We start from the raw sequence: 72,089 nt of genomic DNA, 5'->3' as shown, positions 1-72,089 counted from the left end.
TGCCCAGCATTTGTCCCAAGAAACTCTGCCCTCTCCACTGTAACAAACAGGGTGGGCCGTCTGGGAGCCTCCTGGAGGCCAGGTCCTCCTTCCCATGAGTACCCCTTCCTCAGCTGTCTAAAAGCTTCATTCGTGCACGCCCCGCCACAATGATTCTCTACGGCAGACTCATGCGAAGTCATTTCTCTAGTCAGTGAAGAATTCTTCCCTTACCTCTTCCTTTCCAGCCCTTGCACCACAGCTTGGGTCCTTACTTAGTGATTTCACGGAGCAGTCAGTACTCATATTGCTGTCCCCTCTCTGCCCTTCAGTCTCTCAAATCCACTGCTCCTGACACTGCTCCCGATGAAGCCACACACTGTCATCTGTGATGCCTGGCCAATGACACTCTTAGTTCTCACCTCTCTGGACCCCTCAGCTGTGTCACACATGGTTTCCCTTCCTGGAACAGCTTTGCCCCTGGATTGCCGACCCCTATTCCTTGGCCGTTCCTTTTCCTTCCCTCCAGAGGCACCTTAGCATCCCTAACGTGGGAGGGCCCTATGTTTTAGTCTTGGTACTCTTCAATACAGTCTCCTTTTATCTCTTGTCTTGAGGCAAGAAACCTTTGATTCACTCCCAAGCTCACTCTGTTTCTCTTTGCCATTAGGGTATGGCAATCCATTCACTCAACTGTCCATCGTAAAAATTTGGGAGTCAAACTTGGGTCCTCTCTTTTCTCTGTTTCCAGCAAGTAGGTCACAAATTTGGAGTGCCTTTCCACCTTGGTCACTGTCATGTTCAAGACTCAGCGACTGCCCTGTGCTGCTGAGCCTGGGAAACAGCTTCCCGAGTGGTCTCATTTCTTGTTCCCTTCATTGTGATCACTATGGCATGGAGTGGCCCTACGTCCTGGTAAATTATAAATCAGCTCTTGCTGCTGCTCCCTGGCTCAGTGCTTCCGGTGACTTTCAACACATTAGCAGCACGCTCCAGCACCCTTCCGATGGTTTGCTCTGGCTTTCTTCTCTTCTAAGTGCCACTGCTCTCCCCACTGTCCCTCTGCTACGGCCCTGAGGTCTTCTCGCTGCCTTCCAATGCACCACACTTGGTCTGCGCCAGCACCTTTGCATTTGCTGCTCTCTCTACAGAACAGCCCCACCCCGTGGAAGTCATGACACTTTTTATTCCCTTTTCTACTTCATTTTTGCTCAAGGTTTTCCACAGTTATTTATGGAAGCTTCACAAAGCTCCACAAAGACACAAAATTGGTCTCCATTGTATCTCTGTGTTTAGATTAGTGATTAAAGTAATGATAAGCACTCAATAAATATTAAATGATAAAGGAACTAATCAGTGGCATAAGGCCTTTTTAAATTTTTCAGTTCTGCTACTCCCTGACTGGTACCTAGCACACTGACACATCTTTTTGGTACAGAGCTCCCATATGAGTCTGATAAAATATGCAACAGAAATTTATTTCTCACACTTCTGGGGGCAGAGCAGTGCAAGATCAAGATGCCAGTGAGTTTGGTTCCAAACTTGAGGGCTCTCTCCTTGGCTTGCACAGGGTGCCCTCACGTGAGTCTTAGGGGTAAAGGGAGAGAGGGAGACGGAGCGGGTGTGGGGAGGGAGGCCAACTGTCTTATAAAGTAGGAATCCTGTGATGGGGCTTCCTTTAAATCTGATTAACTGCCGAAGCCCCTACCCTCTAACCGCCATGAGAAAGTCAGGCTTCAGCATATGAATCAGGGGACTCGTGTTTGGGGTGCAGTGGCTCCTGTCATGGTTTTAGCTGTAGCCTTCTTTCTTCTGACCTCCACGTGCCATCTCTGATTTCTGACTTTGTCATTCTCATGTGCTGAGAAGTGGATCGTAAGTTTTCCATTTGTGCTACAAGAAGTCATGTTGTGCCTTTCTACGGACTGACATATAATTTCATAAGACAGTGGGAGTTTTCATCACCTTTATATTTGGGTAGCTTGTTGTTTTGGGAATGTGCAAACCCAAAAGCTAGGAAACAAAAGAGTATATAATAAACCCACTGTAGCTTCACCCAGTTTAAGTGAAGTCATGGCTAATCTTGTTTCATGCATTATTCTGAAGCAAATCACAGACATAGAATTTCACCTATAATAATTTTATCTTTAAAATACAAGGAATCTCTACACTTACAAAAGAAAAGTGTGTATTATTAGAATACCATTATCACTGCCAATAATTAACAATAATTTCTTAAACAGCCACAAATTACTAGCCAGTGTTCATATATGTTTTCATTTTTTTTAACAAGTTTTTAAGCAGTGTTTCTTTGAGGCAGGTTCTAGGAATGGCATCCATCTTCTCTGTACACCCTTTGTGGTTCTGTCTCTGTCTCTATCTCTCTCTTTCCTTCTCTCCCTCTCTCCCTCTCTCTTTCCCTCCTTCTCTCTCTCTCTCTCTGTCTCTCTCCCTTCCTGCCTTTTGCCTGCTTCTCCATTTTTGTTGAAAAAAAGATCATCTTTTTCTGCCAGCTCTCCCTCAGTCTTGACATTCCTGACTGTATCTTTCACATGTTTGCCTGTTGTGTTTCCTATAAACTGGTAGTTAGATAAAGAGCTGGGGTCAGATTCAGGTTAATATGATTTTTTGCAAGACTACTTCATAGGTGGCCTACTTTCAATAAAAAGTGATAATTATAACCTGAATCTCTCCTTTTGTGGGACTGTCAGCCATGGATGGTTTTCGTTAGATCACTAGTTATTAAACTTTTGGTTTTAATACATGCATTACACTCTTAAAAATTATTGAATGCCCTGAATAGCTTGTGTTTCTGTCGATTTTACTGTTGATATTTTTTGTATTAGAAATTAAATGGGAGAAACTTGAAAATCATTATTTATAATAAAAAGGAACAATTCTTGCAAGTTAACATACATATATTTTTTACTGGAAATAACTGCATTTCCAAAATAAAAGGTTCGTGAGAAGAGGGACAATATTTTGCATTTTTACAAGTCTCTTTACTGTCTGGTCTAATAGAAAAGATGACACCAGCTAGTTTCCTTCTTGATAGCTTCCCAAAAGAGTTACCAGCATCATACCACAGTGATACAGGCCCATCCATGTTTATAGCATAACTCTTTGTAATATCTAAATCTTGGTGACACCCCAAATACCCATTGATTCTTGAGTGGACAGAGAAAATGTGGTTTTTTATACACAACGAGTATGATTTTCACATAAAGAATGATAAACTTGAGACATTTCTAGGTAAATGGATGCACCTTGAGACCATAATTTAATTGAAATAAAGAGGCCACATATGTTTAAGTATAGCATTGTTTCTTTTGTATGAGAAACCAAAATGGTAAATAAGAACCAAAATAGATGACAGATATTGGGAAGCTGGAAAAAAAATGTTCAAATGAAAAAGGGAGCAAGAGAAGGGCTGAGGAAATGGAAAACTGAAAAAAAGCATAGAAGAAAAAATGGAAAAAAAGGTTTATAAATGAGGAGCGGATGAAGGGTTGAAAGGAGGGGAGGAGAGTGGGGGAAAGAAGAATCAACATGTAATTAAGCACAGGTCCAAATTCCCTGTGATGAATGTGACAATGTAGATACAGATACATGTACATGTATATGTGATATATATCTATCACAAAAGGGTATCAATAAAATTAACAAGAATAAATTTTGTGTAGATTTATGTTCTTGTTAGGAATGTATTCTATTGTCTTTGTTATTGCATATTTCCTGTTATTGCAGATCATCAGTTAAATCTTTTAGGCAATTGGCTAAGTGAAAAATGACACCATATTATGTTAATGTGTATTTTTTATAACTTAAATAAAAGTTTTTTTTTAAAAAAAAGAAAAGAAGACACCTAGATTTCCCTTTGTGCCTCTTTATTCAATTGTTGCAATGTGTGTTTCATTAAAATACGGTGAAGAAATTCACTCTCACAAAGATATATGGTTTGCCGTGAAAATAATACTTCAGTGCTGACAGATATTCTACCAGATATTGATAGATATTCTTCTTTGATACATGGTAGTTTATTGAAGATTTGTGGTAGTATGAAATCTAAAACTGCATCAATGAATGTTTTCATTGTTAATTTAAGATGCATTAAATTATCTTGATGGTTTTCTGGCTCTCTTGCATGACTTTGTGACATTATTTGGAAAATACTGAGTCACCAAAATATATGATTTTAAAATGTAGAAATATCCCATTATTCAATAATAAAAAATATTTGTTAATAATCATAGTTGTTAGAAAAGCCTGCACATACTGAAAAGCTCTCAAGCTCACTGTAGCAAATATGAGTTTGCCAAAATTCAAACTTTTATTTGAAAGCTTGAATCATGCCATTGCCAATAAATCCTCCTAGCTATTTACTTGAAGAATCAGAATAATTTCACTCATTTTCAAGAAAATGCTTGCCAAAGACCCAGATCTATGTAACTATAATTTTTCTGCCTGTCATTTCTTAAAGCAACAAAACCATATTGTGTGGAAGAGGCTAGTTTGGCTGGCAACTCAAATGGCCACACAAGTGGTTTTCAAGGAGATGAGCGTCATGGGTCAGGATGCAGCACATCTGCCTTATATGAGTTCCCATTTTATTAATGGGATTTTAAAAAATAATTATCCAAAGGGTAAGCCTTAGTACAATTAGTGGTTTTTACTGTTTCATTAAAGGAAATACTTCCCTGAGACCAGTCTTTTTCCCCTGCAGTGCATTAAAGAATATAACAAACGCTGGTCACACAGTGCCCCTGACTTCATTTCTGCCTAGCTGTTTTGGGCATCATCAATTTGTGTCATTAATGTACTGTAAATGTTAGCAAACTGAACAGGGTAACAATGTCTTAGCATTGTCATGAAAATAAGACTGAGCTTGTGATCTCCCTAAAAGTGTCTTCAAGACTTTCAGTGGTTTACACTTGATCTGCTGACTTAGACACATTACTTTAGCAGGCTCCATATTAGTGGTATCATAATTTAATTAACTGAAATATTTATCTTAACAATTGTGTTTTCTGAGATAGTTTATAAAGGAAAAACAGATAAAGTGCTTGAAATTGTCCCTTCATGTACTGGTTTTCAAAATAATAATTTCCTTTAAAGCTTACTGTCAATCTGAATGACAATCAGAGAGTGATTCTCCAAAGAATAATGACATTTATTCAGGACTGGGGACTGCCAGAGCTGGGTGTGTGACCCCAAGCTGTGGGCAAGTGTTCTACAGAGAGCCTCTTGTCTGAATTTTTCACTTTTAAAGACTGCCAAAGATAATCTTTGTTACAGAAATCTTTGCACCTGTGTGAGGTCTACAAAGCATGGCATACAGCACGGAGTCAGAAAGATCACCTGGAGGCGTTTAGAAAGCCCTGTAAAAACAATGTTTTCTCAGATAGACAGGCAGGCATGAGCCCTCTACCTTAATTATTGACTTTACTTTTTTCTAGGTATGCCATGAACAATTTTATCTTGATATTGGCAACTTGATGATCCCATTACCAAGTAAGGTTTTATTAAGCTATCATGTGGCCTTGTGGGTTTCAGCATATTTGATGGGTTTCAGCCCATTTCTATTATCATTCTTGCTGGTAATGCTAAATCCTCCCCTCTTTGCCTAATGGGAGCTCGCTCAGGTTGGCTGCCCAGTCCTTTTGCAGGGATCCAGCCAACCTTGATGGAGTCCTTACTTTCTCATAAGAAAAACATCGTCGTCCTGCCCATCTTATTCATCTCTCACTTTTTTCTATAAACAGGACTCCAAACCTGGATTTAGGCCCTTCTTTAAGTTCTACTTTTTTTTAGTGGGAAATGGTACCACAAAACAAAGCTTAGGTGCCGGAGACCTCATTGTTATTGGCTCAGTCATGGTTCTTAAGTCTTTCCCCACACAGAACTGGAACATATGTTTTTAGAACTTTAAATTTATTTTATTAGTACCTGTTTGCAGTACATAGTGATTATAATCACTGCAGGGAACTGTTACTTGTGCATCACCCATCTCAATTCTTTTTTATTTTTATTTTGTTATTAATATTTTTTGTACTGGGAATTGAACTCAGGACCTTGCGCTTACCAGGCAGGTGTTGTGCCACTGAGCTATATCTCTGGCCTTCAATTCTGATTTTAGAAAATATACTTTTAAAGAAAAAATATAACATGAATTTATATTGGTTTTTTCCAATTGAAATTTAGGAATATGGAACTTTTATTTAAATTCATTGGCCTTATAAATGTATCTCCTTTCAATTGTGCCAAAAATCTTAGATCTCAAAAACACTAACAAATGTTCAGTTTTCCGGAGAATAGCTCAGTGGTCAGGCACTTGCTGACCATGTACCCTGCACTGGGTTTGATCTCTAGCACCTGTACAAAAACAACTCCAAAACCCAAATGTACACTCAGAAACCCCAATTACTTATCCTGTTATAACTTGTTGTACACATATGAGCTTGGTATAGTAATTCCAAAACTATCACCAGTCCTTCATTATTCAAGACTGTCTTAGTTACTTTTTACTCGTTGCTGAGACAAAATACCTGAAGCCCAAGTTGGGAAAGGAAAGGTTTATTTCTTACAGTTTTTGGAGGTTTCAGTGGACACTTAGTTGGCTCCAAGGCAGGCGGGCATGGCTGGGCCACACAGTTGGCAGCTGCAAACAGCAAGCAGGAACCAGCAAAGGAGCAAGACACACCTTCTTCCTGCCCTTACATCACATCCTGGCTCCACCCCTGTGTGGGTGGGGCACTGACACCATCAATCCAAGCACTAGACAAATGCACAATGCAAACTCATGAGGCCTGGGGGCCACAGGCATAAACCATGACAAAGACAGTTTACAATTTGTTGCTGTTGCTTTCCAGTAGGCAATCCCATCTAGCATATATGAGGTGGGATCCAAAAACACAATGAATGTTTAAGTTCTAATTACAGCAAAAGACACAATTAACACTACTCTGTCTTACAATGTTCCCTCTTCCTTTGAACGTACTTAATGCCTAGCTCTTGGCACTTCTGCAGCAGTTCTAGAAGTCTTCATTTGTGGGTGCTTTTGGTTATGTGACCCTGGCTCCCTCAGTGTTCTGAGTTGACTCAAAATATTTACCTTTCGCAGTAATTTTGATGCTGGAGAAGAACCAGAAATCACATAATGCTACTTGTAAATAATTTTCTCTTTCTTTATTTTCTAAGTTTCTATGATATGCTTTTAACAGAGCATTAAACTGTTACTATATATTAGAAGAAGAAGGAGAAGAGAAGAAGGAGGAGGAGGAGGAGGAGAAGAAAGAGGAGGAGGAGGAGGAGGAGGAGGAGGAGGAAGAGGAGGAAAAAGAAGAAGAAGAAATTGCATGCCAGGTCCAGGCATAAGGCAGGTGAAGACTCAGCATAACGTGTTCACGAGCCCGCCTTCCATTCAGAGGCACTGGGCAGCAGCAGGCACCCTTGAAGACAGGAAAGAAAACAGACTTTTGCTGCGAAAAGAGGCAAGAACAACTGGTTACAGGTACTTGAAATAAAGGTGAGAACTTTGAGAGGGAGTAATGGTAATGTATCTTTTACTCTAGTAAATTTTAAAAAAAAATTAAACATACCATATAGTTATAAATGCGATTTTTCCGACTGAGTCTGACCAGCAGAAGGATAGCACCATCTTGCCTCATAAGAACAAAACAAAACACTCAGAACATTGATTCCTCCTCAGACTTTCCAGCAGAACTTGTTGCTAAACTGAGGGAATTCTGCTAATCTGATAGGTAAGGAATAATTTAGCTGTACAGTTTGACTATGCGGTTCCCTGATTTTGAAGCAGTATAGAATCATTTTAAATCCAAATCATTTCCATTTTTTCTTAGGAATCTTTTTGCTTATTTTTCATAGAGCCATGGCATTTTCTTGTTCTCTTTTCATGCTTTTTCTGTATTATTCACACCAATTCTTGATTATTATATAAGGTCTAAATATTCCCTCAAGGGGAAAGTATCATCTTGCTTTTTATTTCACTAGTAGAACTTTTTTTCCATGCAAAAGTTTATCATACGTAAAGTAATGAGATTTGATTTTCCTACACCTTCAGACTTTGAATTACAATAAGGAAAATTTTCCCAGATTTCAGATCATAGAAAATAATTCTAATAAGTTTTAGTTTAGGTAAGTATTCCCTGATTTGGTGCATTTAATCTTTTTTTTGGGGGGGTGTGAGACAGGGTCTCACCATGTAGTCTAAACTGGCTTGAACTTGCTACGTGGCTGTGGGTGGCTTCAAACTCACGGTGATTCTCTAGCTCAGCCTTCCAAGCGGGTGCTGCTGGGTTTATAGGTGCATACCGCCAAGCCCAGCTGACTTTAATCTTTAAACACCTGTTTCACCTGAAGTTTATCCAATTGCACAGCACAAGCAACATGTCATTTATATTTTCTTCTAAGCAGGCCCTTGAAGACCTCTTTCCCTGCTCATGACCCCAGTGTGTCCTCCGATGTCACAGGAGACTGGTTGAGAGACCACAGTCCTGGTCTAGGCGATTGGGCGTGAGCCTACTCACACAAGACAGCTGAAGCCCTACAGTTCAGGACGTACTCCGGCATTTCTGAGACTGAAAAATTTGGGAGTGAAAGTTTTCATCTGAAAAGTTTTAAACAGTATATTCAGAACACCACCTATGCCTGAATTTTTCAAGTACACATCTAGACACTCAAATCTTGGGTTCACATGGCCACAGTTTCATACATATGTAAAAAAATCATCTCAAGGTTGGAGATAGTTTCAGGAGGACAATGCACTCCACCTAGCCTCTCTCCAAAGTTGATTTCTTGTAAGTTAAAGATTTATGTGTTAGAAAGTTATGTTCCAACAGGAAATTTAGATTAAATAAAATAAAAAGAAATAATTTTAAAGCAAAGATGAAATTATTTTGCGGACACAAAAAGGCCACAAATCTGTCACCACGGGTCAGCTGGGTCTCAGGAAACAGGTGTCATCAAATTGGTTGTGCTAATGCCCAAAGCAAAAGAAACACTTCGATAAGAACCATTACTGTTAATGCAAGGTAGGTAACTAACTGGTCACGGGTTGAGCGATTCAATTGCTGTGGCTGTATGTATAAGTAACTTGTAGTTGTCTGAACTAGCTTTAATCAGTATCATTGCACAACCGGCCTTTTAAGTGCAAAAGTAACTTTCCTGACTTGCAGTACATAAAAGAAAGAGTAAGGTTTTTTGTTTTGTTTTGTTGTACTAGGGACTGAACTCAAGACCTTGCACTTACCAGGCAAACACTTGAGCCACTGAGCTAAATTCCCGGCAGAAAGAGGTATTTCTAAGAGTTAATCTATTTTTATGCATCAAAATATTGCACCGATGTTCATTTTTACCTCTGGGAAACACTGGATTCATCTCCGCCTCCTTTCTTGAGTGCATATGAAGACAGAACTTCTGGAGATTTTCAGAGATGCGAGGATAAGAGTTTTTAAATGAAACTCATTTTCTCTCTTGTCACCAAAGTGGCATCTTGCTTGGCGCTCTTTCTATTAGTGACCTCCAAATTTATGACTTCCAGAGCATGCATTTTTATCCCCTTTGTTTCTTTTAAAGAAAGCAGTGTCTATTATAACAGCAATGAATAATCTAATGGCATCCCGCTGGGACTCCCTATGGCTCCTTGTCTCTGCTTCTTTCGTGTATATGTTGTCACACCAAAATACAATGTCTGCAGCTCAGGCATATTAACAGACACCCTCGGTGGCCCTGCCCTTAATTAAGGTGCCAAACCCGCCTAGCTCTGCACTGGAGAACAAGATTGCCTCGCCCATCACTCAAGCCTATTATTCCCATTTCCTCCTACGCCACATGTTCTTTCTTGATGCTTTGCAGCTCATGGCTAAAAAAGGTGAGACATATTTAGTATTTTAAGATTAATATTATATACCCCTTTTACAAGGCTAGACACCCTGGGGACTGATGTTTAATAGATGTTAATGGAATTTAATTTTAATACATACTAGGTGAGAACATTTATCTTCTACATAAAATAGTATGAAACCTTACGTAGCACCAAGAAAATTTCAAAACAAATTATTTTTCACTCTGTAACCTTAAATCGAATTACTGAGCAAAGCAGAAAAGCTGGGTTTTGATATTTAGAATTTAAAACGTGAACATGATTATCTTTAATTAATTACACAGAGGGTGTCAGTGTTAACTTTACATTTTACTGTAATTATTATCATTGTGATATAATTCCAAAATACTGCCTAAAAAGAAACTTCCCCCATAAATTGTTCTCTTGTGGCTTGTCAGTAGGCAAGAAATGAGTCCTTTTTGGAAAAAGAAGTTTGACCTCAATCATATTAAATAATAACTGGCCTGATAAATGTTTTTAAATTTTTACTCAAAGAAAAAACTTTAAAAAAGCATTATTTTTCAAAACTACGTTATACAAGTATCTGTATACCAACATGGGTGCTGGGTAAATTAATACGGTCTTTTAAATTTGTAACTGAGGTTGTAATAGTTATTGTGTAATGCACATTTTTTTGGTCTAAATGTTAGCTAAATTTTAATTTCAAATTTGGCCGAATGTTATGACTTACAGAATTTACATAATAATAAAAATAGAAGAAAATAGTCTATACCTTCCTAATCTTCACAATTCTTTAACATATAAAAAAGCTATCATTTTATTTTTTATATATTTTAAATGCTGAAGTCTCTCCAGTTCCAATTACGGAAGAAAAACCTCTCCTCTTTGTGCTCCAGTGCCTAAATCTGCAGTGGATATGTAATGAACATTTGCGAAAATGAATGCATTTGATGGCAGGGAGGTGCTCGTGGCAAAGACGGGACAGTGCAGAACACCGTGAAGAGCAAGGTGGGGACCAGACTGGGTTCCTGTCCCAGTCCTGTCCCCCACTGGTCATGGTAAGCATCTTGACTCTCATGGGCCTCTGCTTCCTCTCTGCAAATTTGGATGCTAGAGCTGATATGGAATGGCCTCCCATTTCTAAAAGACTACAGATCGGAATCTTAAAAGTAGCGAAGCATTGTTCTTGCCAGTTTTTTACTGCGGATTTCAGTCCTGTTTCTCGACAGGAAACAAACCAGCTGTCCTGCTGTCCTGATCAGACATGACAGCCTCTGGAATGAAATGTGCGGAGAGGTTCCAGGTAAGGCAGCAGGAGAAAGACAGGAGGCCTGGGGGTGCACACGGGGAGACCTGAGCACGCGTGGGAGACAGAAGTAGACGGGGGAAGAAGTCTCCACAGCTCGGACTAGTGAAGTCTCCAGACAGCAAGTTTCCTCGGGAGGTCAAAAGTGAGTAGGTTTGTATTTATGGCAGATGAACAAATGATTAATTTACAAGAGGCTTCCTCTCCAGAGAGCACAGACTGCCAGATTCCCTAATGGGATGATTCTTTGAATATAAATAAAGAAAGTCGCTGCTGCCTGTTGGGAGACACTCTGACAAGCTCGGTCTTGTCTCTGTCTTGATTTACTATATGACCTTGGGCAAGTCATTTATCTTCCTCTGAACCAGTTTCTCTAATTGTAAAATGAAAATAAAAATACTGCCTTTCCTGAAGAGTAATTAGACAAAATGAATGTCCTCAAGCCCCCCGAGGGGAAGAGGCTATATGTAAGAAAGTAATGAGCTATGAAATAGTGTTGTTGGACTTTTCACACAGCTTGAGAGAAAAAACATGGGAAAACCCTTGAGTTTGAAGTTTCTCCACCTAAAAAGGAAAAGCTCGCCTTTTGTAACTATCCAAACTTCTCCCATGAATTAGACAGCATACACCGGTGATATTATGAGGGAACATTGGGAGAGAGATAAACGTGATACAAATATTTGTACTTGAAAAAGGTGGCCAGAAACTAAGGAAAAGTCTTCAAGCCTTCTGTTGAATGGCTTTGGAAAACTGGACAACGCCTTGAAATTCCTCGACACGGCCGCGAGAGGGCACTGTGCACCCGCTTTGTCGATGGAAAGACCGAACAGCATCCCAGCGCCTGGGCGCCCCGCACCCTACACTAGGGTCGCCCTAAAAGCACGCGACCTTAGCTCCTGCTCCAGAAAGGGCGCTTTGGGTGGCCCGAACTGGGACCACCAGCAGCCTCAGAGCCTGTGTCTCTCCATTAATCCTGGAAGGCGTTTTAAATTTGAAGGATCTGGAGTTACAAAACCCAGGACTCCCTTGCAACTGCAGGGAACATTTTGGCTGAGCCACCATGGGGTATTTTATTGGGCGCCATCTGATTTTTAAGGGGTCTGTGAGCTCTACTGAGTTAGCGAAGCAAGGACCTGTCCCCCACACATACAGTCGCGGCAGACTCTGAAGCACTGCGTGTTCACCTCTAGATGTCGGGGTGAGTGGCTGGCACCCCCACGGGGACTTTTCAGAAAAGGGTCGGGTCAGGTCCTGAGTTCAGGTGTGCTGCTGAATCGCACCTCTAGGAAAAGGGGAGAAACAGCGAGTTTGTCCCCAGGGCTGCTCGCTTCCCTTTCTGCCAACAGGTCAGACCCGGGAGTGCGGTCCAGGCGCTGGGTCTGTTGCACCTGCCGCTGGGGTTCCCACCCCAAAGCTTGCTCTGGCCTTAAACGGCACCACGGGAAAAGTCGGTTGATTTGTTACTCTCCAGAAAGTGCCGCGGGAGAGCTGTCCCGGTCCCCCTCTAATCTAGCTACAGGGTGGTGCACAGTGTTGGTTTTCACGCGATCCTGGGGCGGAGAAGGGAGGGCCAGCTGTGACCCCGGGTTCGGGGACTGAGCGCCTGGCACTTTGCTGGGGTCAGATCCACCCTGCGCGCCCCGGGCCGGGTGGCGGGCCTGAGAGGAAGCCTGGGCAGACGAGGGTCTTGCTTGGCAGGAAGCAGGAGAGGGTACCAGGCCACTGCCTTCCCGGGTCGGGGGGGGGAGTACCATCCGCCCCAAACTTTCGCAGATCTGAGGCGTTAGGAAGGACGAGCCGCAGCCACCCCGCCCGCGGCGCGCCCAGCTGTGGCGAGGAGGAGCTGGACACGGGCGGTCCCCACGTCGCACCCACCCGCCCTCGGAGGCGCCACCGCTCGGGGCACAGCTCAGGCGACCACCGAAGCAGCCAGATCGCTGGCTTTCCGCGTGAGCGGGGCTCTGAGGAAGGAGGGCGCAGCGCGGGTCCAGGTGCCGGCAGCAGGGACCGCCCAGCCGGCGGGTGGCGGGGCCGTGCCCTTGGGCGCCAACGCCGGCGACACACGGGCTCCGGGAGAAGTGAGCGCGGAGACTCTACGGGTCACAGAAGTCCGGTTAAAAAGAAATGTCACAAACCACCCCCAGCGGACAGCGCCCGGAGTCCGGCCGCTGCAAAGCGCCCCGCAGCTCTCCAGGAGGACGACGGTGACAGGCGCGCGCCGAGACGCGGGGCTCCCTCCCGGGGCGCACAGGAGCCGCCTCCCCGGCGCGGGACTCGTGCGCAGTCGCCAGCCGCGGCGCTCGGACGGCGCGATGAGGCCAGCGTCCCCGGGACCGTCCGGGCCGGGGGCACCCCGCTGACCGCGCGCCGGCCCCGCCCGCCGCCCCGCCCCGCCCCCGCGCCCCTCCCCCGGCGGCTGCGCATCCAGGGGCGGCGCGCAGCGGAGCGCTCGCCCAGCCCTGTGTGGCGCGCTGGCGGCTGCTCTGGGATTCACTTTGGTGCGAGCAAGCGTTTCCCTCCCTGGCCTCTCCTGAGGGCTCCATCCGGACTCTGCTCTAGCAGGAAAACTTTACTGTGCTTGCTTTTCCCCCTTGGAGGAGAGGATCAAAGTTCGACGAGCTGGTGCCTCCCAGGCGACAGGAGGGCGTCCGCCGGAGGGGTCCCCAGCCCCACCATGTGCACCAACATAGTTTACGAGTGGCTGAAAGCGCTGCAGCTCCCGCAGTACGCGGAGTCCTTCGTGGATAACGGCTACGATGACCTGGAAGTGTGCAAGCAGATCGGAGACCCGGACCTGGATGCCATCGGGGTGCTGGCGCCCGCGCACCGCCGACGAGTGCTGGAGGCCGTGCGCCGTCTGCGGGAGCAGGACGCCGCCGCCGCCGGCCTCTACTTCACCCTCGAGCCGCAGCCCGCTTCGCCACCAGTGGACTCTGTCCCGGCCGGCCGCCGGGGGGAGCCATGCGGCGGCACGTCCCAGGGCACCCGCGGGGACCCGCGCACCCAGACCACCGCCCCCCGCAGCAGGGAGCTGGTGAGCTACCCTAAACTCAAGCTGAAGATCATGATCAGGGATAAGCTAGTCCGTGACGGCATCCATCTCAGCAAACCCCCGTACTCCCGCAAGGTAAGGGGCCGCTGCCCGGGCGGTCAGGGGCGCCCGAGGGAGGGGGCGAGGCCGGGCTGCCTCTGCCAGGGCGTGGCAGCCGTGGGGAGGCCAGGATGCTTGGGTGTCTGGGACTCTTCTCTATATTCTGTCTGTGTTATCTCTTTATTCCTTTTCGTTGGTGTCATCTGTGGCTGAAAAGACCAGATCCCACACCCACATACTAACTTCAAACTTGGGACAAGTCTCAGCATAGTCTCTTGGGGACTCACCTGTTAAGATCTGGGTTTGTGGGCAAAGCGGATTCCTTAAGGTCTCTGTAACAGAATAGTAGTGTTTGGATCTGAAGGGTGTCAGGAAAACAAAAAGGCTTAATAGTTACCTACATTTATTTTCGACCTTCCCTTTTCTTTCTTTACTGTTCTGAATTTTGAAAAACTCCTAAGGGAAATTGGTGAACTTTCATCAAACTAGTCCCCGCTGCTCTTGATTCCATATTACTGAAACCTAGAGCTGCTGCAGATTCGAGAAATGTACCATTAACCCGAACATCCTGGGGGAAAAGTCAATGAACCACAAAACACAGTGTGGGACCACTTGAGATGCCTTCCCTTCAGCGTGAGAATGCTGGGTTAAAGAGATGCTGAAGACGCTGCAGATAATAGGACCGTGGGGCTGGCTGTGGGAGTCTGAGGGTCAATGCTTGATTTGTTATTGATCCAGAAGAGATGAAGCAGGTACGACTGTGGGAGAGGAGGGCAGAGCACATGGAAGTAGCATTTTGGTCTCTTCCGTGTGTGTGTGTGTGTGTGTGTGTGTGTGTGTGTGTGTGTGTGTGTAAATTCTGACAGCTGCTCTATGAGAAAGGTTGAAATTCACAGAGGGCTTTGAATAATTAAGTAACAGACAGCACTGTTTCACACCAGCCTGCTCTCCGCCTCTGGCCTTGAGTCCCTTCGGGTTAGATTTCTTCTAAGTCCTCGCTAAGCAAAAAGCGGGTAACCCTCGGGGTTGCCCGAAGTGCGATGGGAGAAGGAGTGCCTCGGCCTGAAAATCGAGACTTGGAGAAGCCAGGGGAAGAAATGATGGCGAGCCTATTCAGCTGCAGGGACAGTCAGCACATCACGGTGATCTAAGTGTCACATGGGTATCTTGGGGCCTTGAGTTGGTTTAGATTCGGAGATCGTATTAAACTGGACGTGGTGGCACATGCCCGTAATCCCAGCACTCAGAAGGCAGGGGCAGGAGGAGCGTTGCAAGTTCAAGACCAGCCTGGGCTACAAAGTGAGCTTAAGGCCAGTCTGAACTGCATAGCAAGAGCCTGTCTCAAAAAGTCAAATGAGACAACCTGCCTGAGAATATAATTTGTTTTAGGACAGGCCAGGAAGATGATTTGCCTCTAATTAAACATACATTGCACTCACCTGCTCTGTACCACTGGTATGCTTGAGAGGCTGGGAGAGAACAGTTTCCTTGGCCAGGACTGGAGGGGGTCTAGTATGGGTGAAGGGACCCTGGTCAGCAGTATTAGAGCTTAGTTCCCCACACCAGGAGGCTGAGATTAATTTGATGTTTGTCACTAACCCTCTGGAAAGTAAGATGGGCTTGAGCTGGGAGGCATAGTACTTGGGCACAGGGTGAGGGTCCAGATCGAGTCCTGGCCACAAAGGAACACAGTGACCAAGGTGGATGCATAGTTTGCAGGAAAACTACTCTGGGACATGGCAGGGTTGACAGAAATGCTGGGCTTGGGGGAGGCTGATGGTAGTGGACATGAAGGACACATCTTGGCTTTTACCCTTATGGACCAAAACAAACAGGCTCAAGTACCAAACTTAGAAGCTAAAAGGATTTAAATGGCATTGCAGGGTCTGACTGTAGGCTTTGAACCGTGGACTCCTGGTTAGATCCGTGAGTGACACGGCGATGCAGTGTTGTAGGTCAGACTTGCATGTGCAAGTTCAGCTCACATTGCAGCGCGTTTAATTTCCATGTAAAGCATTATTTCAGTCAACTTTGTTTTGATATAAATCCCACAGCAATAATATTTGATATAAAGATATGCCTCTGCTCACTTTCTATACATATTATTTCTCCTCAAGTTGTTGTAAGAATAAAATGAGAGCAGATGTGTTTTCATTAGCTCGCTCACAGAGGCTTGCTTAGTGACCAAAAGGTAAACATTTCAATGTAAGAAGGAATGGCACATACTGATGTAGGAATTAAAATAAAATTGGTGTCCATAAAACTGTGCATAGTAGCTGGTCATGTTGTTCATTTGGAATATGTTGCTGGTATGTACATTGCTATTTTGATTTTAAATGATTGAGGAATTTGTTTTCTGACTCAACCTGGTCCCTTATAAACAGTGCTGGAACTTCTTTAAAATGTGATCTGTGTTACAGTTCCCCCAGGTTCCTTGGCTCTGCCATGATCAGAACAGTCACTATGTGCATGCGAAATTTTGCTTGGTAGAGGAACTTCAGTCTCTTTTACATATCTCGTTTCCATCATCGATCTTTGTGATTTTGCACTTGGGTGAGCATATTAGAGGGCTTCAGCGTGGATTATACCAAGGTGATCAAGGCGGGAACACTGAAGCTTTTATAGAGGAGTGTAAATTGAGGTGTTTTCCTACGAAATACCTGAAAAAAGTGTTAAGACTTCCTAGTTCAGAGATGAGCAAGTTAAAATATAGGTAAAAGGGTAACTTTGTCTTTGTTTCCCAGAGGGAGTCTATAGCTTTGGAAAATCAGAAGCTTGGAAAGATCTTAGAATCAGCCAGGTAATTAGCTTGACTGCTTTTATTTCTTCCTCTGTAAAATGAGGGTGTATCTATCCATCCATCTATCTATGATAATATATAACATATATAACTATATATTTATAATAAATATATTATTTATATATTTATATTAAATATATATTTATAATAAATATATTATTTATATATTTATAATAAATATATATTTATAATAAATATATTATTTATATATTTATATTAAATATATATTTATAATAAATATATTATTTATATATTTATATTAAATATATATATTTATAATAAATATATTATTTATGTATTTATATTAAATATATATTTATATATTAAGTATATTTATATAAATATATATTTATATTAAATATGTATCTGTAAAACTTGTTGTTTTTTAAACAAGCTTCTCTATGCCAGATTGTCATGGTTGGCAGGAATCCTGCTCTTAGAAAATTAGGGTCTAGCAGAGCAGACATAAAATAGAATGAACAATAAGGGTGAACTGTGTTGATGTCTTAGGTGGGAGGCGCACAAGACCAGGAGCACACAGTGCATTCAGCTTCATTTGCAAGGATCAAGCAAGGTCCCTGGGACCAGGGAGCAGAGAGATAGTAGGAAGGCAGGGAGAAGTAATGGCAGCAGAAGTTCAAAGAGGAGGAACTTGAAGACAAGATCAGGTACTGGCCAAGTGGGACACAGATGGGAATCTTTGGGACATAGCAACCGTACCATCGGGGACCTTGGCGGGTGGGGACCAGTGAGAATGCAGGCAGTGGCTCTGCGTTTTAATGGACCTTGAGAAGATAGAATTAGGACTACAGCTAAAGGAAGAAAGGAGACGTTGAAAGAGTTCTGTGGATTTGTGTTTATGAATAAGAGAAGCCGGAGCGTGTGCGTTGGTGGCGGGGAGCCAGAGAAGGGGATGGGGGGAAGGTACGGCAAACAGGAGAGAATTTCAGAGATCAGGGGCATAGAGAAGATGGGGGGAGGCTGCCTCGGGCCCTGGAAGGAATGGAGGGGTCACTTAAGGAAGGGGCAGAGAGGGAAAAGAGGAAAAGTTAGGACCCTTGGAACTGACGGGGTCCACTGAAGAGCCCTTTGCTTTTTCTTTCTGACCAAATGATGTATGCAAGAGGGGAGATGGAAAGATTAGAGGTTTAAGGAGAATGCTGCCCTACCATACAAATATTACATTCTGTGTTTATAATTATGGCCACATATAAACATTACACAGTACAATTCGTAGGATTATTCATGACCACACACACACACACACACACACACACACACAGCACCGTTCATATGTTTGTACTGCAGGGTAGTGACTACCTGTAACGTTTTGTTGTGACAGTGCTTGTATGTGGGGTTTGGGGGAGGTGTAACAGGTATGGGGCTGTAAAGGTGTTACTTTCCCAGTGGATTTGAAAATGCAGAGATAGATCCTAGGGTAGGGAGTGGATGGCTTCTGAATTTCTTCACTGAAAGTATCTCCTTGCCACATCTACCAATTGACACTGGTTGAGTAGTATAATCTTATTTAATAACGCTGTAGGAGGGTTAATCTTCATTCATTGATTGAATTAATTAACAATCTCAGTGGCAATAAGGCTCTATATGAGTTCTCTCGAGAGATGTCCCAGGACGAAGGAATCTGGAGAGATAAAGGTGGCAGGAAGACTTCTGTGTGTGGAGCATTCAGAAAAAGGCTATAGAAAGGAAAGAGAGGTTGGCAAAGATATACTGTATCTTTTGAAGTTTTGTCTTCCTTCTTAGCAAAAGCTGCAATTATAGTAAGCGTAACCCCTCCCAAGAATTCCTTCTGCCTTTGTGAGATTACCAGGACAGAGTTAAGCTGGCAAATGCAGTGTTTCTAACTCAGTCAGTACCCTCGGCCTAGATCTGTTTAGGGTTTTTTGTTCTAAGTTCCTGATTGTAAACTATGGCAGGAAAGGATCGGGAGGAGATGAGCTTGGCTGGTGGCGGGGCTACTGCTTTCTTGGTGTTTACAGTTAAGATTTCAGGGATACAGTTCTTGGTTGTATGTGGAACATCAAGCCCAGTACTTGCCATGCAGTAGTTGCACTATTTCCAAGGTGCATATTATTCCTACAAACATCAAGGATCATACAATTTTGGACTTTTGTTTAAATGGTAAAAATGTCAAGCTTGTGGAAACTTGAATGTAATAATTAATGACATCTAAATATCAAAATAGGTTTATTCCTTAAAAAGTGATTGAAAGAAGACCAGAAATTAAAATATTGGTCCTGCAGGACATTTTGAAGAATATCTCTGCACAAGTTGAACGCGACAGGTTAAGCAACCTGGGTGCACAGTTTGAGGAGGTGCTCTTTCTCAGTGGGCCCAAAACCGTGAACCAAATGGATTATCATAAAACATCAGCTGTGAGCGGATAACCCAGGCGTCTCTCCAGGCACACACTAAGCAGTCACCTGCTGTTCCTGCACTCGCCGCCTTTCCTCACTAGCAGGGAGTTGGAATGGATCTCAGCTTAAGAAAACATGGTTTCTGTGAGTTCTGGCAGCTCATGGAGTTCTTGCATCGAGAAGGAGCACTAGATGTTCACATGCCTCTTTTCTGCTGGTGTCGTGGTTATGAGTACAGGCTCAGAACCAAAATTCAAGTGATAGCTCTATTCTGTGCTAGGTCACCTTTGGATGCTTTAAAAAGAAGGGCCACACTAGTGACTACCTCACAGAGTTGTTACGATAAGAAGATGAGTTTAAACTCATGAAGTCATTAGATTAACATTTGTGTCTGTTGCCTATGCCTGCCCCAACAAATATCACAAACGGGGTGTTTCAAACAACAGAAATTTATTCTTTCACAGTTTTAGAAGCTACCAGTCCAGGATGATGGGCATGGCAGAGTCTTGCTCTAAAATCCTGAGATCCTGCACTGTGATTCATCTATAGTGACCCATCAAACAGCCCCCTTACCTGCCATGAACACCTCAAGCATCACTGAATCTGATGGGGCCCCTGGCCCAAGTGGCTGAGCAGCCTGGAGCAGCTGCAGAGCCTTTCCATGTTCTGGGTCCCTCTCAAAACCAACATCTTTTTGAGTCACATAGTAAATGGGTTAGAACAATGCATTTACCTGTGAAATACGTTGTGTCCCAAACCAAACGTGCATATTGGAGATTATGCTTCTTTCCTCATTTAGGAGGGCCAGGTGCAACAACTTACCCTTCACCACTGGACCCCAAACATTTCATTGTGGTAGAAGTCCTCTAAATTTTAACATTCATTTTCTACCTTACAACATGCAAATGTCCTACTGATACATCTAAACTAGTTGCTTCAGCTTTCCTTCTATGTCTGAGCAGCATATCATTGATACAATGGGCTAGTGTGAGGACTTGTAGAAGGGAAAAGTGAGAAAGGTCCCTGCAGAGTAAACTGTGGTGTGGAGCGGGAGAACTGAGGTGCCTGTGAGGTGCAGTGGTGAAGGTGTATTGCTGTGCCTGCCAGCTGAAAGCTAACCCTGAGCTCTTGACAGGTGTTGAGAAGAGCATTTGCCAGGTGAATATCTTGGCTCAGGTGAGTGCTCACCTCTGTTACCTTATATTAGGCTCTTATTGAGGTCCTTATTGTATATGAAAGCCTACACACACACACACACACACACACACACACACACACACACACACACAAGCTGAATGCAGACAAGCCTGCTATCTAAATTTCACTATGAGTATTTGATAATAAACCCACCGCAGATTTTTAGTCCAATAAATGGTCTGTGTACCTGAGGATGCAATCATGAAAATGATTTTTAAAAATAATATTTAAAATTCAGATTTTCAAGATTAGATTGTGACCTTTAAAACAGTCCATTGGACGATAATGCATTACTTATAATGCATAATCAAAGCACTTCCAGAATATATGCCTGCAAACACCCTTTGGATTATCTATAGTGGTGGCAAGTCCATACACTTAGTATATATCCATGTTTATAGACAGGGGAATTCCCTAAAGGGCTCTTCAAAGTGTAAAAGTCTGTTCCCTAATATTTGTGACATCCAAGTGACTGGTCACTGTGTCCTCCAGTATGTAACTGCTGTGAAGGTGCTCATGGTGGGGAGGAGTTAGGTAAAACCGCTCAGCCATCAGTAAACTGAGTGACGCTCAGGGTGTTACTAAGCATTTGGGTAGCGTAATGGTGTTCTCAGGACTTTGTACTTGCTTGTCCTGCGGTTCTTAGAAATCTCTTCCCTGCATTGCCATGTGAAGTCTTAAAGTTTTATAGTTGAACTCATTCTCCCTTCCTCACTCTTGAGTGAAAGAAAGTTGCTACAGTCAGGAGTACAGAATTCAGGCTGTCCTCTCAGGAGAAGAGGGTCATGTTTTTTCTTAGGCAGTATGAGCCGCACAATGTAAAAAAGAGAAGAAATGTATTTTGATAAAAATAGAATTATTTCCAGATTGTGTAAATGCTCAGATTCCAGGTCACCAGACATGTGCTCTAAAGAGAATTGTCCTAAAGAAGGGTAAATCGGATAGTGTGGTTTAGACCAGAGCTGGTCCTTGAGATCAGCAAGAGCTGAGGCATTTGGAAAAGTGTTGTCCATGGTCAGGGAAAGCACACCAAGAACCACGATGGTCATAGCTCTTCCAGGTTATAACCCGTGTAGGCTTAGAAATCGCACGGAGGCCTTGGCTGCAGCGACAGCTTTTTACAACTAGTAGTACTGAGCTCAAAAGTTTTATCGGTTCTTTTCTAATTTCTGTGAAATACTGCTATTTCAGATAACTGCTGATTTGGACTTGGGAGTCCAGGGAAAAGAACGGGAATCTTTGTTTCTAGTCAATATAAAAACTATTAAGGGCCTATAACCGCAACTCTTGCCAAAAGGCATTAGGCATGCAATCTGTCTTACACAAAGACTAAGTGACATCTCACAGTTTAAAGAGATTTCACTATTGCTTCTGATTGAAATAAATGGTTTTCAGGTCACCAAAAAGCTTATTGTTGCATTTCTATAGCATTATAAGTACAAGCAAAATAAAACCTGCTTCATTTGGAACATACCAGTAATAGTCATGTAATAATACACAATAATTATTTTCTTGATTTGTTTGTAGTTTTAAAGCAGTGAACAATTAAAAAATGGATATATTTTAGTTATAAAGTATTCAAATTTAGCAAAACATATTTTCCCTATTGAATTGTATATGCACTTAAAAGCATTTGTACTTTGCAATTTGTATTCTTACTGTTTAAAATTTTCAGCAGATGAAAACTTCAAATGATCATATAACAATAAAATTTTTAACACAGATAAAAATTCCCCACTGGGCAGAATGGTGCATGTCTATAATCTCAGCACTCAGGAGACTAAGGCAAGAGAATTGCTATGAGTTTGAGGTCCGCCTGGAATATAATAATAGTTCAAGACAGCCTGAACTACATAGTGAGACTCTGTCTCAGAAAATCAAAAAACAAATGAACACACAAAAAACTACTATGATCACAAACTTCAACAACACTTGAAGCAATCCCAAGTTTTATTTTTTTCATGTTTTACAAGTCATGGTGCTATCATTATTATATTTCAAATTGATAGCTTAACTGAGGAATATGTAGTACTGTCAAGAAGACAGGGTGGCTTTACAAAGTTACTTTCTTGAAAGACTCTTGTAACCAAGGCTGTGGGTTTGGGGTCAGACGTATAACTGAAGGTCTCTGAACTAGCTCCCATGAAGTCTGTAATGTTTATTAAAAGACAGATGATCGGTGATGCTCATTAAGACAAGTGATAAGAAATGCTAATTACAGACTCTGAAAACTCAGTGGTAACTGCAGCAGTTATTTAGGCCAGCAAAAGATTTCGTTTTGTTCTGGGACATTATTTAAAATTATTGTCAGGACATGCTCCCAATGAAAAGTTTTAAGGACCCCCTTTACTGCCTGCAATTGGGGTCAGCTCTACACTATGTTTTGTCAGTATAAAATAGAAAAAATTTGATCATTAAGAGAAGATGGTGCCAATATCTATCTCACAGTTTTTAATAGGAATTAAATAGTATAATATACATGAGGTTACTTTGTAGACTCCATAAAGGAAATTTCCATTTTAATGTGTTTTTATTGATGGTGAATACATAAACATGTGTGTAACAAAATTTTAAAAAAGGTTCTGTTGAAAAACTAAGGCTATGAACTGAGAAAATTTGAAAAACAGTGAAGAAAATTGAGAGAAATTTTAAATAGCCTGTGTTAAAATTACTAACGTCATACTACATTGCTGTACTGGTAAGAACATGCTTTTCAGAGATGCACAAAATTAGTATCACAATTGCTGACAAGAACAAAATTAGTATCACCATGTGAGGTTTGATATATGTATTCATCTTCAAAGATTATATCAAGCTTATTAACTTATCCACTACCTCATGTCATATAGTATGTCTCCAGAATTTATCTATATTGCCTGCGACCCTGTACCCTTTAACCAACATTTCCCCATTATGCTTTTCTGTGACAAATGATTTTATTTTATTTTTATTTTTATTTTATTTTATTATTTTTATTTTACCGGTACCAGGGATTGAACTCACGACCACGCACTTGCAAGGCAGGCGCTTATGCCACTGAGCTAAATCCCCAGCCCCGACAAATGATTTTAATACTATAGCATATTCAATCTTAAGTCAGTCATGATTAATTTAAGCATTCCTTTACTGGATTAAAACTTCACCCACATTACTATTTATTATTATAATTTTCATCATTTAAAAATGTCATATTTGAGAAATGGCATTTCATCCTTTAAATTGCATTTCTTAGACAAACACTTTATATAATTTTAAGTTTGTGTTTTTGGTATTGTAATTGTTTATTGCCTGTTCATGGTGTTTACTTATTTTTTTCTACAGTTTTTTAGACCAGGTCCCTTTGCTTTGCAAGAGCACTTGTGACATTAAGGACAATAATCATTATTTCATGGAAGTTGCAAAGATTTTCTCAAACAAGATATTTTAATTTAGGATTTTATAGGTTCATAGAAGATGTGGTTTTTAAATATAATGGAGTTATACTCTTCCATAAAAAAGGGTAAATATGAGAAATTTTCAGGTAAATAGATGCACCTTGGGACCATATTTATAACTGAAATAAATTGGACACATGTGTTTAAGTACTTCATTGTTTTTCTTGTGTGAGAATAGAAAGTGTAAATGAGGATCCAAATGGATGGCAGATATTGAGAAATAAGAAGAAAATGTTCCAATGGGAAGAGAAACAAGCGAGGGGAGAGAATAGAAGAAAAAAATGGAAACAAATATTTTTAAATAAGGGTGAGGGGAAGGGATTTAATAAAGGGGAGAGAAATAGAAAAAAAAGAAGAAGAAATATATACAGGTACAAATTCTCGATGAATGTTATCATTATGTGTATCTAAAGTGTACTAATAATTTTCAAAAAGAATTTTATGGATTTTATTGAATGTCTAGAATTATAAAATTCTTATATATTATCGTACATAGTACTTTTAAAGCTATTTCTTTCAAGAAACATAGTATAGACCCAGAAAGAATTGAGTTAGAGTTGAGTTCTTTGCTATTTGTTTAGACAACTTCTTTAGCCTTCCTAAACCTGAAGGTCCTCATTTACAAAATGGGTCTAATTTGAACATCAATAATCTTAAGGCTATTGTGATGAATCAATGAACCATTATCAGAAAAAGGCCTCATACAATATCTGATACATTGTAATCACTCAAAACATCTAGCTAGTGTTTATGGTACTGTATATAACTTAATGATTATAAAGTTTTCCCAATATGAAGACTGTTATGGCTTGAGTCTAGATGTTCCCCCAAAGCTTTATGCAGTCATGGAGATGGGCTTCTAGGGTTTGTGAATGATTCATGGTCCATGGATTATGGGTGTAAGTGCTATCCCCAAGTGAATGTGGCCTACATACAATATAATGGACAGAGAGAGTCTTCTCTCTGTGCTCCTCCCTTTTTTGCTTTTGTTGTTTTTGCTGTCTTCTATCACCATGAACTGCTGCCCCTCTGCCATGAGCCACCATGCCTTGAAGCCAACTGATTATGGACCGAAACCTCTACATACTGCGAACTAAATAAACCCTTCCTTCCTTCATTTTGGGTGTCAAAAATTTTGTCTCAGTGATGAAAGAAAAGTAATCAAGACAAAGATCTTATCTTAAATTATTAGCTTCTCTACTTGCTATTCTATTGGTTATGTGAGTATCATTTCAAAATTTAAAGAATTTTTTTTTCTTTTTTTTGGTGCCAGGGTGAACTCATGATCTTGTGCTTGCCAGGCAGGTGTTTATGCCATGAGCTAAATCCTTGGCCCTAAGAAACTCTTTAATAAAAACATTTTGCCTCAATTGAAAATGTTTTACTAAATTGTTTGCCTTTTAGATTTCCCTTTTTATTAAGAAAATATATCTTTATTTTTATGATTGATTTTATCATTATAAATCTATTCGCTAATCCATAATAAGTTAATATATAGCTGTCTCCTATTTTTGGGGTTTTGTTTTTATGTTTAACTGTAATCTATCTGAAATTTCTTTTAATGTAACATAAAGCTCTAATTTTAAATATAATTATACACACAACATTATCCTTTATTTTACAGAAATTACAGCTCTCATTCCTTTGTTCTGTGTGAATGCATTAGCTAGAATTTATAGAACAGTGTTGAATAATAATTGCAATTAGGCAGCCTTAGTGTAGTCCAAACTTTAATGAAAATACTATAAGGATTTTGTGGTTATTCTGTCCATGGCTCTCAAAGGTTTATGATAACCTTTTAAACATTAAGCATACACGTTTGTGTTCCTAATTTTGTAGGAACTTTTGTCAGAAATGGATATTTAAGTCTATGGAATATCTTTTTAGTGACTTAAACATAAACACATTTTTCTAACCTTGCCTCATGTTGAGATCTATTACATTAATGAATTTCTTAAATGAAACCATTTGTAGGTAGTTTTGATGAAGTAAAACATGAAATGATGTCTCTGGAATCGACCAGATGAGGTATTTATGATAATCTTACTCCCAGAACATAATTACAGTCTATCTTTTCTTTCGTGAGTAATGCCTGCTGTTTGGCTTCAGTGCGTAGCCACTTCAACAATTATCCTCCTGGTATCCTTTCTTTTAACCTTCTGCCCGTAACTTTTCGAAGGTGTGGTGTCTGTCTACATTCAGACGGAGTCTGGCAGCTTCAGACTCAAGGCAACAGCCATGTAATTTTAGTTAATAATTTAGTGTTCTTGGCTTACACAGATGGTTTGTGTTTGAACAAGGAGGCATAAACTCCCCAGTTCAGCAGAGGAGGTTCCTCTAGATGCTGAAGATTCATTTTTCACCCTTTTCCTCACACTTTCTGCTCTTCCTTTTTCTCCCATTGTCTGCTCTCTTCCTGTCCCAAACCAGCCCACCCCCTCCCAGACCTTTGGTGAAAGATACAGATAGGGCTGCTTGCCAGGTGCATGTCAAATTGAAAACTCTTATAAAATACATTGAAGTGGCTTTCATTTTAATTTGAATCTTTGGCTTTGCATAGCAATAACAGCTCAATATGTAACAAAGATAAAACGAATACTCAGTAAGAAATATTAATTTAACAACCTTGATTTACATTTAAACATTCATTGGAAGGTCAAATAGATGGATTTTTAAAAAACTCATCCAAGCAAAGATTAAAAATGGGGTAGAGTAATAGAATTTTCTGGAGAAATAGGTAAATCAGGTGTTAAGCTCAGCTGAGTTTGCAGAAATGGATACACCCAGCACTTCCCAAGCGAGCCATCAATCATGCAATAAAGATATAGCCACTTTAACCATGTATCAGCGTAGAATGCAACACTGCTATATTATAAAGCGCTCCTCTGGGAAGGTCTTGATTGACAAAAATAGTACTGCTTTAAGTAGTAGCAATATTTTCATGGCCAGAAAGTAATAAAGTTATAGATGAGTTTTATGAAGGGAAAATATTTTACATAAAAAAATCCTCAAGGCAATACTTAGGACTTGTTTCCTACAGGATCAGGTTAAGGTGCATAGTGCCAGCTAATGTGAAAGAAGAAACTGATAATTTGATAAGTTGTTAATTGTATGTTAATTTGATAAGTTGTTAATTATATCACTGACATTTATAGGCATCTGAAGAATGAATGGGATTTGTTGTTACTTGGGATCACATACATGCCCTGTATCTCTAGTTTTCTTAGGCTGGTATAGTAGGAAAAAGTTTAGGCTATGTCTGTTGCCTGCTCGGTACATTAGAGATGAGACAAAGGGCATGCAAAATAATTTACTCTTTGAGACTTCCTTCAATATCAAGAGGTGGCAAAGAGTCAGAAGTCATTGGTGACATTACCTTTGTTTTATTGTGGTTATTCAAAATCAGAGCTTTTAAACTGCCACTGTTTGGGCACATTTTGGGCCAGTGCATTTATCTCTGTTAATATCTTTATATGGACATGCAAAATGGATCCTCAGTTCTTCTGATCACTTATTAGAACATGTGACTAGGACATGTCTAACACTTGTTCCCAGATAAGTATAATATTTTTCATCACTTGCAACATAGCTGTGTTTTAGATGGACATGCTAAATTATATTAAAAGTAATTTTTGGAGTCAAGGGGAGGGTGCAGATTTTTTTTTTTTTTGAAAGCTGGCAAACTGCAAAAGCAAGATCTGTAATTCTGAAATTCTTTTTATTGTGCTTTGATTTGATTAATTGTGATACTTAGGTATATTCTTCATTGGATCCTATGTTAGTTATGGATACATTTAGCTATGTTTTTCACCTCCTTTATTCTCTTTATGAAGAGAGAAGGGAGAGTTAAAATACTGTTTTCCATTCTCTCCGACATTCATTTTAAAGTCAGAGTTGTACAAGTTATCCAACAGTCTTAAATAATCCAAATTATAACACTTCTGCATTTATTATTATTATTTGGGAAGAGTGCTTTACCACATCATTTAATTTAGGTCTTATGACAGTCTCCTGTGGTTGAGATTATGTTTTCCATTCCTGTTTCATAGATGAGGAGAATGAAGATTAAAAGTTGAGGTAATATACATAATAACAAGTAACGATTAACAAAATTCATTTGGAAACTGGGTACACTGCCCCCTGGCCCATGGGCTGTATCATTGTGCTATTCTATCTAAAAACATTACATTTGGGCTTGGTGCAATAGGTTTGCAACTCTGAGATTAGCATGAACAATTTAGTGAGAGCCTGTCTCAAAACAGAAAGAAGGGCTAGATGTAAACTCAAGTTTAAGTCTTCCCTCCCAGATAGCACATTCTAGTCTAGCACATTCTAGCCTGTCTGGGGATGTAACTCTGGCCCAGTGATGTATTGGTAAAACAGGAGGAGGGAGGAAGAGAGGGGAGAGGAGTCAGAAGAAGGGAAACAAGGGAGGGAGCAAGAAAATGAGGGGACATTTTTAGTTTTCGTTAACTGTATGTGATTACTACTGTGTTACAGACTCCAAAAACAATGTTGCTTATTGGCTTAGGTCTTCAGGAGTTTTTACAATATCAAAGTCTGCTGAGTGTATACTTTGCTATTGTAGTTTCAGGTATATTCTTGGGATCCCAAACTTTTATTCCTTTTAATAAAACAGAGGGCATTTTTTTTCTTTGTGGTAGTGGGAACCAAATTCAACCTCATGCTTGCCAGGCAGGCACTGTGCCACTGAGCTATAACCCCAGCCCCAACAGAGGATATTGTGAAGCTTTGTCATTTAATCAAATGTCAGTTTTCTTACTCAGAATACTTTTTGAAATAAATTTAAGTTGCTTTGAATAACCAGAATGGCATATTTAGCAACTGTGGTGGGATTCAGAAACAGTTGAAACTCATTGGTAGTAAAATAAACTGATAGTTTAGTCCTATTTTAGGCTCCAAATATGAACAATTAAATAAAAAATGAAACAACGTGACTATGTATGAATTGTGAAGCTGATTTTGTTAAGAATGCACACTTGCAAGGAACTCAGTTCACTGATACCTTGATTGTATGTGTGGCACCACAGTTGTTAGACATAAGCATAGACTCCTCACAAAAATTACTCTCAGCTTTTTTTTTTGAGAGGTATACATAAATTTTGATTTGTTTACTCAAAGATGCATTTATTTATTTCTAATATCACAATTGCAAAGAATTGTGTTTTTAAAATTGTCTATTTTTGCTGTTAAAATTATAAACACATACAGAAATTGAGTTACTAGAGTTATATTTACCTGGGAAATAGACTCTTGTGGTAGAGAAAATAATTGTCAATTTAAGTGGGAGTGCCCAGCTGAACTGAGTCAGCATGGTTCTGGGCATGGAAGGCCCAGCTGAGGACTGGACCATAAACTTGGTGTCCCAAACAGTACCACTCAGGTCTCTACACAAAAGGCAATAAAGTATACCTTCATAGAAACACCTGTGTGCGAATATGCATAAGTGCTTTAGTTAAGATAGTTCTTAACTAACAGCAACCTGAGTGACATGTATCCATGCTATGGAACAACTGGACAATGAAAAAGAATATACCACTCATACTGGATGGACCCTGGCAGCATTATGCCAAATGAAAGAAACCAGACATGAAATACTACATTGTGTATGATTCCATTTATATGACATTCTAGAAGAAGGCAAAGTTATAATGACATAGAAAACATCAGTGATTGCTGCATGCTGGGAAGGATAGGACTGGATACAGGAGGGGACATGGAAAATTTTTGAGATGATAGAGATGTATATCTTGATTATGATTCTGGGCATATGGCTATATACACTTTTCAAAATTGAATTGTACTTTTACAAAAGAGAAATAATTTTACATAGGTTTTACATCAACAAACTTTTTCCAAGAATGCCATTAAATTCTCAAAGATTTAGTGAGTCTAATAAAATGCATATTTAAAAACTTTTGGAAATCTGTCTGCAATATTCTGGGGTATTTCTGTGGCGTTTAACATGTGATCTCAGGACCTCAATTCCCATAAGTACAGTGAGATGACAACTGTATGAATTTTTGTGAGCATTTAGTTAAGTATTATAAAGTACCTAGACAAATACACAGTACATCGCATGTGCTCAGTGTGTCTATGATGATTGATGGCAGTAACTTTTACATGTGGTGGAGGACTGTGAGGTGTTGGATCTCCATGTGGTCTTGATGCTCTGCAGAAATAACTTAAAAAAATGTCACTGTTTTACCTGAGAATTGGTGCCTCAGAGTGACGTCATTTCTGCATTCATTTGAAGATTTTTTAAATTGAGGAATTGCTCTCTGTTGGATATTGAGAAGTGATAGAATTACATTGAAGAATAAGATTCAGTCTGAACTCCAAGAACTTATGTGAAAACATTAGACTAAATGATAGGGTCTCATTTATTGTGATAACACGTACTGTGTGTTGGTGTGGGACCTGTCACCGTGATCCACAGAATAAGTATCTACTGTGGCAGGTAGACAGATTTTCATGGAGGAGTAATGGTGTGGCTGGCCCTTGAGTTGAGTGTCAGAAACAAGTGTGTTATCACTCGAGCTTACTGGGACGGGAATACATTTTTAAATGTCCATGAAACACTAATACAAAAAGTCTTTTTAAAGGTGAAGTCTCTGTGAGTGGTATTTGATCTTTTAGAAAAGTCTTTTTGTTGATCTCCTGCTTATTTGTAGCTGTTATAAAGGACATGATTCTAATTTTTCTCCCTTTCTGACTTTGCGCTGTTGTCAATCTCAATGGAAAGGTCAAACTTAAAACAAACCAAAGCCATACATCTCCACTAAATGTAGAAATGCAGATTTTAATGATGGTACAAACCACAGTGGTTGGTTTCTAAATGAATAAGATCAACAATGTCAATGTTACAGCGTCCGAGGAAGGGCAAATCTTTGCCATCCTGTGTTAGTGCCACTTTACCTGAATGTGCTTGACAAGTGTTTCTCCCTGAGCAGGGCTGTTCTTTGAACACATATAGGTAGACAAATACGTATGAGAAAGTCGTTTTGTTTTCTGAAAAACGATGTGATTGTATGGTGGCTGTGTGACTCCATTTCTAAATTCCCATGTGTAGTAGCAGATCCAGACTGTGCTTGGAAATGCCACAGAGACCACACCTGGCTGCCTTTCTGTACTCCATCAGTGTCACCCACACACCACCCTTCCAATGGCCGACTAGAAATAAATGTTTGGGCACAGCTACGAATGATAAACTAGGCTTGTTTTAATTCAGATAAGAAACATGTGCAGCGGGAATGGAAAAGTATTTTTCCGAGAAAACACTGTAAATTTAGAGTATTTTAGGCTTAGCTTTGACGAATTTCAAATGTTTAATTAATACTGCTCCTTGGCATATTATTAATCATTTTTAATATTGTTGATTACATTCAACAAATACTAAACACTGAGAATTTACAAAGCACTGGTGGGTATTAGGTGGCAGAATGTAGACGTGTCTGTGATATAGTTGTGTCCTAAGAGAATTTATAACCTGGAGGAGGATACACATACACAGTTATACACACGCACAGATTCATCTATCCATAAATATATGTTACTGGAAATACATAGCGTTTCCACCTGACATGGATGCCCAGATGAATAATAAACAGAGTTCTGTGGGAATACCAAGCAGTGAGCTGTTTATCTTCATACAAGTTTGGGGAATCTTTGGAGAGGACTTGGAATAAAATGAATAGGTAGAGTTTCTCCCAGGAAAAATACAGGACGGGCTGAACATTGGAATCTGGCAGTGAAATCGCAGAATCTTACTCATTTTATAAACTTGTATATATTTAGCACCTTACTACAAATATTTGCTGAATGGATGAATGCATGAAGCAACACAAGCATAATACAAGTAAGGAAAGTACAAGATTTGGATTGGTAAGTGGCCCATCTGGACTGGCAATAGCGTGGAGGATAGTTAAATGATATAAGACAAAGCATGGTGCTAGACTGTATATTAGCTTTCTGTTGCTGTGACCAAATACCCGAGATAAACAGAAAAAGGAAAGGTTTGGCTTACAGTTTTTGAGATTTCAGTCCATGGTCATTTGGCTCTGTTGCTTTGAGCCTGTGATGAGGGTAAACACAGTGGGGGAGCATATGGTAGAACAAAGCTTTTCACGTCATGGACCTGCAAAGCAAAAGGAGGAAGGAAGGGGATCAGAATCCCAACACACCCTTTGTAGGGACAGCCCCAATGACTTTACTCCAACTGGACTCCACCTCCTAAAGGCTCTACCATTCCCCCGTAGTGTTACCAGGTGGGGACCACGCCTTTTAGCACGTAAGACTTTGGAGGACACTACCGATCCAAACCATAAGAGGTGGGATTGGAAAGGGACTTTTCTGTAGCGCTAATGAGTTTGGAATTTACTGTATGGATGGGAGACCTGTATATATTTGATCTGGAGAGTTGCTAAACCTATTTATTTTAGGAAGCAAATTGACTGTGTCTTTGTAGTATTCGTGTACAGGGCGATCTGACACCTTTAGTATTTCCTTATAGATCATCTCATAGGATGCCAGGCATCTTATGCATAGGAAAGGATGGCAATCAGGAAATGCTGGATAAACTCATCAGTAATGACATCTTTGAATCTTTTACTTTCTATCTACTTCATCTCACCTCAAAATAAAGCAATTAGTTTACTATAAATATTTTTCAAAACACTTATTTCATTAGTATGTACTCATTTTAGAGCATTTAAAAATATATAGTAAAATGTGTTGGGCACTTATACTTATTTTGTAATATAAAACATTAAAAATGTTATGAAAGTAGCTTAGAATTTTCATAGTTTATACAATACATATGGTCACTTTGATACTCAAAGTTAGTAAAAATTATTTTTAGGGTTAGAAATGAGTTTGAATATTTGAAAATAGATACAGTTAGAATTTTTTAAGCCCTTTTCCTCGTGGTGATTCTGCTTTATTTTGTTTGGAGTAGTTTCCATATATGGAGAAGACATTTTCCTAATGTTTAGATTTTGCTTTAAAAACCTACAAACAGAAGTATCAAACAAATGTATTGAGAACTTTCGCGCCAGGAAGGAAAATGGTTGTATTTGAGATTTCTCTTCAGTAATAATCACTGGAATTTTTAACTCTGAGTCGATGTGACTTTAGCAGGCATTGAATTCCTGTTAAAGGAGAATATTTTTTGGTAATAGAGTAGCTCAACACTGTGCTGAGTGTGCATGTGTAAACACTCAGGCACACGTACACACACATGTGTACATGTGTCCATGTGCGCGCATATTTCCCTGGCTGGGATTTTCCTTGGAGGAGCACTGGCTGTGTGTGCAGCATTCGAAGAGCAGGTGCAGAGGTTTTCTGTTCTGCAATGGGGCCTGTCAGTCTTCATTTCCTCTCTGCAGAAGAGGATGAAGTGAAGCAGGCCGTGACGCCTTCTGGGCCCAGCCACCTCCTTCCTTCCCTGGCAACTTGGAGACCTGTGGTCCAGCCACAATGGGCTGTGGTTTTGCTTTTGTCTGTGGTTCTCCTTGAGGTTTGTGTAATGAATTTAATAGGCAAGGAGAGGCCAGCCTTGCAGACTGGGGAGTTCCTGTAGATGCTGAAAATCACTAGCCAAAAGAAAGTGAGTGGGAAGTGAGGTGCTTTGGGGTGGGGTTAAGGAATTAGTGAGAAGCAGGAGGCCAGGCCAGTGCTTCTCCAGTGCAGAAGGAATCATGTTCTGGGTTCTGAGCCCCGGGCATTTTGCATAATCAGCCCTCCATGCAATTTCTACTTGATGTCTTAATCTATTATTCTGAGAACTACAATATCATGAAATGCAGATCCAAGTTAACCTCTGAACTCGACCTACTTTCATTTAGAATTAGCCTTGTTTAAACTTGTAAACAAGTGTCTTGATTATGGCACATTAGTGTTCTGTGTATAAAACACACGCCTTTCTTTCCTACTTTAGATCCTTTCTGGCTTGGGAAGTATCTATAACAAAATACATATTTCATTTATATAAGGACATTTAAATTTTTCAAGATTTAAAAATAATAGAGTTTTCTGTTTTAATTTTGGAGGTAAAAGAGGTGCTTTAGGTTTGAAAATGCTCAGTTAATTTTTGTTCTAATGTTTCAGAAAAATGCTTTTATCCTGTTTATGTGAATATAGTCCTACGTATAAATTACTCTAAAGTCATAATGATCAGTTACAATTACATGAATTATGGAACTGAAGCTGCCAAAGCATTTAAACTACTCTGCCAGAAATTGCGTATTTAATTGTAATCCTAGATTCTTATCAGGATAGTTGCTGTTTTAAGTCTTACTTTTCTGTAGGATGGAAGGCAGGCACATGTCATACTCATCTGCTGACCCCAGCACAAGGCCAGGTGGGCATGTGTGGGTGCTGCACTGAACAAGATGCTCACTAAAATGATCCTTTCCTGCTTTCTCATTTGTGCCTCACTGTAAAAACCATATCCACTGTCACGTCAGGACTGTCCTCCTCTTTCGAGCTATAGGTCGGTTTCGCATACAAGAATTTGGCACAGTCATCAAAAGTGTGCTGTGATGATTAGTTGGATGCATGCAACTTACAATAAGGGACAGAATAAAGCTCAATAGTAGTTTTTGGAAATTATATGCTACATGTCCTTTATACCAGTGTGATTTATAACCTTTATAGTTAAATTATGACTGTATATATATATGCATGCATTTTTACTGTTGGAGAGCTGTCTGTTCAGTGTTCTACCAGGAATTATTGAGGAAGTGTTTTTACCTATTATGGTTGTCACTAGGATTTTGGATCCTAAAGCCTAATGAGTGTTCTTGGAACTGAGTGTCGCCCCGGATTCCTGTATTGCTTCTGTGAAATATGATGAAGAGGTTGCAGCCGTGGCCTAGAAATCAGGTCCAGCCATGGGCAAGTAAGGGGCTTGGCAGTGTCAGGAGAGGCCAGCATGTGTTGAGTTCAGATCGAGCCTCAGGGCTGGAGCAGTCCACTGACTCCAGGGTGCATCGGGGCTGCTGGGGCGTGACATGTAAAATTTAGGGTGCTTCTATAAGGAACAAGAATAGAAAACTAGGTGAAGATCGTGGGAAAATAGCTGGGTAAGGGACCCTGGGGCCTTGACTTCATGGCACACTGGCCTTTGATCACAGGAAGCACTAAGAAACTGAGCAGACTTGCAGACTGGGATGGCGAGAGGGGGTTGGATTTGCCGTAACATCAGCAGGGGCAGAGGACAGTAGAAGGCTACAGGAGTCCCCCAGCAAGATGAGGAGGAAAACAGAGAAACAGAACCGCAGGATTTCTGATGCTGTCCTCTCACTTTAATGAGCCGGCTCCTGTGGCTGTGGGAACCTGGCAGTCCTGTCACCGAAAGCACAGACCAGGAGCTGTAGATCCAAGAAAGTACTGATGTTACAATCACAATCTTTTTTATTTAATGTTCTCATTTTTATTTTTTAAAATGAGTTTTGTCGTTATGCTTTCAATGTACATAATGATCACGTTTGTCGTAGGAAGTTTGTACCTGCACATAGTATATCTTGATTGCTTTTCCCTAATCCTCTCCCTCCTGTCAACTCCTCATCCCCCTCTTATTTACAAAAACAAAGCTTTTGTAAATTCTCCTTTTTTTCTCTTTCTTCTTTTCCCCCTGCCTCATTCTCCATCTCATTTGAACATTTGCTTCCTAATTCTCAGTGTCTATTATACTTTTTGGTCCTTTTTTACCCTTTAGTTTCTCACACTAGAGAAATAATGTGATATTTAAATATATATGTCTGATTTATTTCACTTCAAAGTAAAACTTTTTTTTTTTGTACTGGGGATTGAACTCATGACCTTGTGCTTTCCACGCAGGCACTTACACCACTGAGCTAAATCCCCAACCCTAAAAGTATGATCTTAAGATGCATTACTTTTCCTAGAAATGTCTCAGATTTATCCTTTTTGTGGCAGAATAGTATTCCATTGTGTTAAAAAAAAACCCACATTTTCTTTAAGCATTCATCTGTTGGTGGGCATTTGGACTATTTCCAAGATTTAGTTGTTACAAATTGTGCTATTATAAATATAGGTGTGCATGTATTGCTGTGGTATGATGCTTTTAGTTCTTTCAGGAAGATACCAAGAAGGGGAATATGGAACCTCAGGTCAAATGGAACCTCTGAGGAATTGCTACACTGATTTCCACAGCGGTTACACCTGTCTATACTTCCACCAATAATGGAGAAGAGTTTCTTTTCCTCACAGCCCCACCAGCATTTGTTATTGGTTGATTTCTTGATAATAGCCATTTTTTCTGGGGTGAGATGCAATTTTAGTTTTGTTTTAATTTGCATCTCTTGAAGGACCAGTGAGCTGAACATTTTTTCATGTATTAATTTGCCATTTGTATTTCTTCCTCTTAGAAATGTCTATTCATTTTAGATGCTCATTTTTGGATAGAAACACAACCTCGAGTCTTGAGAGAGAAAATTTTAACTTTAATACTTTTACTATTGAATTTTCCATATTGTTATTTGTGCATTCAAGTTTCCTTGGAGCCAAATTTGCTATAATGATCTGAATTTACAATAATTGGATATAAATAAGGAAGGATACCTAGTTCTGAAATTGTACAAATCTTATTATTTAGAATTACAGGTGATTTTCTTTAGTTAAATGCTAAGACTGGGTCTCAGTTGTTGAAATCATAAGTGATAAGAAAAGAAAAATTTGTAAAATATTAAATGTATAAGCTAAGGGGCTGCTTAAGATGACAAACATAAGAAATCAGCCCAGTTATTAAATGCATTGAAAGTTGAAAATAGAGAGGAGAAATTTTCCAGGATGAGGTAGTTGGGGGAATTTAAATATAAAGGCTGGACAGAAAACCAGGTCTGCACATGAGTGGGGAGCAGGCGTGGGAACAGTCTGGCAGGGAGGGACAATTAGCAGACCTGTGTTGCGGGAAAGGGATGCGTAATAGGCAGCGTGAGCCTCCTTCCTCGGCAGTAATTGGAAAAGTATGTTTAAAACTGAACTCCTCAAAGGAAGTTAAGGTCTTCAAGATGCTGATACACTGCGAATAGAAAATTAGAATGCATATTATTTATAAAAGACTGCCTGTGGTGTTATGATAATATTGTGAGAAAATTGTTGGTTTTGCAGTGGTGGGACCTTTATTGTGGATGATAGTGAAGTTAATAAGTCAATATATAGAAAATTGTAATTTTAATAAAATGAATTGTATTGCATGATCAACTGATGATACTGATAGTAACTAGTGTATTTGCATATAGTCACATAAATTTCAATATTTGGCATCTTAAAAGACACACCTACAGATTGAACATTTCTAATCCAAAGAAGTCTAAACCAAAAGCTCCCAAATTTGAAATATTTCAAGCACTAAGCATGATACCACAAATGGAAAATTCCATACCATGCAATTTTATTTCATACATATAATTATTACAAATATCACATAAAATTACCTTTCAGTCTATGTGTATAAGGTATATATGAAACCTAAGTGAATTTTGTTTTTAGGGTTTGATTCTACTCCCGTGATACCACATTTTGTGTAGGTAAATATTCTCCAACTCAAAAAAACCTAAAATCTGAAACATTTCTGGTTCTGAGCATTTTGAGCAAGGGATATTTAAACATGAAATATCACATTCTTCCTCATACCTAGCAATTATGCCCGAAATGCCATTTGCATAAACTCATGTGTATAGGAAAACAACTTGACTCATAGTTATTAAAAAATGTTTATCAGGGTACTATTAAGGATTTTTATGAGACTTTTAAAAGTTAGTAGTCATTAAACTTAGAAAGTTATGTTCAGAGTATGGCCATCAAAATTACATTCATTCGTCTCGCGTTCACTTCTTGTAAGAGTGCTGCCATAATGCCCCTGCTATCCTTTAACAGATTTAATGATAGTCTTCAGTCACTTTAGTAAGGAAATTAATGCTTATGTTGTATGGTCACTTGTGATGGGTGATAGAGACACAAGAAAGGGCACATCATCTTATATTCTTTTTTTTGTTGTTGTCTTTTTCCTTTTTATCGGTACCAGGGATCGAACTCACGACTGCCTGCTTGCAAGGCAGGCACTTACGCCGCTGAGCTAAATCCCCAGTCCCCCATCTTATATTCTTTTCTAGAAGATATATTGTTTGATATAGTTATTCTACTTTTTCATATGAATATTTCCTCTAGAAATATAGAGTCCTGAGTGTATAAAAATGATCTGGATAATCCACCCCAAAAACAACTTCTCAACTTTGGCAGTGTAAAATAGTCTTACTTATTGCTGTAGATAGAGCAAATGCTTTCAAAGTTAATTCTGCTGAAGTTCTTGAGCAACAAAATAATTCTGAATAATAGTGCGAAATTTATGGATTTCAATTAGAGTTTGCAGTGTATCATAATTCCAGTTTTATATTCCATGCAGTTCAGTGTTTTGGATTTTTAATGGGACCGGTGCAGTAATAATAAAAGTGATTCAAAATGCACCCAGTAATTACAGAGATTTGCTGTTGCCCTTGCATTAAAAATGATGATGATTTATGCTCAGTGAAATTGTGGTGTGTGGCTCAATTTAGGGTATTCTTTCTATTAAACTGCTTATTAGTTATGGTCAGTGATTCAAAGCTTCAGAGCTACATTAGAGGCCTGTAAAATTATTTATTCCTTAATAGATAATAGTAAATTTGAAACAGACATTAGGTTAATTATAATCTTGTACATTAAGGAATATGTATTAGCCCTTTGTCTCTTCTTAGGTCTTTTGAAATTCATTGCAAGTAAATGGGAAAATGGGTGCTTGGACAAGAGAAGCCCTTCGTGTTCACTTCTGCCTCTTGGTTGATAAATGGTTAACACCTTTCCTGAATGTTCAGGAAAACAATTTTACCTTCTCATTGTGAGTCTTTCCCTATACAGAGCCCTTGATAGTCTTCACAATTGCTTGTCTTTGTTCCAAATTGACAGTCTTTAAATTAGGCTGAAAAGATCAGAGGAGCGGGCCTGGATCCTGATCTGAGGATGGAGGGAGAGGGGATTAAAATGGATTTAAGGATAAGTATACTTTAATTCTCCACTGCTGGAGCAAGTTTATTATTATTTCTATCATTAGTAAATGTGCATAAATTTACATGTATGTATGTATGTATGTATGTATTTATATATTTATAATCAGGATTTATATGGGTTCTTATTATAGTTTTATGTAAGACAGTAATCATACTGTGTAAATATCAAGATGTGTCAGAGTAGGAATTTCTTATAATATTAATTAAATTTGACATTCAAATTCCATGTAATGTTTAGGTTAGACTGTTAGTAAAGCTGTTAAATTGAACAAGAAAACATATGTGTCATTATTCAGAATAAGTTAGGCTGTGCTTCAGTAAAAAATAGCTGCTCCTACCTCCACCCCTCAAAACATTAGCATAGTAGGCTCAGCAAAGTCCTGTGTGGGTCTCTGGAGATTTTCTTTCATTTGGGACTCAGGTATGCAGACTTCCTCCATCTCATGGCCTGTCACCTCAACCTGGTCTCTTCTGAAACACTAGCTTTGGAGGTTTTTATAAGAGTGAGGCCCAACAATGGCTTCCATTATGTCTTCTTACAAACCCCTGACCAGAGCTCCATCAAAGAGCCTCAATCTGTTAGTCATAGATCTTGAAACTAAAGCCTTTTTTGGTACTAAGGAAAAAGGAAATAAAAAATGGTTCATTAAATAGAGGAACACACTGTGGTCTTATTTGCTGCAATATCTAAATGCTCCTGAATTTTCTGCATGTCAGGTTGTGAATTTGAAACCAGTAAAATGTCATTAGTACATAACATTTTAAAAATAATTTCATGATCTCCTTGCTACCTCTGACCCCCATAATACATGGCAAGAAAATCCTCTGTTGTGCCCCGATTCCCATCACACGTGGCTCAAGCCTGCCCACTGGGCAGGTGATGTCTCCCATGAGTCGGTCCCATGCTGGATCCAGCCTTGCCATCACCGCCCTCATCCCATTCTGCCCAGTGACTACCATTCTTTTCACAAGAATTAATAACATACATTTGGAAAAAGGGAAGGAGTCATTGTTTAGCTGTTTAACTGAACACTGCAGCTGATAAATCCAGTTACATGTTGTATGAGTTTTCTAATAGTTGTATAATGAATTACCACTGTCTGTGGCTAAAAATATCAACCATTTATTATTTCATGGTTCTGTAGATCAAAATTCAGCTTGATCAGATTCTAGGCTCAGAGTCTTACAAGACCAAACTGAAGCTATCACCAGCCTAGGCTCTTACCTGGAGATTCTGGGGGAGAAGTCTACTTCCACGCTTATTTAGATTTCTGGAAGACACTATTGCCTTGCAGTCTTAGCTGTGATGCTCCTGTCTCCTTAGCTCACTGGTGACCAGAGGCCTTTTCTCTGTGTCTGAGGGCTTTCTCTTTGCTTTTCCCATTAAGCTCCTACATTCATACCAGCAATGGTGGGTTGAGTGTGTCTCATGATTTGCTCCTTTCTGACTTCTTATTTTATAGCCAGAGAAACACTATGCTTTAAAGGGCTTATGGTATTCAAATCGGCCAACTTGAATAATCTCTGTTTTGTCATTTCCTGTAACTGTCTTGTGGGAGTGATATTACGTAAGCCTAGGTTCCAGCCTGAGAGAAGGGAAAGGAGACTACAAAGGCAAGAATTATCGGGATCATTCCTACAGTTCTGTCCTCTACACACATTTTCCCCCAGTATAGGTTTGTTTAGTGGAACCTGCAGTTTTGTCTGAATACAGATTCAAAAGAAATGTTTAAAAATATTTCTAAAATGAGTATTAGATGTATGACAGCACTAGCATGAGAGAAGATGAGCTTTCTTTCTAAAATTCCCTGATAGTCACTCAAAAGACAACTTAACTCAGGTAATGGACATACTTGTTTGATTTTAAACCGAAGAATATTAATAAGGTTTCATGTAATAAACACAATAAAAATATAATAATAGTGAGTTGAAAGACAGATTGAATGGGGATGGGAAATAGACAGGCTAAGGTCCATTATGATCTTTAAACAGAGTAACAGTATCCACTTAGAGGATAATGTAGCTAACCAGGATTAAAAACCATGTTATGGTTTTTATGTAAACGATTTAACAATTTTATCATGTTGCTTTCTCAGAGAGATCATCACTTACAAATTTGCCCTCCACCCCTTCCTATCACATCACTCTCTTAGTATTTTTACAGAGCATGGTAAAATTTGAAATTATGTTGGTTACTTACATGCCTTGTGGCTTATTCTCTGCATCCCGCCGGAAGACAGAATGATGACAGTAATGTTTCCTGTTACCTACACCCTAGAATGGCATACAAAGAACCGAGGCCTACTTCTGGTTCTTCCATGAACTTGACATGATTCATCACCAGTTAGACCTTCCTTTAAATCAATCAACATATTATCCGTCATCAGAGTGAATTATTTAACTAATTCCATGGCACAAAGGATTATATGGTATAATAGCTCACAGAACATAAGCACTGTACTTTGGTGCTCACACTATTAGATTTATTGGTCAAAAACAAATCTTCCCTTCCCATAGTTATATTGCTGGTTCTTATGATGTAACACTCCAGTATTACTTGGGAGGAATCTGTGTTTGTTTAGATTTAATAATTTTTAAATAGCACATGGTAGACAAAATTGGGGGGCAGTCCTAGGGATAGACAGATTTTAAATATTAAAGCCAATTGAAGTTTTGATACAACTTTCATGACACATTATTTTCTTGTCTTTCAGCTCTGAGTTGCCAGTCCACTGTCCGCCCTGCAGGACTCTTGTTGGGTACCAGGGGAAATACTGCCCCGTTAGGAACTGAGTTGACCAAATTCCCATAGTGTCTTGGCTCTGCTCCTCCCTCTCTGGCTGCTCATCAGTCTGTTCTCTAGAAATTTAAAATCACAGCATGATAGAACCAGAGGGTATTTTAAAATCATCATCTAACCAAACTCTTTATTTCATAGACAAGAAAACAAGTCCACAGAGGTTAAGGAAAAATGATTCATTTTGTGGGGTGGGGGAAAGGCCTAGAGGGGGATATAATTTCAGCTGTTAAAAAGATACTGTTCTTTCTGACATAATTAAATTCTTGATTGTGCTGCTCTTAAATGAACCATGAAATTCTAAGTACTTACAATGCAAGTGTGATTTTTAACTGAGGCTTCTTTCCACCCCCAATTTGAATGTTAAGGTGGCAGATGCATAACTAATCTTAGCTGACTCTATATTAAGAAAATCAGCAAGGTGTCTTTATTTAACCCGCATGATCTGTGAATATAATGTAGCGTTAAGTAGCATGATTTTGCACATTATATCCAAAAATAAAAAAGCAACTTCTTTAATATGAAAGGTTATTTTATTTTAGTCTCAAAGTGATTGAGAAGTCTAGAAGTAAAACATGGAAGACTTAGGGGCTGGGGATTTAGCTCAGTGGCATAAGCACCTGCCTTGTAAGCAGGCGGTCGTGAGTTCGATCCCCGATACCAATTAAAAAAAAAAAAAAACATGGAAGACTTGTTCCTAAATGTGATGTCAGCAGCTGTGTGTGTGTGTGTGTGTGTGTGTGTGTGTGTGTGTGTGTGTGTCTGAAGGACAAATGTCAGCACTTGGAATTGGCTCCTATGTCATACAGAGAAGAAAAATTTGGAAATCCTTGTTGTCCTACTTTAAATTTTCTGAAGAAAATTCAAAAATATTTTCCATGAATCTGTATTGGTTCCAAGAAACTTAGGTCCATTCTGTGTTTTCTGTGAAACTGTGGATTCTGCAGACTTGAGGAGGGATTTTCTGTGTTCACTGTTTAACATCTTTGCTGCTCTGGGTAACATTCCAAATGGGATGAACAATGCAATAATATAAGGCCCATCTGTGGGGAGATTATGTGGAGAAGAAAACCAAGTACAGTATTCTGAGTTAAGACATTAAAAAAAAAATGTTGGCCTTGAGCTTCCTGAAATACTGTACATTAACAAGGGCAACATCTAGAGGCTGCTCTTGTATTTGAAGCTGGGATTCTGGGGTTTGACTTGTACTCAATTAATAATTTTAAAAATTGTAATGTATTTGAACTTCTTTGGTAATCCAGTTTTAGCCTCCAGTGTTTCCATTCCCCTGGGAAAATACTTTCAATCCAAGGAACACAGACTCTTGAGGAATTAATACACGAGTCCTGGGACCTATTTGGATATCAGCTGTTGTCAGTGAATCTCTGCATAAATACGTTCCTTATGAATATATTTGTAGCTGTTCTTAAATTCTCGGTCACTTTTAAAGCAATATTTTTTAATGAAAAGATAAAAAGGAAGTAAGAAAAACATAATAGTAAGGTTGTGCTCTGTGTGTTTGTGTGCTTGTGTGTGTGCAGCACGTTTTCTTACGTCTGTGGGAAAAGTCTGAGGTTTAAAACAATTAAAGAGGTCTTTTATGCTTCATCAAGCTGAGAACTACTACTATAGTAGTTATGTTCTATAGGGCATGCTTCACAAAGCTAAATGAAATGTTTTAAAGTTAATGGCTAAACAGTGCTTAAAGCACGTACATTATTCATGATTTATTTTAATAACATTTGTGGGTGACTAACTTAATAAAAGCTGCCAAACGTCCATTATGTTTTTGTTTCAAAGAAGTGCCTGGGTCAGGGATTTAGCTCCAGTGGCTTAGGTGCCTGCCTGGCAAGCACAAGGTCATGAGTTGGATCACTGGTATCAAAAAAAAAATAAAAAAATACAGATGTGCTTAAGTATCTATGCCTCCTGTGGGGTGGGTTTACGTCCCTCAGTGATTGAACTAAGATGCATGACTCTCTCTTTGTGTAGGGTACATACTAGGAGAAGCATCCAGACAGGTAGATTTACATGGCCAAATACTGTTCTCAGCAGCTTTATGCTTATTAGCTGATTTTATCTTTATGAGATTCTCTGAGAGGGAGGTACTACTATTGCTCCTGTGTTGTAGAGGGACAGCTAAAGCAGAGAGAGAGAGAGAGAGAGAGAGAGAGAGAGAGAGAGAGAGAGAGAAAGGAGGTTAGGGTAAAGGAGCCCAGTGCTGCCCATCCAGGAAGTGAGGGGCTGTGGTTTGAATCCAGAGACAAAGCAGATCCTCAGCCCTGGGCTGCTCTCCCCAGGGGATTTCACAAGGGTGAATGCCAGGAATCCTGGAGGTTTGCTGTGGGCAGGTCCCCTGTGTCCTCCATTCTCTACCTTAGGGATCTCTGTCTCTGTTTCTCTCTCTCTTTCTGTCCTCTTCTCTCTGTCCCCATCTCTGTCTCTGTCTCTGTCTCTGTCTCTGTCTCTCTCTCTCTCTCTCTCTCTCTCTCTCTCACACACACACACACACACACACACACACACACACACCCTGTGCCCACTTTGGGCACAATGACATCAGGCTACCTTGCAGGCCCTTTCTTCTACACCTCACTCCTAAACCTTTTCCTGTCACTGTCACTTCGTAGTAGCAAGTGTGTGTGTAGAAAATGATGTGTGTCAGCGTTTGGGATACTTTAGAAATCCAGCACTTGCCAGTGACCATTGCATGGTGTAAATGTGCACATGGGAAAGAGTCCATTAAAAGTAGAAGATAGAGTAGTAATTACAGTGGCATAGCTAGGGTACAGAAAGCTTGTTGATACGGTTTCAGATTTCACATCGTGACTGGTATTTTTAGAAGCCACCTGTTATCATTTGCATGGAATCAAAAATCACATCTACAGTTGTATAAAGAGGCTATTCCAATACTTCTACCTTTGATACATCTGTGTGGAGCAAGATTCATATATTTCATCTAAGAAATGATCAAACTGAAAACAGAAGCTGTTCTTTTTGATGAACGGAGATTAGTAGTATAGTTATCTATCTTGCACACTTATTCATACACACATATATATGTATATACATATGCATGTAATCTTTTTCCTTTTTTCTTTTCTCCTTTCCCCTATCCCAGTTGTTTTTTCCTTTTGAGTACTTTCTTTACATGATCTTATTTACTCTTCCAGTGTTTTTTTAACATAGGGAGACAATATGATATTTACACATCTGAGTCTGATTTATTTCACTTATGTATGATCTCAAGTTTCACCTATCTACCTACAAGAGCCTCAAGTTTATCCTTTTTTATAGCTGAGCAGTACTCCATTGCATAAAAATAACCACTGGTCATTTAAGAAATGCAAATTAAAACAGCACTAAAATTCCATCTCACTCCAGAAAGAATAGCTGTCATCAAGAAATCAACCAATAAGACATGTTGTTGGGGCTGTGAGAAAAAAGGAACCTTTCTCCACTGTTGGTGGGGTTGTAGACTGCTACAACCCTGTGGAAATCACTATGGAGATTCCTCAAAAAACTAGAACTGAGTTGGGACACAGATGTCTGCCTGGCAAGTGCGAGGTTATGAGTTCGATCCCTGGTACAAAAAAACCCAACCAAAAAAAACAAAACTAGGATTGGAGGTCTCATTCAATACAGCTATTACTATTCTGGATATTTTTCCAGAAGAATTGAAAACATCATGCCACAGTGATTTATGTGCCCCCATGTTTATAGCAGCACAATTTGTAATAGCCAAATCTTGGAAACAACCCAAATGCCCATCAAACACAGGAAGGTTCCTTAATATTTTTTAAGAATACAAATATCTCCAAGAACCAAAGTATTGGAGAATACCTGGTATGAAATAGCCCAGTGTTTTCCAGCTGGAGAATTTTTACCTGTCAGAGAATCAGAAAAGTTGTTCAGGATGGAAATGATGAAGATTTATCATTATATATATCATTAAATATATCCAAAGATATTTCTCCTGAAAATAAAACCTCATAGAGCTCAAATATTCCTACATCCCATATTAAACTCATTCTTTAAAAAGTGATATCAAGACAGAAAAAGTACTGGTAGTTATATTCAATTTTGATTCATTGGAAATAAATTATATCAACAATTACAGTGTATTATTAGTATAGAAATGCTTGAAGGTAACCCTTCAAACATTCCCTTTTATCTTGCATCTTAAAACAAATTACAGATCATCAAGTAAAGAATAAATAAATCCATAGATGATTTTAGCAAAAAGAAAAGACGTCATCTTGTGTGTTGATAATTTGCTATTTTTGATGTTGGAGCAAATAGTTCAGTCTTGCTCTGCATTCTGGTTGACATGCAGTCCACAAAAAATGCAGTCTTTTTAGTGAATTTTTATAAATTGCTTTTTTGTACACAATTAAGTAGTTCATATGACTCACTGAATAGGAAAAAATACAGATATTATGTGCGGTGGCTTAATTGATGGTCAATTTAAGTGGTTCTGGGCATGGAAGAGCCACTGGAGGATTGTTCCAAGGGCAGACAAAAGAGCGGGAGGGGAAGACTGCATGCTTTCCTCTGAGTAGCTTCGTTATGCCTGGTTTTCCTGATACAAACTTAGCTGTTCCCATCCTCACTGTCTTTGGGGATGGCTGCTGTTCTCTTCTCTTTGGGGAGCTCTATTCTTGGCCTTGAGGGTTGCTTCCTGGTTCCAGTGCAGATTCCTCAGCCTTCTGGCACAGCTCCTTCACCTCCACCACCCCAACCTGCTAGTTTCCACCCCTGGTGGAAGGTTTTGGTGCAGATCCTTGATACAGTCTTGCAGGAGACCCTGCTGTAGACGCTAAGGCCCTCGGCTGGATTCTTTGCATCTCTAGTGTGAGGACAGATCTCTTGCAGTCTTCTGCATTTGACTTTTTTGGTAAATGTTATAAGATAATCTTATAGATATATGAGTCCTGTATTAAATCTACTCCCTTGCAATCCCTGACTACAACCTTATGTATGCCATTAAACATAATATATAAATAAGCATTTTGTATACTTTTTATTCTGGTAAAAATAAAATACCCTTTGCCCAAAATCATATTTGCATATACTACCCATTAAATGGAGCAATTAAAAGTATTCCCAAAAGCATTTGAGAAATTTTTTATCTCAAGAAGGGCTCTGCATTAGTGTCCTAGGGCTACTGACTGGGTGGTTTAGAATCACAGAAACACGGTCTGTCATAGCCCTGGAGGCTGAAATTATAAAGCCATTATGTCAGCAGAACTGTGCTCTCTGTAAAAGCTTATAGGAGAGAAACTTTCTTTGCCTCTTCCTGCTTCTGGAGGCTCCTGACATTCCCTGGCTTGTGGCAGCATCGCTCCAACCTCTGCTTCTGTCTTCATGTAGCTTTTTCTCTGTGTCCTTTTCTTAGAATGAAATTAGTGATTGGATTTAGAATTCCTGCACTTAAGTCCAGGTTGATTTCTTGAGGTTCTACACTAAATAAAATCTGCACAGAACCTGATTTCCAATCTAAGCTCATGTTCTGAGGTTCTAAGTGGATGTGAATTTTGGGAGACACTACCAAACCATCACAGATCCCAACTGGGAAAGAGTACAGTGTGCAGAAGTAGTTTGACTAGGTTGAGCCTTGCTGTTGAACAGACCCACTGTACCCCTGTTAGCAGCTTGTCCTTTTATATTTTAAGGCCTCTGCCTCTTCATTTATAAAGTTGAGTCCAGGATCACCAAGCAGTAGATAAACAGAAAAGGGGAGACTCCATGTAAGAACATTCTTAGCACACTGCCTATTTCTGAGAGAGCTCACCCAGTAAATATTAAAAGTTTCACTGTTACTGGGCCTGGAGGAAATAATCACAGTGTATATTGCAAACATCCTGCTATTGGCAATTATCTATGGATGATAATTGGAGAAAGCAGATTACTGTTGGTGGTGATTTCAAAGACCGTTAGCACATGATATGGATTATTTTCAGTGAGTATGTGGATGAGGGAAAGACAGGGAGAGGAGGAAGAGGGATTGGAGAGAGTTGCCCAGGAGCCTGTGTAAGACCCAATCAGCAATATGCTTCATCTAAATAGCCACAGAATGCATTTCAAAGAACTCTAGAGGACTGGCTGCTTGGTCAGCTCTCTGTTTACAGTTCAATGTGCTGGGAGGTTGGAGTGGTATTCAGAGAACTCAAAGCATGATTTAGAGAGAAACTGAAAGCTCACGTCACTGTCTTTCCATGCCTTCCAGTCCACACTGCCTTCGAAAGGAGGCAGCTCAATATCCCAGCGCGAGACCCCTGCCCTTCTCTTTAGAGCTCTGCCCTTGCCTCTGTGGGACATTCTGTGGGGCCTGGCACCCTCCTTCAGGAAGAAGTCCACTGCTCCTTAGCTCCCTGCCTCTTTCCTTCACCTCCAAATGGATTGACTTCCTTTCCCCGCTGGTCTCCCTAAGCTGTGTTGTTGTTAATGAGTTACCCTTCCCTCTGAGACTAATCCCTTCCTTAAGGATTTCTCTTGACCTAATGATGACTATGGTCTCTCACTATCTCTTTGCTTTTTCTCTTAGTCTCTCTCTGTGGGATCCTTCCATGTAGTCTGTAAATACACTTGAGCTCTCTGTTCTTAAAGTCACTTTCCTCTACAACTACCACATCACCTCTTTATAGCTCTACCACTAAATTTCTTGAAAGGTTTGACCTTGCCCTGGCTTCTGGTTGTGACCAGCTGTTAACTATTATAAAATTATTAGAAGTACAGAACAGAATTTTTGCAAGTTAAATTCCTCATCTTTTCTTCTGACTCCAGGTCTGAAGAGGCTCTGGCAATCGAAGGTACAGTCTCCTGGAGCAGTCGATGCCCCTAGCAGACCTCAGCCCTGTGGGTTGTTGTCTGTGTGGGAAATCATCTTATTCAGAGCAGTCAGTGATGAGTACAGCAAGTGCTTTTTTAAAAAGTCGGGAATTTACATAGCCATTCAGTTGGAAAAACTATAAAGTCAGTTAATGCCCTGAGGGTAGCATCAACAAAGATGCTTTTGTGTTTTTTTGTTTTTTTTTTTTTTTTTTTTTTTTAGTCGGGGTTTGCAGATGCTTTTGTGTTTTTTTTTTTTTTTTTTTTTTTTTTTTTTTTTTTTTTTTTTTTAGTCGGGGTTTGCAGATGCTTTTGTGTTTTAACCTCTGAATTTGTTCTTCAGAGTTTTTGAATAATAAGTGGGTGGGAAATTTTCCAGCCACCTTCTCCAGTATACTATGCATTTGATGAAACACTGCAGATTAAGTCTTGAGGGAAGATAAAATTGGGTGGTCCAGAGGAGGCGGTTTCTTATAATCTACTTAATCTGTTTTGGGAATAGAACACTAAATCAGCACCTACCAAAGACACACTGTGATGAAGACGGATTGGATACTTGGCCTGGACAGTTTATAGTTGGGTGAGATTTGAGTGTTTGTTTCTGAAGTGAAAGAAAAAAAGAAAGAGAAAAAGAAAGAAAGAAAATCTATGTAGATTATTCTGCAGGAGCAGAATAACCTATAACTTTTATAGGTTATAGAATCCTAGGAAATCTACCCTGTAAGTCTCCTTTAGTAGAAAACAGACACATCAGGGCATGTTGGTACCCCAGGTGTTTGTGTAATATCAGTGCATCCTGCAGTCCTCTGGGGTCTGGGAGCCAGCCTGGACTTTTTAGGACTGATGCCATGAGGAAACCCTTAGAGATCTTTCATGAAACTGAAAGATGACCACAAAGACATAGTTAGGCTTGGTGAGCATGTTGTCAATCAGTTTTCTTTAGACAAGAGAATGTATATTCCCCATCTAGCTTTCTAGACTGAAATTTCTGAAAAAGGAACTTGGTTTTCCAGTTACCCACCCCTGGGCGGGTACAGCACTAACCCACCAATCCCAGTGCCAGACAACAAACCAATCACAAATGCAAGATTCAGCTGCTTCCATGACTGCATGAGGTTTTGAGGAGACATTTAAACAAACCACAACAATATTATGAATGAGTAAACCAATCATCAATAACAGTGGACAACCTTAAATATCAATTTCTTGGAGACAGAAAGACGGGTAGAATATTATTTTTGCCCTGGGGGAGTCTCACAGTTAAAATGAAGATATATTGAAGTCTCTTCTAAGTAAATCCTCACCTTTCTTGGCCCCATAAAAACAGCCAATGTGACACAGTTGAATGTCAGAAAACTTAGCTTAAGTATGTTATGAGGTAAAAACAAATCAAAACAAAAACTTTGTGTCTTGTTATCAACCACCAAAAGATTCAGGTTTGTTCTCTCTTTCTCATTCAAGAGATCGTCATTTTTTTCCCTGAGTGTCTGTTGCCCCTTAAACACTGAGGAAACTGCACAGAATATTCATTGTACATGCCAGTTGTAATTTTTTATGTGAGCATCCTAATATGGAGAATTTATGTCTGTTGGTTTTAAATCTGCAATTGAACTACATCTTGTAGAAGAATATTAAAACAGAAAAAGAACTTTTAAATGGTTTGGTCTGCAGATAGCTCTGATTGCCTTTAATTAGGAGTAAAATCATAAACTCAAGAGTAAGATTTCAAGTCAGTTAAAAATCAGAGTAATCAACTGAGAAAAAGCTAATCTCATAAATCTTAAATTTTAAAACACAGAATAATAATTTCTTTCTGCATTGAATAACTTTTTTGGTTCCTCCTTGTTTCTTAGATTAGAATTCTAATATGTATAGGGAGGCCACTGTGGCAAAACTGTCAAGACTGTGAAACTGGAGGCTCCCACGTCCCCTGAGGGCCTAGCAGAGGTGAAACTGACCCTTAGTTCTGTAGCGAGTTAGTTTTGGGTGGCCCTAACATAAGGGCTCTGAGAAACAGACAACCTGGGGTATAAGCCTTGTGGCTGTGTTTTCCTAAAATAGGGAGATGATAATTTGGCACACGCAGGCAAACTGCTGACAATCTTTTTAAAGCAAACTTTAGACATAAGATAATAAGAAAACTAGGCAAGCATTGCATGGAGCACCTAGAGTTCCACCTATTTAGGAAGCTATGACAGGAGGATGCTTGAGCCCAGAAGTTTACAGACATACTGAGCAATGTAAAATATTCTCATCTGAAAGGAAAGAAAGAGAGAAAGAAAGAAGAAACAAGAAAAGTGAAGGAAGAAAGGAAGAAAGGAAGAGGAAGAGTAGGGGTATGAAGGGAAGGAATCTTTAGGAGTACTACAAACCAAATTATAGCATGGCAATTATTCTCCCCAACATCGATTTTCATGAACTTTGAGAAGGGGCTAAATTTAGGCACCTGCTTCCCTGTCTGCCAGCCTTCATGTCTCCTTCCTCTCCCCTCCCCTTCCACTCTCCCCTCCCCTCCCCTCCACTCCCTTCCCTTCCTTTCTATCTCTCTTTACAGTACTGGGGATTGAACCCAGGGCCTTACACTAAACTGTATTCCCAACCCTATTTTCTTTTCTTTTCTCTTTCTTCTTCCTTCCTTCCTTTTTAAATTTCAAGGCAGGTCTTGCTAAATCATGAATTGCCCAGGCTGCACCTGCATTTGTGACTATCTTGCCTCAGCCTCCCAGAGTGCTGGCATTTTAGGGATAGGCTACCACATCCTGCTCAAAGCATTTACTTTCTTGACTTTTAAGTCAATCTTGTCACCAAGAAAGAAGATATAAAGACCTATGAGCAGATTGTTTTGCTTGGTGGAGTGATGAGAGACCTGTTTCATTTTGTAGGAGTGTGACACATGATTTAGGATGAGAGTGAGTGAGATGTGTCATAGGGGAGCAGCCCTGAGCAGTGCATCTTTGACTGTAAGTACTGCTTCAAGCTTGCCAGCCTTTAAAAAAAATCTGCTCCTTTCTGTTCTGCGGGAGGAGTGAGATCTCTCAGGCCCAGGCTCTAGGACGTCATCAGTGCATATCAGCTACCAGAGCACGAAGCCTTTCATAACAGGAAAATTATTACTGATGTTTCGCATGATGGTGAAGCAACATGTGCTCAGCTAATTACCGCTGTCTGTGCCTGCTCTCACATCTTGATATTTTCCATGACCCACTCGCAGAAATCCTGTTTGTCTGCCTCCTACCCTCATCCCCAAAGTATGAAAAATAGTGAACTAACTGCAAGGCTGGGCTTGTTGAATGAATGTGATTTGTTTTTTGTGAACCCCAAAGCACAAGAGGTAATGGAGGCTACTGGCTTGTGGTTAGATTTTGTGACCTATCTTCATGCTCTACATCTGCAGACAAGCTGTTTGTGGGAAGTATGAATGCCTGCTGGGGACAGTGGCCCTAAAGACGTCCCCTGTCCCTTTGCATGTTGCTGGAGGCAAGACCATCTTCCTGACTGCAAGCAGGATGCTGCCTCACACAGGCAGTGGACTTGAGACTTCTGTGTGGTCTTTGCTTTTCTAGCCAAGTCTTTCTGTGTCTAGTCACCCTTCTAACCTAAGCATCTTTCTGTTTTATGTTATTTTCTGACATAAATATCTAGTAATCTTACCCCAGTAGTAAGTAGAAGTTTCGCTGCTAATGTCTTTTCATTTCTTCGCTTAGAGAATTACATAGCCGGCAGCTTAACCTTCTCTTTATTAAGCTGACTTTGCTTATTCATAGAACTTGCTTTCACCTCTTCCAAGACTCTACAACAACTTGATTTGTTAAGATAGGCAGAGCATCATTTTTCCACAGGTCATAAAGAAGGGCTTTTTTTGGATGACTTTTTGAATATGTTAATTACTAGTAAGATATTTTATTAGTGTTATGGCCAAATAAAAAAAAGATGCTTGGAAATAGCTTGCTTCTCTGGAGAGACAGTCATACTTTCTGTCTACTTAGTTGTGCTGGCTTGATGCTGTCGCCAAACTAATTAATAAAGACATATTAGTTAACATATTGCCATCAGCAGGTGGCTCTTGGTGCAGGGGTGAGAATGGCATGTGCTAAAACAAATTGTTGTACCTTAGAGAAATGTGCAGGATGATTCTTTAGGAGAGTCTTCATGATGTTTGCAATGTGATTATTTTTTGGTATTCACTTGGCTTCAAGAGATAAAGCTAGGTGTAATGTTGGAAAGACAGAGAGCAGACAAAGCCAAGCAAAACAAACTCAAAACAAAACAAAACAAAATGTTTCAACCTTTTCCAGAAGTTTTTCCAGTTAAACTAAATAGTTGAATTGAAACAGTAGAAAAATGCCAGGAAAGACCAGGTATCTTTCTGTCCTCAAATTATCCTTTTCTTCCTTTCTTTTGTCCTTTCTGGGTTTGTCAAGAGATTCTCAATATGTGACATGGCATGACAGATGGCCAGTGAACTGTATAGTCTATTGCTGTCTCTGTGTTTTAGGGGGATCAGTGTGACAATGAAGGGGTTAAAACTGTCAGTGCCCATCAGAGTTTGGAGGTAATTAGTATAATACAAACTCAGAACCTTGTCACTTGTGGCCACAAACAAATGAGTTGTATGAGGTTATTGCTTTGTGAGAAATCCTTTCTAATCTCTTCCCAGCTCATGTGCAGCTCTGCTTTTCAAATGCCTATGTGAGAAAGTTGTTGTTCATGCATACAGATGATAATGATTAGACATAATTATGCATCTTTTTTTTAATTTTGGATAATGCATCTTGAATTAGCACTTGCACATACATGCTGCAGAGATAAAGACCTTTTGGGCAGGAGTAGGCAGCCTTTAGCCTGGTCTCTCAGGGCACTGAGGTTGCTAATATGCAGTATTGAGTGATATGATTTATGAATACAAACTATTATGAAGTATACTTTATTTAAGATGTTCTTACAAGGAACATAAGAGGAAAATGTAGCTTTTTAAAAATAAAACACAAGCTTGAAAATTGACATTCTTCATTTTATTGGCTTGAAGGAGGACACTGATATACAGAAAGCAAAGATACTTAAAGCTATTTTTTCAAAAGTTCACATGGTAAGCAGGAAGGGACAGGATGACTGGAAACAGGAGCAGGAATCCATGATGGACTAGGGGAAGAAGGGGAAAAGGAGACCTTCAATAACCCAGATATGTTCAAATCCACAGGTCCCCATGGCCGGCATCCTAGAGTACTTAATGAATTGGCCGAAGTCATCACAGAACCGCTAGATATCATTTTTGAGAACTCGTGGAGGACTGATGAGGTGCCTGAAGACTGGAAAAGGGCATATGTAGAACCTTCTTTCAAAAAGGGAGATGCATGGTGACCTTGGAAATCCTCATCAGCTTAACTTTTTGCTTGGAAAATTTCTGGAATGATCAACTTAGTAACCTGGGTAATGACTTACAAGAGCTAGAAATAAGGCACCAAAATGTCACACGGAAAGAAGCGCTGAGTTCTTTTACCAAAGAATATGCTGTCATGACATACGGTCTCTTGGGATTCTCCCCTTCATTTTGTGATATTTCGTGGCGAAAATAGATGAGGTGGCTAAAGCATTTGGATAATAACTAACTTTAAGCATAATCCAAGAAAGTGGGTGTCTGACATCAATTAGAAATTATGTCATTTCCAAATTAGTTTTTATTTCGCAAATGGTAGCTTTAATTCTGTTTTAATATACATATTATTTTACTTCATATAGGACTCTGTTTCATTAAGTTCATTAATTTCGTATAATTCTATGTAGAGTGGTGAAGGAATTCATATTATGGGGTGCTTTTCATAGTTATTTCATATAGAGGCACAATCATAATGCTGACAAATTAAAGAGCATCACCAAGGATCATCATCCCACTTCTTTGTAAAAACTTGATCTGGCTGACGTTTGTTGGGAAGACTGATGGAGTGTCAAGGTCTGACATACACTGAGCAAAGGCCAGCTGTTTTACTTCCCAGGGGTTGCTCCTCCCTGGTGGGGACTGCCCCAGCCCCAGCCTCTCCTGGGCTAGTGCCTTATCTGCCTCCTACCTCACTACTGCAGCCTGGGGAAAGGCAGGCAGTTGGCTCAGAAGCCCCACCTACCCACAAGTCACTGGGAAGGAGGATAAGTGGGGGGAGGTTAAAGTGAATTTGGAGTTTTCCTAACTGCTATTTCCTTTGAGTATTAGTAGTTTTCTTTTCTGCTTAGAAAACACAGCCATGCTGATGAGATCAAAACATAGTTGAAGGGAAGTCATAAAAGGAAGATACAGGTAATGCAATGCATTTCTGGAGCTGGCAAACTTTGAGAGTCTAGAGGGACAGGAATCTGGAGTTCTCACTACCTAGAAGTATATGAAAAATATAAATTCACATCAGCACTGTCATGGACAAGGATAGGAAACTCAAAGGAAAAAAACTCCTATTCGTCCTGTCCTCTTGGTGCCCGAAAGGAATTAGATTGCTAGAAGAAATCTTAACACAATGCTGTTTTTAAAATTTAAGATTAGAGTTAATTTAGGCACTGAGCAAAATCCATCCGTTAAATTCAAATGTAAGGAAATTAAATTCTGAAAGTATTAAACCATCCTAACTTGCATTTTTTAAGGATTATATTCCAGTCAACTCTCATCACTTTTTTAAAAAGTGAAACAGTATGTTTCAAATTTCTAAGTTAGATTGTTGAAGGGGTGGGGGAGTCTGTGTAGATTCCTGATGCAGTTTATTGTGATAATAAATGGCTTCCTGTTTGAGACCTCATTTCCAGGTGCAGTCCGGTGGCAGATTTATTTCACAGATGTACATCTGCATGCGTTTGTCGAGCTGTGGCTAGAAGAGATCCCATCTCTGAAAAATCTATTATTTTTACTCCAGGCATTATGATGCAATCTTCTGTAACCAAAAAATGGCCTTTAGATTATTTCCAGTTTTGTTTTCCATTTGAGTAATGTGTAACCTCCATTATTTTGTCAAATTTAAATCTCTCTGTGTCTGCAATTGGAATTTGAAGTCAACAAGTCTACTTAAATTAAGGGTCACAATTTTGAACAGCAGAATAGCTAAGAGACCTCATAGACTTCTTAGTTAAAGCTGGAGGAAGAAAACTTCAAATAAGGACACACTAAAGGAAGCCTGCTAGACCTTTACATGAAATTAAGATTAGGTGAGACATAAAATATAAGAAGAAACTCTTCTTACTATGAATTGCAGAGTTAATTTTAATTATTCTTAAGAATAGTTTTTAGTATTTTTTCCTTTTATCTAAATGCCGGTGAGATCTTTAGTATTAGAAGGAAGTGACAATTGAATAAGGAACAAAAATGTTACCAAAACTCTAGTCTGGATCATCTTGATTTGTATTTCCTAAAACATTAAGTGATTAATTATGAACACTTACTTTCTAAAATTTAGGAGTTTTGAGGATTATAGCAAAATTTTCACATTTAAAAATTTGGGGGGGTGGGAAGAAATTTTATTCACATAAAATTCTTCTCAATTTTATAATAATTTTAAGGGATCTTTTCATACCAGTGGGGAGATGAAACCAGAAATCTTGGAAAAAAATAAATCTATGGCAACAAAGGCGAGTAGCTGGTAAGTCCAGGAGCTCAGACAGCTTCTCAGTCGACAGACATTTATAGCTCCTTGGGGTTAGCATTGCAATAAGCATTGCATTTTCACTCTGGAACTACTAAGATCTTAGATTAAATTCTAGAATTATCCTAAATGTATTTTCCTGTGGTGAACCTGTTAAAAATATGAGCTGTATTGTAACTTGGGGAACCATCTCAAGCAATTATGAAACCTCCTAAAGCTTCTTTTCCCTTGTCCATGAAAAGGGAAAAATAAATACTTCTGGTGTTTCTTAGGAGGCTTATGACTTTAATATTTTCTACCCATTTACAGTTTTTGGCCTAGATCTGGCATTTGGTAGGTGCTGACCGCCTCTTCCTTCCTTTCCTTTTTTTTTTTTTAATCGGTACCGGGGATCAAGCTCAGGACCACATGCTTGCAAGGCAGATGCTTTTGCCAATCTTTCCTTTCCTGACATTTAGTCTTATTCCTCATGTCCTCTTAGATGAAGAGATTACCTTAAAACTGACGAGAAAACACAGATAGATCAACATCCCCTGCTGATGCGTCAGGCCCACTGAGTAAGGCCTCTTTGCTTCCTTTTAGGAAGAATTTTTTTAAAGGCTATGGTGTCTGCTTTTGGTAGAAGTGCAGTAAACGTCTAGTACCAAATGAAAAGAATCTGATTAAGAATCTGATTTTAAAAAACAGCAATCAAGTTCATAAAGACCAGAGCTTTTCAGTTCTGGGAAAATAGTCACATGAACCCAGATGAAGCTGTTCATTTCCATTCCTGTTTTTATAGCAGTGTCAGATTTATAAATTCAAGGTACAAATGAATGAGTGGCCCATGTGCGTTTTCCTCTGATACCATGACTATGATTTGCAGAGTAGGAGTGCATATGGGCTTTCCATGCATAGCTGCTCCTGGGATGAATCCAGTGGTGAGATCACACAGACTACGGTGGATCAGCAAAGTCTTCCACTGGAAGAGAAACCAGCCATGCCACTGACTGGGAAGCACCTGCTTGAGAATTGAGATCAGGGTGTATGGATTATTCTCTGTTAAGAACCTTGAATGGTATTAACAGATCCTTTGTATGGGGGCTTGAAGAAGAACAAAAATAGAAGTTAAAAAAGTGTTGGATAAAATACCTAACTTACACAAATTCTTACATGTAGTAGTTAAGTAGGATCAAACTCTCCTGTTGAAGAATATCGAGTATCACAGAATTCTTAGTTATGATCTTCTGATAACTTTGACTAAAGCCATCACAGGGCCACACATAGGTGTTTTATTCAATAAAGTAAAACAAAAAATTGTGGAGAACCAAGCAAATCAGTCTGGCTTTCTTTTTTGAGAATTTTCCAATTACATTATTATTTCTGTCAGTAGTCATCAAGTATATACCCCTACAACAGGTATCTTACACTGCTAGATTCTTTTATTTAAAATCCTCTGTGGCTTTATATTATTGACTGCTAATAAGCAAACTCAAGTAACTTTATAGTCCAGGATCATTAATCCCTGTTTTACATATTTCCATGAAAGGTAAAAAGGGAAAATGTGATATGTAGCTTAGAAAAAGATTTTCTTATTAAAATAGTTATGTTCTTTTAAGTTATTTAAATATTGGAAAAAGTTTTGTTTAGTTTATGGTTTTTGCTAAAAATATATTTTCTTAGAGGGAAACAAGTTGTTAAATTCAACATTAAAAGCTGGGAGATCTTTTTCCTTTTTTTTCTTAATTTTACCCCCAAATTTCTTCCACTGGATGAAAAGGAAAAGGAAATAAGTCAGCTTCTAAACATTACAAAAAATGGGAAATTGTCTTTTGCAGATATATCCTGCACATGCCCTTTGATAAATGAAATTTTGCATATTAAATGCTGTGTTGATGATCTCAAGGACAAAGTGTATATTGAGTGGGACAAATGTTAGATCAGTGAGGGGGAACTTTTTAGAGATGGAGCACCAAACTGTAACTTTAAACTCCTTATTTATTGCAAAATGCTAACATTGTAATTAAACCGGATTACTGTGATTTTCACTCAGAAGAAAACAATCACACATTCACATCTTTTGTCTTAAAAACACAATGACAGAGCTTTCAGTGATATAAACAGCTTTTTATTGGAAGGTAAAAGTGCACTTGGCACGCTTGTGCACAATTAATGTGATCTCTGCTGTTGTATGAATACTGCTAACTTGTCAAACCTTGTCTGGGGCAACTTGGCTCACCTGCCGACAGTGAGGGCTCAGTGTGCCTGCCGTGGCATCCATGCCAAAGGTTCACCACCTGGAGTTAGACCTTTTCTTGTTCATTGCCCTATTCCCTAAACTTGAGAGTGTTCTTGAATCCTCTCTGGATCAGTAGAGTCATCATGCTTTGGGAAGTTCTGCCCATGCAACTGTATCTGTTTGGCTGCATGGGCCTGAACAATCTTCACATGTGTGTTGAAGTAGCTAATAGACTCATTCTCATTGGAAAGCTACTGTTTGGTTTTGTACACATAATTGCAAATTGACACTTTTCTCCTCCCTTATTTTGTAAGAGACTTTATGGAAGACTCTGAAAGGCTAAATTGGAACATGGCTAGGAAACATATAATGTGTGCCTGGGCAGCTCTGTGATTTGCAAATTTATTTCTTACCTTCAATAAATGTAGCTTTTACAAGTAGTTCTGCCTTGGCCTCTTTTGTAAGCTTTCACAGATGAATATGATAGTTTGTGCTTTGTTTAAATTGACAAGATGTAAGTGTTTATGATATCATACTGTTATGTCAGCATGGAAAATCAAAGTTTTAATTGAAAAGAAAGAAAAACAAATAAGACTCCCACATTGTATACAAAATTCAAATACAGTCATCATCTGTCTTTGGATGCTTTTGGATGATACTTTCTGTATGATGTTATATATGGATGAATGTGGCCTTCTCTTGTGTGTTTCTGTGCAGATGGGAGGTGGGGTAGGGGTATAGTAAGTGACAAGAGGGATCATGTGTGAGGAGTCTCCACATGTGATTCTTCTGTGGCTCCTGCAATGCTGAATCTGCCTGAGCATTGTGAGTTACCTGCAGATCAGCAAGCATCTCAGGGGTCCTTCACTCAGTATCTTGGGTTCGAGTCCCAATATAGCTACTTCCTGGCTTCGGGACTTTGTATAAACACAATTATTGTACATACTTAGCACAGTAACCAGCCCAAATACGTTAATTTGAAGAAGTTTTGTAACAGTGCTTTGGGTTACATATAAATGTCACAGTGTGCTGGGTTTTGGTAACTTTATTTCCAACTGAATATAAGATAAGAAAGTAATTAAAAATAAGAAAGATGTAAATATTAAGAGGAATATGTAAAAATCTGAATTTGAGAAATGGAAAGAGAATTTAAAGATGATCTAGTCAGATTCACGATTGTGTAGTTAAGACACTGAAGAACCAGAGTTTGTGACATCGCATGGTAACATATCAGGCTGGTGGCAGAGAGCTGATGTTCTCCCGAATCCTCTACTACTGCATTTTATTCTCTGATCCTAAAGAGTATACCTGAAGTGTTCTTTGACATCTTTGAAGAAGACCCATCTTTCTAATTGGACTTAGTTTAAACTCAGACCTATGGTTTTAAGGTGTGGCCTTTGCACATAGATTCGTAAACCAAAGTTCCAAGCAGAGTCCATGCTCTGAGGCAACAAAGCACCTGAGAATGAAAACCTGATCTTTATGCTTTAAAATCTTATACTTCAGATTGTCCTTGACTTCATAAGCCCATGCTTTGTGATAATGGTGGACGGCACTAAAATGTAGTTTTCTAAAAATGGCAAAATACATGCATGCAGGAAAGCTCACCAGAATAAGATGGTTTATGTCATTAATAAAATTACCTTATATAAGGCAGCTTTTGAAGTCTTTCCTCTGAATCTGGGTAATGAATATATCTCGTTTCATCCCATCTGCTGCCCTACAGAAGATTTTTTTTAACTTAAAAGAAGAATCTTGAACAATTTTAAATGAATAACGTTCCCCTACACTAGAATGACTCTGAAGGTGGAATGTATTTTTGTTATTATAAATATTTTTTACCAACTTCCTATGCTTTTGAAACACATCCATGTATCAATAACAAGCTGTCTGTGAAGTCTCATCTGTTTCTTATTTGAATAAGAAGCACCAATTGTGAACTTTATGTATTCAGTGTGCATTCTTTTGCATCCCTTTCAGTTCAATCAGTTTTATTTCAGTTTCATTTTGAAAGTTTATCTGTCTACCTAAAAGCATTCATATAGATACATTTGAATCACGAATAAACATTTAATGGTAAGTCTTTGTCCATAAATAAAAAATCCTGTATCCAGTCTTGGTTTTCCTGATGAGTAGAGCTGTCTAAGTTGCTTCTCCGTACACCTTGCATCTCCCATCTATAAAAGCATCTAATAGCAGCACTGCCAAACACACCCTGTGAAAGGTTTGGGAAATAGATGTTATCTGAATAATCCCACGTTGTGTAGGGGCAAATCACTGAATGACATAGTCTGGTGTATTTGATGACCTGTACCAAGCGATGAGTCCATCTGATTGCCCTTTCTAAGCTTGGTACTTCCTTAGTCGCTGAGGTATTGCCTCAGACCGTGTAGGCGCTTAATGATACAAATTAATTAATTAATGACTCAATGAACTTTCTCACATACTTAAGGAAACTGAACCCAGGGGTGATATAAGTTGATTCTACCAGAGAATTTCCTGCTTTTAGGAATCTTGAGGAACAGGATGACCAAAATAGTATTTCTTTCACACTCAAATACGGGAAACTGAGCTTCTTTTTACCTTGGAGTATGGGTTTGTTATTCAGGTCTTCCAATAAGTATCAATTAAAGCTAATCCAGCTATGGCTACTGCATTTATTATATACAATGCATGTTAGGTAAGATAGTCTGCTAAACAAAATACAAAAAAATTATAGTCTGTTCTACAAAAATGCTCCATTTGAGCACACCTGCTTTAGTTATTTTTTCACTGCTGGGACCAACTACCAGACACCCAAATTTAAAGGGAGAAAGGTTAATTGTAGCTCACGGTTGCTAGAGGTTTCAGTACATAGTCAGCTGGCTCCCAGGCAAGGTGGCACAGCACAGGATAAACAGTCCAGGACAAAGCAGGGCAGGCAGAGAGCAGCAGGCACAAGCCAGTGACCCCCGCAGCAGAGCCTCTGTGAGTCCCTGTATTTTATAAGGCTGCCCTTATGGTGGGTAGCACTTTCACCCAGGGCGGGGCACCCTTAGTCCCACCCAGAACTAACCAAACCGATTAGTGCACTAATTTGGTAATCACACTCCCTTGATACTAGCATCAGCCACCATTGAAAAGCCCTACCCATGACCACATGAGGCTTTGGGGGTACATTTAGGTACAAGCTATTACATACCCCATTTTAGATATATGTATATGTAGGTGCATTTAATATGAAATTGTGATAAAATGATTTTGTTTCTGGAAAATAATATTTCTTCCTTAAAGTTGCTTTCCATCAACAGAAAGGCAAAAAGAATGGAGCAGTTAGTGATAATCCGGGGTTGCTCAGCCCTGAGTTTGAGACCCAGAAAGCTACTGAGAACTGCAATGGCTTGATTTCAGAAGGACCTTGCAACCCTGGGGTGACATACACTTTGCTTTTCTTCCTCAAGTGTGCCTGGATTACACGAAATGGAGGGGAGCACCTTAAAACTGTAGAGTCACAAAACCCCGGATACAAATCCCAGATCCCTTTGCTTGTATGACCTTATGCAAGTTCCTATCTTTTCTAGTCTGTTTTATCATCTGAAAAGTAAGCTTAATGCCCTTTTGAAGTGTGTAAGATAAGTAAATGATCATATTGGAGAAACCTGTCCTTACTGGGCAATTTGGCAGATAAAAGTACAGGAATGGAAACATCAAAGAAGTCTGTGATTCCTGAATTGAAATTATTTTCAGTATATGTTAGAGGAAAAACTTGCATTTCTAAATAAACTACAGAGTAATAATGTTTAAAAATATAGTTGTCAACACTTCAACATTCCGTATGTGTCAAGGCAATTCAAAGCACTTTATATGTATTATCTCACTCAATGGTTACTGCACCCTACAAATGAGGCATGAAGATAAGATCAGTTTTGGGTAATTTATCAAAGGACACAAAGTGTATAACCATAAAAAAATCCTGATCCTGGAATTTAGGTTTTAACAGTGTCAACTTAAGCCTTTTACCATTTATGTTTTTTTTTGTTTGTTTGTTTTACTTTATAACATTGTTATTTTAAAGAGAATAAAACCAAGCAAAATAAAACAGAATAAAACCAATCAAAACAAACCAATGTGACACAGAACTTCAAAACAATAGGAAATCAACAATGGTTACCATAATACCTTTTTTTTTTATTTAAGGAGAAAAAGGAAAAAAAAACAGAAAAAGGATATAAGTAATATAAAATTTAAAAAATAAACAGTAAGAAATCACTAGTTAATAGATTACATACTCTCATCTTAGAAATAGTTGTTCAAGTTACAAAGTTGAAGCACATAAAGTGGACTTTCAAACAGTGAGAGTGCAAACAGTTTTGTTCAATGATCCAGAAAACACTCAGTAATACGGTTATCTTATACACTTAAACATATATGCACTTACAATCGTTTATGTTTTATGGTGAGGCAAATTTAATGTAGAATCAAGTGTAAGGGCCACATATGAAGAAGTAGGAAAGATTAGATAAATACAAGTTATCATAAAAGAGGGAGCACTTAAGGGAAGAGATGACCTGCTAGAGATGGTGTTCTAGTGCATTTTGGACTGCTAGAGCAGAACACCTGAGGCTGGGTAATTTGTGAATAATGGAATGTTTTTCTGATAGGTCTGAAAGCTGGAAGTCTAATGTCAAGGTGCTGGTAGACTTGAGATATGTTAAGAAATGCTGTGACCGCACATATCAGTGGTAGAGGGCAAGAGAACTAATGATATACTATGCCTCTTTATGGGCTTAATCTCGTACACAAGGGAGCAGCTCTTCTGAACTGGTCCTCTGTGGAAAGCCCCATCTCTCAATACTACCACATTGTCATTACCCAAGTTTTGGTGGGGACACATTCAAACCATAGAAACTTTCTCTGGTCCCCCAAATTCATTCATTCATGCATGCTAAGTACACTAATTTCAAATGAGGAACTCCCAAAGTCCTAACTCATTCCAGCACCAACTCAAATATCAAAGTTCGTACCCTCATCCATCAATCAAGTATGGGTGAGACTCAGGTGCAGCTCATGCTGAGCGCAATTGCTGTCCAGTTGTGGATATGTGAGATCAAACAAGCTATGTGCTTTTAAAATACAGTGCTGGGCAGGTATGGGCTACACATGCACATTCCTAAGGGAAGGAATAGGGAGGAGGAGATACGTAGCAAATAAGATCCAAACACAATAAAGCAAACATGAGAGTGCCAGAATATATTTTTAAACTCTATGTCTTACTGTCTGGACCCTGGGGTGAAAGTTGGGCCCTCAAGGTACCCAGGGACCTCACCCCTCAAGGTTTTGCACCATAGATCTCATATGTTAGAGTCAGGTAACTGTAGCTCCCCAGGCTGGCTTTGTGCCCTGTGGCCCTATCTGTCTTGGGTCTTGGACTCTACTTACTATTGCCCTGGTAAGGACTCTGGTCAGCTTTGCCATGCAGCAGGCCATGCATTTCTTCAAGGACCCTCTGAAATGAGGTGGATGTAACTGTCTTCCTGGTTCCTACAAAGCCTCCACAGCACTGAGTGGACATAAGCAGCTCCACCACCTGTGCCTTCTAGAGAGATAACCCAAGCTTGACCTGGGTCCTCTTGAGCCACCCCTGAGATGATGCACTGACATGCAGGCGGCAGAGATTTGGGGTGGCACTGGGCAAGGCACATGAGTTCCCACCAGAAACCCGGGCCTTCACTCAGAAAGGGAAGTTGCAGAATCTGAACTCATGGAAAGGTTTGGGTGAAATTCACATGCAAAAATGACTAAGAAAGAAATTAGTACCAGGAGTGGGAGTGCTCCAAATACCTAAATATGTAGAAATATCTTTGGAACTGAGTAATGGGTAGAGTCTAGAGAAATTTTGAAATAAATACTAGAAAACACCTAAAGTGCTATGTATAGAGGACTAACAGGTGGTCTCTTCAGAGCTCAGAAGGGGGGAGCTGTAGGAAGGACCTCAGTCTTCTTAGAGATTACCTATTGGGTCAGGACCAGAACACTGAAAGACATGTATTCAGTCAAGACTGTTCTAATGGGTTTTCTTTTTTATCTTACCTTTCATTGTCTGTAGAAGGTTTTTAGACAAGTATTGTTTTCTCAAATGGTGACTATAATGGTTTGTGGCTTGCAATCTATAGTTGAGCCACCAGGCATGGTAGCACTATTTTTACATTGCATATGGTGGCAGCTGTATCACTAGCTGCCATCAAAATGGACTGTAGCTCTCTATTTAATGTTCCCCATACTGGTTCCATGTTTAAATGGGGAAATGATGTATTCAAGTCAAAGAAATACGCTTGTCTGTCGAGTTACAAGGGAATTTTGACCACCTATTTGCTATCTACCTACTGTCTCTTCACTATGTCAATAGAGATGTATTAGTCTGTCACTGCAATTGGACTCAGAATAAGAATTCCTTTTGGTTATTTTTGTAGCCAGGTTTGTGCTAATATTATTTGCCTGTGGGTTTCTGATATGATTTACCCCGTAGACATGGATTACTGTATATACTGATTATGTTTGGTTTACTGCCATTTTTCTCTATTTTATGGAGAGTCCTAGCTTCTGGAAAGTCTTGAATAATGATTTAAATATTGTGTTACATAACTTTGACCCTTTCCCTATGCACTAAAAATAATTTTTAACTCGGTAATGTTTATTTTTAATAATGATGTTTCAATTATAGGATAACACTCTTGAAATACTGATACATCTGCCCACAGTGTAGAGCAGGAATTGGTTCTCATTTTTGGTCCAGGGAAAGAAACACTGTATATTTTCATTAGAATTCCCAGTGGCTACTGAAAAGTCACTATTTGACCTTTAAGTATTAGGATTCTGGTGAAGAGGTTTGAAGTTTAAATATTTCTTCAGGACCATTTAGGGTTCCATTCTTTGTGCTCAACCTATGTGTGGGTTAGTGGAAAGAGACTGGGGATTTGGGGTCAGAGAGGAAGGGCTTCAAACTCTTCTCTACTGTCTGTATGTTAAGGTCCTTCATTAGTTAGAAAGAGCTATATAAAAATCCCACTTAAATCTTCTAACAATGCAGTAGAGTAATTGCTACTATTAATTTGTTTTGTAGGTGGAGAAACTAAGGCACAGAAAGTTTCAAAGTTCCCCAATCCTTAGGGAACTTATGTCAATTCTGTCATCCTTGCTGTCACAAGATTTACAAAAAGGAGGACTTGCTGGATTAGCCATTGCTTGTATGAAGCAGATTGCACATATTTGGAGATTAAAATGGAAACTGATTTTATTGCACTGGCCTTTAAGTGCTTTTCCTCCCCCACTACCTAAAGAATATTAAATTGTCATTTGAAATTGACTAACAGATACTGACAGGAAAATAAACTTTTTAGCATTTTAAACTCAGGTAAAATTTTTTTTCTATGATATAATCTGAGTCTCCCAGTTTTGTCATAAATGATTAATAATCTTTTCAAAGTTAGAAACACCAGAAGGCAGCTTCATCCAATCCCCAGAATTTCCTACTGCCTGTAAATATTTTCCAGGATACCTAAATTGAAGACATTTATACTTAAAATGGCCAAGTATTTTTTATTAGTTAGTCTATGAGGTAATGTACTGGCCTCTGTATGTTTGTGAGTCAGTAACACTCCAGTTGATTAAATAACAAACTATGACTCCCAGTGGATGTCTTTATAGGATCTCAATGTCTTCATGAGAAATATACCTTTTAGAAAGCTATTTCATTACATTCACCAAATAGAAGGAAGAATAGTATTTATATACAAGTTTAAAACACGTTAATTCACTAATTTGATAACTACAATTAATTGAGGTTTTGAGAAATACCAAAACTGTTGCGCCAGCTTTTTAAGTTTGTCTTCCTGCCCCCCTTCCTTCCCTCATTCATTTTTTTCTTGTTCTCTTTTTCTTTCTTGGAACTGACAATTAAATAAATTGAAATTTTTTTTAGTCTATGAATCCTATTCACCTGCTTTTATTTTTCTAAGCTTTAATCTTCTTCCAAGTACATTTGAGGAATAAGCAAGTATACTTTCTAAAAATCTTGGCACAGTTCCTGGTTTTGGAAATATAAAGAGAAAGTTGGCAAAAAAAAAGTGATTTTTGAATGAAAACTTAAGTCTATATTTACATTTAAATTCCTTAGAGACAACATTGGTATAAATGGAAGTAACCATTTTCAGGAAAAGAAAATAGCGACATTGCATGTGATTTCGATGACTGAGTTTTTAAAAAAGTATATATAAAAACCATAGTGTAATCTCAGCCAATAATTGGAAAAAGAATAGGCCAATGAAAACTATATTCTAGCATCAAGTGTACTCTTGCAAAAGTCTAATCTATCAAAATACATCTGTTAAAGGCAGTGTTAGGAGCAAGGCAAAGCTCTTACCATGCCACATAATGGAGAGGAGCTGAACCACATTTTCAAAGCCCATTTTGTGAAGTTATACACAGCAGAAAGAATAATAAAGAACAAGAAACAGTCATTCATTTAGTACTGCCCATCAGGAGAGAGGTTTCCCTTGCCTTTATATGTTTTTTAATCTTGTTTTTAAAATATTTTAATTCTAAGTACCAGTTGCTTAAGGTTTATTTTTATACCATGGCTGCTTGTTTGTGTATAAGGTTTTCTGTGTGTGTGTGTGTATGTGTGTGTATTTCACAAACATTAAGTAATGTTGAGCTTCACAAACATTAAGTAATGTTGAGCAACTAACATACCCATTTCCATTCTCACATCTTTGAAGAAGAGTGCCCTAAAATTACAATAATAAGCTACTCTATGTAATTCTTTCATTCACTAGGTAGTGAGAGAGCTTTCAAGTCACATCAGTTATTTTAAAAATCTATGAGACTGAATCTTTATATAATATGACCTTTTATTCACTGGCTCAGAACTTTAGCAGGAATTTTCTTGCGAATAAATTTATTGTTTGACTAAAAATAATTTTGAAACATCATTTAGTTTTAGAAAAAAATCCGTTTGATGATTGAGGGGTTATAGTAGACATGAAAAATAATAAAATGTAAGTATTAATAGGCGGTAGCTCATAATAGGCACTAAAACTTCCATAACTATTGGGAATTTAGAATCATAAGAAAATATATGGAAGGGCTTGAGTTAATCTTGGTAATTATCCTTCATATTTTATATATAACGTTGAGTAATACATGTAAGAAGAAAAAAGCCCATTTATTACTGATGACAAAACATAGTGCATTGATGGAAAAAAACCAATTTGAATTCCCTTTTCACACCTAAATCCATGCAGCTTCAGGCAAGTTACCTTATCTGTCACAAGACTGTGTCTCAGAGGCTGCAGTGTGCCCTGAGACCCAAAGGATTTGCTGCATTTGTAGGCTGGGACGGAGCTTCAGAGAAAGTCATCTGTAACAAAACAGGACAGCTTTCCTATCAAAGAAATTCTTGATATGTCATCAGGAAGTTGAGAAACATATATTATTGAGGTGAATCATCTCGAAAAGCAGGTAGAATTTGGGTTATTGATGGGTGGCGTAGAGTGAAAACAGGAGAGATTTTCCCATTGAGGGAACCTCGTAAGTAAAGGCATAAGGGGAGGCAAAATGTTTTGTAATAGAAAGGGAACTGGCCAGGGATGAGGACCGAAGAAAAGGGAATAAGATACGCCAGGTATATCTTATTATCAGGCTTCAGCTTCTGAAATGGTGTGCTAAAACAGTAAATTTTGTTATCTGGGCTGAGCATTTTCAACCTTTCTTGAGGTTTCTGACCAATGACATTCACAGGTCCAACATATTTTTGTGGGACAAATATGGATGGAATCTTTTCTGTGCCAGTTGCCATGCTAGGGACAGCTAGGCTTTGCATCTGCCCTCGTGGAGCTATTTCTAGATATGTAATATGTGGACAATTTATTACTTTTTCTTTCATTCAAGAAGGGATATCAGAATGCAGCTCCATGATTACCTGGTTATGACAAGAAGCATCTAATGCATAAAAATGAAAGTCATTCCATAAACTACCACATTAAAAACTACTGGTTATTGGGTTATTTAATGTGCACTCAAGACTAATACAGTCAGCTCTTCTGAATATCTGGAGCCTGTAACTGACAACTTTTCAGGCTTTAAGGAGGGTTATGGTATAATTTGGCAGCTACCCAAAGGATGCTAATACCAAGGGTGTCCTTACTCAAGGTTCTCTGGATACTGTATGTAGTTCCACCAATTAAGACTATTTCTTCAGTTCTGACATTTGTTTATGTGTCTCCTGAGATTTTCGTTTACTTAGTTTATTAAATAACATAAAGTCCTAACATGTATCTCTGCTTAAGCATTTACACCAGATGTTTCTCTCTTATTTTATCCTACCTCTATTTGCCATTCTTCTAATTTCTGTAATTACATTTTTGCAAGCTAGTATCAACACCTGAGATATTTTGCAGTGGTAGGAATGTTCTATTATGTTTGCTATGGCAGCTACTGGCCATAAGTGACCACTGAGCACAAGAAATGTGGCTAGTATGGATAAGAAATCCAATTTGAAATTTCATTTAATTTCAATTAATTTCAATAGTCATGTGTTAAAGATTGCATACTAGGCAGCCCAGGTCTAAGTGTTCATTTGAATGTTTCAGTTCAGTGCATACTCTATATTCTTGAAAAAACATATATCTAGTCAATTGTTTTGTTCTTTTTTTCTAGTTTTTAAAGTATTTGCCATTTCTTTCAGTGTAAATTTGATTTTTTTTAAAAAAAGTTTAACCTATTTCTAAGAGTATTGAGTCACAGTGTTATTTGATATTTGTCTATACTTTACTTTAGTGTCAGGACAACAGCCAAGAAAGAGATGTTTGGTTGGGGCTAAAGTTCTGCTGTGAGTTTTTATATTAGTTTACATCTTGCCTTTTTCAGTCAGGGGAAAGAACATGCTCCCTGTTTTTGTCCTAGTCTCTTCTTCAAACAGCCTCCCAAGGTAACAACAGCAAGAGGGAAGAACTAACCCTGTCTAGTCAACAGTGTTCTTTGAAAAGTTGTGCTGTCACCTCTGTGATGCTCCTGGTATTAGTGGCTGTGCGAGTGCAAGCGAGGAAGGGCAGATGAGTGACCTGCCCAGCAACTCCATGGCTGGTGGCATTCATTCTTAAATGGTGCACAAGAGAAGGTGTGTATTTGCAGGTCATGGGGATAATGAGCTTAATTTTGGCCATATTGAGTTATTGTATATTGAATTGTAAAATTGAAAGTGGCATAGATATCTACCTCTAGAGAAAGGTTGGTTCTGAAAATAAGTGTTTGCGGATCACTAAGAGGTACTAAAGAAAGCTGGAATGGATATGATGGTCCAGGGATGTAGATGTCTAACCTGCAGCTAGTTTACACATACCTGTTGTAATAAAATAATATTAAAAATAAAAAGTTTTGTTACTTAGTATACCACGCATATAATATATTTTCCATGTAACCCAAGACAATTCTTTATTTGATGCAGCCCAGACGAGCCAAGTATGTCCAGTGTGTGAGCTGCAGGTTGGTTGTACCTCATAGATGAGCAGAGAAAGGGATGCACGATACAACATTATCATAACAATACTGCTTACATGAGGTGGAAGAACTGGAACTTTGAACAGGGTGGGAGGAGAAAATCAAGAGACAGGAGTCACCACAGACAAAAAAGAGAAACAATTTCAAGATCCAGTATGTTCAGTGGTATCACAGACTGCAGAAAGTCCAGGTATGGTAAGGACAGAAAAGCATTTGACTCCATGACATGGAAATCAGAGACCCCAGTGAGAGCAGTTCATGGGAATAGTTGATAAACCCTTTAGGCAGAGCTGAAAGATGAGGAAATGAAAACAGCTAGTATTAATAGCTTTTTAGAAAATGCATGAGTGTTGGGAGCTAGAATATCCACGGCTAGCAGGAAGGCGAGGCTGGTGGAAGGTTTGTTTTGAAGGCAGAGGAGAGTTGAGTATCTTCCAATGCTTAAAGACGCAGGGGAGGGATGAAGTATATCACAAGGAGCCAACCCTCGAGAAGGAAAAGACGATTATGATTCAGAGAACAGATAGGTTAGAAAGACATCATTTATAGGCATAGAGCAGGATGGCTTTCAGTTAAGGTGGAAAGGATAGGTTGCAGCTACAGTGAAGCTAATAGACTCAGTAGTTGAGAGAGACCCTGCCTGTGCACTGGCTTATCCCAAACTGTTTTATATCTAAGATTCTTCAGACTTTTATATTTGAATGGCACTAAAAAATATCCTTGTGTAAAGAGTTTCCATCAAAAAGAGTTGTGTATCTAAGGTTGTTGTGAGGCATTTTTTTTCTTTTCTTCTCTTTTTATTGGGGGAGGGCACCAGGGGTCAAACTCAGTACCTTGCACTTGCCAGGGAGGTGCTTATGCCACTGAGCTATATACCAGTCCTATAAGGCTTTTTAAAGGCTGATCTGTCCAAAGATGTCTGCAGAAGGCCTTTCAGTAGCAGTTGGTTGGGAGCTCTGATAAAGAGGAGTTTAGGGATCTTTTTGACTAAATTAAAACAAAAAAGAAGCACAAAATTTATATTGGTATGTTCCTCTTTGCAGTTTGAAAAAATCTATGCAAATGTTTCTTTGAATGTCCAAGCTGCAGAGTCCTAAGCTGTGGGGAAGATCGTGATTGGCTTGGCACTGTGATCAGAAGTCCTGAGTTCTGGGTTTAGCAGCCCTTGCCCTTGTGCAGCTAAGGTTATGGAATGTGCGTCTCTTATAATGTGCAGCTAAGACATGAGCTTTGCAAGTGCTAGAAAACACATTTGCTTGGTGTGTGTTGAGATCTGGGTGGCAGTAGTGTCTGAGAAAATCTTGCTATGCAAAATACAAATATAACTAAACATTAAACTTCTTAATGATTTCTTAAAGTAACATGCCCTTTCATTAAGTGGAAGCAGGATATGTAAAATCCATATCTAGTTTAAACATAGACATTTCATTACAAGAATATGTCTCCAATATGAAGCTGAGCAGCTGTTTCTCCAGATGCCACATTAGGGCTCTGAGGGGAATTGTTGCTAAATCCAATACTATAGTTAGCTGGATATTGAAAGAAATGCTACGAGATGTATCTGATCTAATCAGTGAGCCTCAGTGAACTGAAATTTAAACACACAGCATGGAATTAATGTGGGAATTTGAATCCCATTCTAAACAAGGGAAATGTAATTGCTATGCTTTTGAGCTTGCCACATTCTAATTTTTATTATTTAAAATCTATTAAGGATCCATGACAAGAAACCCTCTTTATTTTTCCTACAATCAGGCATCACTGTGACAGCCAATTGTTTGGAGAGACAAACTACAACATTGTTATTTATGAGAAAGAACCAATATACACCATTCATATACTTAGCTGACTCGTATGTCTGAGCCATCCTGTTAAATTATATGAGTAACTACTTGAAAGAAGTATCCAGAAAGTTACAGATAGTTCTATGGAGAAACTACTTAAACTGAACTGAAAAAATTA

General features: G+C 39.1%; 1 protein-coding gene across 1 annotated transcript; it reads left to right on the top strand.

Moving 5' to 3' along the window:
• The first annotated feature begins 12,671 nt into the window (after window positions 1-12,671).
• Samd5 (sterile alpha motif domain containing 5) lies at window positions 12,672-59,032 on the top strand. The gene is made up of 2 exons (XM_003466358.4): window positions 12,672-14,274; window positions 53,962-59,032. Exons 1-2 carry the CDS (start codon window positions 13,822-13,824, stop codon window positions 54,022-54,024), a joined length of 516 nt encoding a protein of 171 aa, XP_003466406.1. The 5' UTR covers window positions 12,672-13,821; the 3' UTR covers window positions 54,025-59,032.
• The last annotated feature ends 13,057 nt before the right edge of the window (window positions 59,033-72,089 follow it).

Source organism: Cavia porcellus, unplaced genomic scaffold, assembly GCF_034190915.1.
Source record: "Cavia porcellus strain 051 isolate PalLab524CR breed Dunkin Hartley unplaced genomic scaffold, mCavPor4.1 scaffold_22, whole genome shotgun sequence".
Taxonomy (NCBI): Eukaryota; Metazoa; Chordata; class Mammalia; order Rodentia; family Caviidae; genus Cavia; species Cavia porcellus.
This window is presented reverse-complemented; position numbering and strand designations above follow the sequence as displayed.

Bases quoted from the DNA above. Each gene is read 5' to 3' on its own strand.
- Samd5 (XM_003466358.4), top strand. From the start codon at position 13,822: ATGTGCACCAACATAGTTTACGAGTGGCTGAAAGCGCTGCAGCTCCCG. The intron at 14,275-53,961 runs GTAAGGGGCCGC...TCAAATCCACAG, and splicing joins AACCCCCGTACTCCCGCAAG to GTCCCCATGGCCGGCATCCT.